Source organism: Hordeum vulgare, chromosome 2H, assembly GCF_904849725.1.
Source record: "Hordeum vulgare subsp. vulgare chromosome 2H, MorexV3_pseudomolecules_assembly, whole genome shotgun sequence".
In the NCBI taxonomy this organism is placed as follows: domain Eukaryota; kingdom Viridiplantae; phylum Streptophyta; class Magnoliopsida; order Poales; family Poaceae; genus Hordeum; species Hordeum vulgare.
The window spans coordinates 520,392,244-520,464,332 of NC_058519.1; positions in this window are offsets into that span (position 1 = coordinate 520,392,244).

Here is a 72,089-nt window from a genome sequence, read left to right on the forward strand (position 1 = left end):
TTCGTCTATTCCGCAGTTCCTATTTCGAGTTGCAAATGTGAGCAACAGAACCGGTATCGAATACCCAGGCACTACTACGAGAGCCGGTTAAGTATACATCAATAACATGTATATCAAATATACCTGATTTTTCTTTGCCCGCCTTCTTATCTGCCAGATACTTGGGGCAATTGTGCTTCCAGTGACCCATACCCTTGCAATAGAAGCACTCTGTTTCAGGCTTAGGTCCAGCCTTGGGTTTCTTCGGCGGATTGGCAACAGGCTTGCCGCTCTTCTTCGAATTGCCCTTCTTGCCTTTGCCGTTTCTCTTGAAACTAGTGGTCTTGCTGACCATCAACACTTGATGCTCTTTACGGAGTTCAGACTCTGCGACTTTCAGCATCGCAAACAACTCGCCGGGAGACTTGTTCATCCCTTGCATGTTGTAGTTCAACACAAAGCCTTTATAGCTTGGCGGCAGTGATTGGAGGATTCTGTCAGTGATAGCTTCTTTCGGGAGTTCAATCCCTAGTTTAGCTAGACGGTTTGAGTACCCAGACATTTTGAGCACATGTTCACTGACAGACGAGTTTTCCTCCATCTTGCAAGCATAGAATTTATCGGAGGTCTCATACCTCTCGATCCGGGCGTTCTTCTGAAAGATAAACTTCAACTCCTGGAACATCTCAAATGCTCCATGACGCTCAAAGCGACGTTGAAGTCCCGGCTCTAAGCCATACAAGACTGCACATTGAACTATTGAGTAGTCCTCCTTATGTGCTAACCAAGCGTTCTTAACATCCTGATCAGCCGTAGCGGGTGGTTCATCTCCTAGCGCAGCATTAAGGACATAATCCTTCTTTCCAGCTTGTAAGATTAGCTTAAGATTACGAGCCCAGTCTACAAAGTTGCTTCCATCATCTTTCAACTTAGCTTTCTCTAGGAACGTATTAAAATTCAGGATGACACTTGCGTGAGCCATGATCTACAACACAAATATATTCAAAGTGGACTTAGACTATGTTCAAGATAATTAGAGTTCAACTTAATCAAATTATATGCTAAACTCCCACTCAAAAAGTACATCTCTCTAGTCATTTGAGTGGTTCATGATCCACTTACACTATCCCAAGTCCGATCATCACGTGAGTCGAGAGTAGTTTCAGTGGTAAGCATCCCTATGCTAATCATATCAACTATATGATTCATGATCGACCTTTCGGTCTCATGTGTTCCGAGGCCATGTCTGCACATGCTAGGCTCGTCAAGCTTAACCCGAGTGTTCCGCGTGCGCAACTGTTTTGCACCCGTTGTATGTGAACGTTGAGTCTATCACACCCGATCATCACGTGGTGTCTCGAAACGACGAACTGTAGCAACGGTGCACAGTCGGGGAGAACACAATTTTGTCTTGAAATTTTAGTGAGATATCACCTCATAATGCTACCGTCGTTCTAAGCAAAATAAGGTGCATAAAAGGATTAACATCACATGCAATTCATAAGTGACATGATATGGCCATCATCACGTGCTTCTTGATCTCCATCACCAAAGCACCGGCACGATCTTCTTGTCACCGGCGCCACACCATGATCATCCATCAACGTGTTGCCATCGGGGTTGTCGTGCTACTTATGCTATTACTACTAAAGCTACATCCTAGCAAAATAGTAAACGCATCTGCAAGCACAAATGTGTTAGTATAAAGACAACCCTATGGCTCCTGCCGGTTGCCGTACCATCGACGTGCAAGTCGATATTTCTATTACAACATGATCATCTCATACATCCAATATATCACATCACATCATTGGCCATATCACATCACAATCATACCCTGCAAAAACAAGTTAGACGTCCTCTAATTTTGTTGTTGCAAGTTTTACGTGGTGACCAAGGGTATCTAGTAGGATCGCATCTTACTTACACAAACACCACAACGGAGATATATGAGTTGCTATTTAACCTCATCCAAGGACCTCCTCGGTCAAATCCGATTCAACTAAAGTTGGAGAAACCGTCACTTGCCAGTCATCTTTGAGCAAAGGGGGTTACTCGTAACGATGAAACCAGTCTCTCGTAAGCGTACGAGTAATGTCGGTCCAAGCCGCTTCAATCCAACAATACTGCGGAATCAAGAAAAGACTAAGGAGGGCAGCAAAACGCACATCACCGCCCACAAAACCTTTTGTGTTCTACTCGAGAAGACATCTACGCATGAACCTAGCTCTGATACCACTGTTGGGGAACGTCGCATGGGAAACAAAAATTTTCCTACGCGCACGAAGACCTATCATGGTGATGTCCATCTACGAGAGGGGATGAGTGATCTACGTACCCTTGTAGATCGTACAGCAGAAGCGTTAGAGAACGCGGTTGATGTAGTGGAACATCCTCACGTCCCTCGATCCGCCCCGCGAACAATCCCGCGATCAGTCCCACGATCTAGTACCGAACGGACGGCACCTCCGCGTTCAGCACACGTACAGCTCGACGATGATCTCGGCCTTCTTGATCCAGCAAGAGAGACGGAGAGGTAGAAGAGTTCTCCGGCAGCGTGACGGCGCTCCAGAGGTTGGTGATGATCTTGTCTCAGCAGGGCTCCGCCCGAGCTCCGCAGAAACACGATCTAGAGGAAAAACTATGGAGGTATGTGGTCGGGCAGCCGTGAGAAAGTCGTCTCAAATCTGCCCTAAAAGCCCCATATATATAGGAGTAGGGAGGGGGACCCTGCCTTGGGGTCCAAGGGATCCCCAAGGGGTCGGCCGAGCCAGGGGGGAGGACTCTCCCCCCCAAACCGAGTCCTACTTGGTTTGGTGGGAGGGAGTCCTTCCCCCTTCCCACTTCTTCCTTTTTTTTTTCTTTCCTTTGATTTTTCTCTCATGGCGCATAGGGGATTGGTGGGCTGTCCCACCAGCCCACTAAGGGCTGGTGTGACCCCCCAAATGCCTATGGGCTTCCCCGGAGTGGGTTGCCCTCCTCCGGTGAACTCCCGGAACCCATTCGTCATTCCCGGTACATTCCCGGTAACTCCGAAAACCTTCCGGTAATCAAATGAGGTCATCCTATATATCAATTTTCGTTTCCGAACCATTCCGGAAACCCTCGTGACATCCGTGATCTCATCCGGGACTCCGAACAACATTCGGTAACCAACCATATAACTCAAATACGCATAAAACAACGTCGAACCTTAAGTGTGCAGACCCTGCGGGTTCGAGAACTATGTAGACATGACCCGAGAGACTCCTCGGTCAATATCCAATAGTGGGACCTGGATGCCCATATTGGATCCTACATATTCTACGAAGATCTTATCGTTTGAACCTCAGTGCCAAGGATTCGTATAATCCCGTATGTCATTCCCTTTGTCCTTCGGTATGTTACTTGCCCGAGATTCGATCGTCAGTATCCGCATACCTATTTCAATCTCGTTTACCGGCAAGTCTCTTTACTCGTTCCGTAATACAAGATCCCGCAACTTACACTAAGTTACATTGCTTGCAAGGCTTGTGTGTGATGTTGTATTACCGAGTGGGCCCCGAGATACCTCTCCGTCACACGGAGTGACAAATCCCAGTCTTGATCCATACTAACTCAACTAACACCTTCGGAGATACCTGTAGAGCATCTTTATAGTCACCCAGTTACGTTGCGACGTTTGATACACACAAAGCATTCCTCCGGTGTCAGTGAGTTATATGATCTCATGGTCATAGGAATAAATACTTGACACGCAGAAAACAGTAGCAACAAAATGACACGATCAACATGCTACGTCTATTAGTTTGGGTCTAGTCCATCACGTGATTCTCCCAATGACGTGATCCAGTTATCAAACAACAACACCTCGTTCATAATCAGAAGACACTGACTATCATCGATCAACTGGCTAGCCAACTAGAGGCATGCTAGGGACGGTGTTTTGGCACGGGCTTTTACCCAATTTTCCAAAGCCCTAAAAATTCCAGGAAATATATATAAAAATCAGCGAAACAGAAGCTTCCGGATCACCGAAAATGGGCCATAGGGGGGCCACGGGCCGCCCAGGCGACCTGCTGGAGCGGCCTACCCCCTCGCCGCGCCAAGAGGCCGCCTGGGTGGGGCCTACCTCCTCTGGTGCCCTCCTTTAGCCTATATTTAGAGTCCCGAGAGGAAACCCTTCCACAACTTCCAAAGTCGTGAAATTCTCCATCGTTCCGTCGCCGAAGCGCTTCCGAGATTGGGAGTGTCAGTAGACCTCTTCCTGGCACCCTGCCAGAGGGAGGATTGACCTCCAGGAGCTTCTCCACCGCCATGGACGCTTCTCGGACGTGCTGTGAGTAGTCCTCCTTGGACCATGGGTCCATGACCAGTAGCTATGTGACGTCTTCTCCCCAATCTTGTGCTTCAATGGTTAGTCCTTGTGGGCTGCCCTACATGATCAAGGCATCTATGTAATTCTCTTGCTATTTCTATGCTCGGTTTGTTTGGAACCGATGGATTATGAGATTATGTTCAGATTGTTATGAGTCATATATTTTATTATCCTTTTATATTATGTTCCTTAGTGATTCATGCATGTTCTCCGTTGCTATTCATCGCTTTGCCCGAGTAGTAGATTGTAACTCCAAGAGGGAGCGTTATGCATGATTGTGGGTTCATGCCTCTCGATGTCTAGCTCGAGTGACAGAAACATGAGACTAGGGGATGTGCTATTGACACCAGGGAGAAAACAGCGGTGCTTGTGACCATGGTTGCAAGGATTGTTTACCTTACGCATAGTTCAATAATGCAGTTGTCTGTTGCTTTGAGTTTACACTTTGGGTGGGGCTCGCAACATAATACCGGAGAGATGTTCTGGATATATATCTCAAGGTCTACTTGTCTTGGCGTACTGCCCATTACTATTGAACCTCTAACTATCAAGTAGCATAATTAGCATTGCGATGCGTTCATAATTCTGTCAATTGCCCAACTATGATTTGTTTACCCAAGCATAGTTGATTATCGTCTTTTGGGAGCATCACTAGTGAACATAATGTGACTCCGGTCCATATCACCATCATTGTTTCCACCTCCATCATTTACCGCTTTCATTTACTTTCCCGTTGCAATCACTATTACCTTCCCGCTTGTGTTTTGGTCCTTTGCAAACTACAAGGCTGGAGAGATTGACAACCTCTCTGTACTCGTTGGGAGCAAAGTTATTTGTTGTGTGTGCAGGTCCACGTCTTCTGCTAGCGACAGGGTGGAAGAAACCTACTTGTTGATCCTAGGAGTCCTCCTGGTTCGATAAACCTCACAGTTCCCGTGTGACGGAAAACTTGCTGCTAACTACATCTCAACCTTCTACTTGGGGTAACCAACAAGGTGCGAGAAGTATATACATCATATCGTCATCAAGCAAAGTTTTCTAGCGTTGTTGCCAGGGACTCCAGTCTTCAAGATAGGGGAGTTGCACGCTATCTTTTACCTTTGCTTTTTAATCTTGTTATTTTGCTTTTTAGTTTTTGCTTTAGAGTCTTATACCAATAAACCACAAAAAAAATAGATGACCTCGGCTTATGGAAAACTCCACTCTTAGTTCGCTGCTTGGGGAAGGCCACTTTACCACACCCGTGGTAAAGAAGTCTCCTCCACCTACTGAATGTGTCCCATTCAAAATACCACTTGGGATAATTGAAATAATTAAGAATGATTGTTATGCAGGAGATGGAACAGTCAATCCTAGTATTCATTTGTTGAAACTTACAGAACTTTGTGAGTTGTCTAAGATTTTAGGTTTGACAAGAGATGGAGTCATGAGGAAATTATTTTCCTTGTCACTGAAAGGAAAATCGTTGGAATGGTATAGGCTACTAGATTATTCTCACCTACGGGATTGGGAAGAGATTCAGTCCCTCTTTTATTCCAAGTTTTATCCTCTTCATGAAGTCCATGTGGATCATGGTAACAATGCTTTATGTGATACTTATATTGTTGAGTTTATTCATGATCCCACTGAAAATTATTATGAGAAGGGAACATATGCTTATAGATATTTCAATAATATCAAGTTCTCTCTCTTTATGTTGAAGGTTTTGAAGCTGCACTTGTTTTGCCTTCCTATGCTTATTGCTTTGTGCTTCAATGAATTATTCTATTGCAATATTCCTATGCATAGGAAGCATGTTAGACTTAAATGTGTTTGGTATTTGCTTCTTCATGCTCTCTTTTGTTATACAACTCTTATTCCTACGAGAGCATTAAAATCTTAAGCCTATCTTTATGGCTATAAAGAAAGAGCTCTAGGGAGACAACCCTTGTTATCTTTACTTTGAGTTTTTTACTTTCAGTTTTAGTGGTCTTGATGCTTGTTACTACTGTAGCAACATCATTGTATCTTTATTTTCAAGCTTTGTGCCAAGTTATAGCCTCCGATTGCAAGAAAGTTCAAAAGTTGTGACATGCTGTCCAGAAACAGATTATGTCCGCTTGACGGAACAATTTGCCAAAAATCACCAGATCATCTTTTTGATCTGAATTGTTTTGGCAGAATTCTCTATATAATTGCCTTTCTCGCATCTGTTCTGAGTTTTTTGATTTGAGTTGCAGAAGTGCCCCGAATAAATTATTTACTACCTGTTGTTCTGTTTTTTCAGAGATTCTGCCATGTTTTGTGTTTCCATTGTTTTGCGAATCCTAAGCTTGCTTTTTTATTTGCAAAAACCTTTTGGCAATCATGAGAAGCAGTCACTTTTCATGAAAATCTTTATTTCCAGCAGGTAATGAATTATTTTATTAAGGGTACTAACCACTCTAATCAGCTTATGATGAGTTTCGTATGAAGGGAGTTTTCAAGTATGTGATGGGAGATGATGAAAGAACATACATGAGTGTCAAGCGCTCAAGCTTGGGGATGCCCCATTCACCCCAAGAAATATTCAAGGAGACTCAAGTGTCTAAGCTTGGGGATCCCCCCGTGCATCCCCTTCTCTATCAACAATTATCAGTTCGTCCATCTCCATGCTATATTTTATCACTTCATATGTTATGTGCTATGCTTGGAGCGTCCCGCTATTTTCTTTTTTAGTTTGTTTTAGTTTTGCTTGCTGTTCATAACAAGTAGGAACCTAGCCTACCTTGTTTGGGAGAGACACACGCTCCATTTGACATTAGAACACAACATAGGTTTTCATGCTTATCTTTTTTGTGTGTTCTTCATATTTCCATAGCTATTGTCATCCATAGCTCTTAGTTTTCATGCTTATCTTTTTAGATTTTATTTAGGTTGGTTTTGGAACTCTCTTGAGTCATCATGCTTATCTTGTTTAGATAGTTGGCTCGTTGCACTAAGTTGTGTGTCCTGCATGAGTAGGTAATTGAGGTTGCTATTTAAGTATAGTAGTAACTTGCAATAGTTATGAGGTATTGATTTCAGTAATGTTTGGACTATTGGTGCCAAGAGTTTGAGCCTATTAGTCATAGGTGTCGTATTTTGGGAAATCCGTGTTTTTTTTTCAAAAACTAAAATTAGTTGAGAACTCTAGCTACTAAATTGATCGCTAACCTCTGGAGGGGTTGGAATATATAGAGTACCCTCACGTTACCATGAGTCGAGGATGCGCAAGGATAACCTAACCCCAATCATTCCTCCTCGGGGTACTTGTCTCTTTGTGAACCTCCTAACTAGATCGAGAGTTACCGATAATAAGTGTATGAGTTCTTCAAACTAATGCGAGTATTCGATTGTTGGCACTTCCACCATCCATATTTTGCTAGCCTCTTCGGTATCGTGCATTGCCCTTTCTCACATTGAGAGTTGGTGCAAACTCCGCCGGCACATCCAAAACCATGACATGATACGCTCTGTCATACATAATCCTCATTATATCTTTCCTCAAAACATCCGCCATACCTACCTATTAAGGCATTTCCATAGCCTTTCCGAGATACATTGCCATGCAACATCCACCATCTCATGACTTGATCTTCATGTCATACATGATTTTGCTTGATCGTAGAGCCGCATAATAGTTGGGACTTACCCTAATTATTGCTACATGACGCTCTAGTATCATTGCATATCCTGCTACACTTGCAGAGGCATACATTTGCATACATCATGATAGTTTTCACTTGTCTTTATGTTGAGTACTTCTTATAAAGTGTGATGATCTTCTTTTTTATTCATGTAAAACATAGAGTGTTGCCCTTAAGTTAGGAAAAGATCCCAAAGAGGATAAAGAAAAGATCCCAAAGAGGACAAATGAGAGATAAAAAGAAAGAGCCAAAGAGGCCACACAAAAAAGAGAAAAAGAAAAAAAAAATAGAGAGAAGGGGGCAACACTACTATTCCTTTTGAAGATTCACACTCGTACACCATTGCTATATTGGTACTACATAGAGATTATCATTCATGCATAACTATGTGGGGACCCTTACACTATAGAACTTGGTTTGCATATTCCAATGATGAGCCTCCTCAAATGAGCTCTAGGTCTTCATGAGCAAACTAGTTGGATGCACCCCCACTAGTTTCATTGGAGATCTTACCTTAGCTCATATGTGCATCTATTACATGGCAATCCCTACTCCCCACATCATATCTATCATTTGGCTTTCGCTCGCCTAAGGTTGTCCTCATTGATGTGAGCCTTTCACACTCTTTTTGTCTTCCTTCCCCATCATTATTCTATTTGCCATCCTAAGTGCCAACATATCTTGCTTACGCTCATCCATTGCATGAGTACTCAAAGTCGAAAGGGAGAGGATCATTTTGACTTGTGCTTGACTAGTGGTCTGGGGATGAGTCAAAATAAGATTCCGAAGGAGACCAAGTGTGAAATTTTAGTAGATTGAGTTCTCAATTAAAAATATATTTTATTATCTCAACCCATCTCCCACTTCTTGCATGCAAACACCATTTCGAGACATTTGAGTCACGGACAGCGAGAGATCTTGCACCTTTATGTTCTTACTTTGCTAAATTCAATACTAGATATAAACTCTTGCTTGTTATTGTCTTGACTTGAATTGCATATCTTACTTGCTCTACTTTGAAGTTCTTATATGTGTGTTAGCATGTCACCACAGAAATTATTCTGTTATCATTTATCTACTCGAGGACGAGCAGAAATTAAGCTTGGGATGTTGATACGTCCCAAACGTATCTATAATTTCTGCTTGTTCCATGATCTTTTGGGTGACATTGTTATATGTTTTGCTACACTTTTATATCATTTTACACATATTTGGACTAACCTACTAACTCAGTCACCCAGTGCCAGTTTTTGTCTGTTGATGTCTATTTTGCAGGGGATTTTACCCAATTTTTCGAATCCCGAAAAATTCCAGGAAAAATATATAAAAAATCAGAGAAACAGAAGCTTCCGGATCACCGAAGATGGGACAAAGGGGGGCCAGGGGCCGCCCAGGCGACATGCTGGCGCGGCCTACCCCCTGGTCACGCCAGGAGGTCGCCTGGGTGGGCCCCACCTCCTCCAGTGCCCTCCTTTGTCCTACATTTAGAGTCCCGAGAGGAAACCGTTCCACAACTTCTAGAATCTTGAATTTCTCCATCGTTCCGCCGCCGCAGCGCTTCCGAGATGGGGAGCATCAGGAGACCTCTTCCCGGCACTCTGCCAGAGGGAGGATTGACCGTCGGGAGCTTCTCCACCGCCATGGACGCTTCCCGGACGTGCTGTGAGTAGTCCTCCTTGGACCATGGGTCCATGACCAGTAGCTATGTGATGTCTTTTCTCCAATCTTGTGCTTCAATGGTTAGTCCTTGTGAGTTACCCTACATGATCAAGACATCTATGTAATTCTCTTGCTATTGCTATGCTCGGTTTGTTGGGATCCTATGGATTATGAGATTATGTTCAGATTGTTATGAGTTATATATTTGATTATCCTTTTATATTATGTTCCTTAGTGTTAGAGCATATATCTCCATATGTGGTTTTGGTAATTGATGACAATTCCTATGGACCAATGGTTGCCTTAAGTTATATTTATAGGATTTGTCCATAGGCACTTCTTGAAGTCCATCTGTCGGGTTCAAGGAGTTTATATGATGACCAAGATGTTATTCAAGGTATTATCCAAAGAATGGTCATAGAAACACTAGGTTGATCAAGATCTCAGACAAAGAGTAAATCAAGATGATCAACACACAAAGCGTATAAGATGTACCGAGAGGGATCAAGTGATCCCATGGTATGGTAAGCATTGTCCATTACGTGTTTGTGTACTAACCCATGGTCTTTGTGAGACTCCTGTGTGGGGGTTAGGTGTGCTTCCATTGGGCTTGCGTCAAAAGGAAGATCTCATACAACCCATGAAGGATGACGTCAAGTGGTGATCGTCATCAAGATTGTGGTGTGCAAGTTCAAGCGGATCAGCATGAATATATCATTGAAACTATTGTCAATGATCATGTGTTGACAAGGACAACCTCATGTCCTAACAAGGACAAGATCAAGATAAGCATTCCTGAGCACTACATGCTTGATTCTTGTGGATGTTCACATGGTGGACAGGACAAGATCAAGATAAGCATTCTTGAGAACTTCATGCTTGATTCTTGTGGATGTTCACATGGTGGACAAATGAAGATGAATACATAAGCTAGGCTTTCCGCATTGTGTATGGGAAAGCTACTTGAAGACTTCATCATGTCTTGCTTTCAACTTGAGCCAAGAAGGAACAACAACATCAAGCTCAGGTGAAAGGGCTAACTCAAATGTATCAGTTCCTTTGACGTTAGTGGTGCGGAGTAATGATCAGCGAATAAAAGTATACAGTCAAGTATGGATCATCAGTACTCTTTTATGATTCTTGAGTCCTTAGGGATCCCGCACTATTAAGAGGGGATCACAGGTTTTGCGATGAACTTGCTCAAACTACATCTTCACTTTCTGTTCAGACCACATCTCCACTGCTCTGCTATTATCTGAAAACAGAACCAATGCCTCGGACATCCGGCCTCCTCCGGACGTCCGAGGGCCGGACGACCGACAGCTTCGGAAATCCGGAATCCTATACCAGAGAAATCAGAGCCATATGACTCGGACTTCCGGCTCTCTCCGGACGTCCGAGGCCCGGATTGCCGACCAGCTTCGGAATTCCGGGACTATGCACCAGAGAAACTTGAGCCATATAACTCGGACTTCTGGCTCCCTCCGGACATCCGAGGGCCGGTCAAGGCTCGGATGACCGACACGCTTCGGAAATCCGGAGCCCTGCACCAGAAGAACATGAGCTCTATAACTCGGATTTCCGGCTCCCTCCAGACGTCTGAGGGCCGGACGTCCGACCCTCGTCGGAAATCCGGAACCTACCACCAGTAGAAGTTGAGTCGTATAACTCGGATTTCCGGTCCTCTCCGGACGTCCGGTCGCTGTGTAATTCAAAATAGTTTCAGTCGTATCTACAGGCCTCGGACGATCGACCCCTGTCGGACGCCCGACCCCTCGCGGATGCCCGGACTTCCGACAACTGTCGGACGTCCGGACCGTGTGTGACTTAAAGTATCCCCAACGGCTGTATTTCTCTCCCCACTATAAATACCCCCTCCCACTTCGTGAGAGGGTTGCCCAACACAGCCTTATCCTCATAAGAACACATTTCCACCTCACACACATTTGCTCACTCCAAATCTTAGATCCCAAGAGCATTTGTGAGCCCCTTTGAGAGTTGTTCCAATCAAAAGATAGATCGTCTCCCTCTCCTTCTCTCAACCCAAGCTATTTGTGATTTGAGCAAGTTTTGAGCATTCCCCGTGATCTTGTTACTCTTGGAGGTTGGAGACTCCTAGGCGGTAGGAGTTCTTCGGAGAGGAATCAATTCGTGTGATTTCCCCTGGAAAAGTTTGTGAGGGTTTGGAAGCCACCTCAAAGGCTTACCACTAGTGGTTGAGAAACGCCTTCGTGGTGTTATCTCAAATGGAGAATAGGGTGAGCCTTCGTGGCGTTGGTGTGCCTTCGTGGTAACATCCCCCTCTCTAACGGTGACTAGCTTCCCTCTAAGGAAGTGAACATCGGGATACATCTTCGTCTCAGTGACCTTGGTTATCCTTAACCCTAACTCCTCACTTGTGGTTTACTTGTGTTATTTGAGCATACATACATTGCATATTGGTTGTGCTCATTATATTGTGTTGGCTATTTCTTGTACAAGATTAATCATTCAAGCATACCCTCTATATCCACACGTTCATACTTGCAGCCCTTGATATTTTTTGTTGATATAGTGTGATCTAGTATCTTGCGTTGTTCACCTACTTGTCGAGTGATATATCTCAAGTAAGTTTGTGTAACTTACTTGTGCTTGTTAGTAACTGTATTGTGTCCATCTTGGTAGATCGTGTTGTTGATACACGTTGCAGTGCCTAGTGCATTTAGGATTTGTGCTTGACAAGTACCCTCTTAGTTTATTTCCGCATTAGGTTCAAGCCAAATCCGAAGAAGTTTTTAAATAGCCTATTCACCCCCCCTCTAGGCGTCATCGAGGTCTTTTCACTTAGTGATTCATGCATGTTCTCCGTTGCTATTTATTGCTTTGGCTGAGTAGTAGATTGTAAGTCCAAGAGGGAACGTTATGCATGATTGTGGGTTCATGCCCCTCGATGTCTAGCTTGAGTGACAGAAACATGAGAATAGGGGATGTGTTGTTGCCACCAGGGAGAAAACAACGGAGCTTGTGACCATGGTTGCAAGGATTGTTTACCTTACGCATAGTTCGTTAATGCAGTTGTCCGTTGCTTTGAGTTTACACTTTGGGTGGGGCTTGCAACTTAATACCGGAGAGATGTTCTCGGTAGATATCTCAAGGTGGATGATTAGTAAGTAGACGCTGATGAATAAATGGTCTACTTGTCTTGGCGTACTGCCCATTACTATTGAACCTCTAACTATCAAGTATCATAATTATCATTGGGGTGCGTTCATAATTATGTCAATTGCCCAACTATGATTTGTTTACCCAAGCATAGTTGATTATGATCTTTTGGGACAGAGACATCACTAGTGAACATCATGTGACTCCGGTCCATATCACCATCATTGTTTACACCTCCATCATTTACCGCTTTCATTTACTTTCCCGTTGCAATCACTATTACTTTCCCGCTTGTGTTTTGATCCTTTGCAAACTACAAGGCCGGAGAGATTGACAACCTCTCTGTACTCGTTGGGAGCAAATTTATTTGTTGTGTGTGTAGGTCCACGACTTCTGCTAGCGCCAGGGTGGAAGACACATACTTGTGATCCTAGGGGTCCTCCTGGTTCGATAAACCTCACAGTTCCCGTGTGTGGGAAAACTTGTTGCTGACTACATATCAACCTTCCACTTGGAGTAACCAACGAGGTGCGAGAAGTATATACATCATCTCATCATCAACGTCCATATTGGATCCTACATATTCTATGAAGATCTTATCGGTTGAATCTCTATGTCAAGGATTCACACAATCCCGTATATCATTCCCTTTGTCCTACGGTATGTTACTTGCCCGAGATTCTCATCGTCGGCATCTCCATACCTATTTAAATATCGTTACCGACAAGTCTCTTTACTCGTTCTATAATACAATATCCCGTGACTAAATCTTTAGTCACTTTGCTTGCAAGGCTTGTTTGTGATGTTGTATTACCGAGTGGGCCCCGAGATACCTCTCTGTCACACGGAGTGACAAATCCCAGTATTGATCCATGCTAACTCAACAGACACCTGCGGAGATGCGTGTAGAGTACCTTTATAGTCACCCAGTAACGTTGCGATGTTTGACACGCACAAGGCATGCCTCCGGTGTCAGTGAGTTACATGATCTCATGGTCATAGGAATGAATACAAGACATGCAGAAAACAATAGCAACAAAATGACACAATCATATGCTATGTTTATAGTTTGGGTCTTTGTCCATCACATCATTCTTCTAATGATGTGATCCCGTCATCAAGTGACAACACTTGTCCATGGCTAGGAAACCTTAACCATCCTGGACCAACATGCTAGTCAACTAGAGACTCACTAGGGACACTTTTTTGTCTAAATATCCACACATGCATTTGTGTTTCCATTTAATACAATTATATCATGGATAACAAACGATTATCTTGAAACAATAAATATAATAATAACTACTTTATTATTGCCTCTAGAGCATATTTCCAACACCGCCATCATCCCCTCTGTCCGTCACCGCTGGTGCTGCCTTCACTCCTCCTCCCCCCCTTCCCGGTCCGGCAGCTCAGGGCGGGCTTTCTCGACGGGGTCCAACCGCTTTTGTGCTCTGGGCTATGCATTCGATGCATTCGATACTGAGCTGGGTGTGCTGGTGGCGGCCCTGGTCTGTGGTGTGGTTGGGCCTTCGGCGGCACCGCGCCGCCGCCGCTTTGTGCCAGGGGCGTGGTGGGGACTGGGGGGCTTCGTTGTCCTTGGCGCTGTCGGAGCTGGGCTGGTCGTCGTTGGTGCCCCGCCACTCCCGTTGCGCCGGTAAGTTTACCCGCCGTTCCCTCGTTGCTGGCATCCTGGGTTCTAGTTCGCCGTTCGCTCTTCCTTCTCCTAGTTCGTCCTTGTCCTCTTCGGCATCCTCCTCGTCGTGGTGAATTCGGGGATCCCCGACGGGTGGGTGGCGGCGGAGGCGATAGGGGCGGGTAGCCGGGTAGCGTCCCTAACCCTAGCCTTGGTTGGCGGGCTCGCTATTGGTGGGGTTTCGTCTCGGCCTCGGGTGTTGGGAGCTAGGCCCCGCCTTGTTGGAAATACGCCCTAGAGGCAATAATAAAGTAGTTATTATCATATTTCCTTGCTCATGATAATCGTTTATCCATGCTATAGTTCTATTGATTGGAAACTCAAATACATGTGTAGATACATAGACAACAAAGTGTACCTAGTAAACTTCTACTAGACTAGCTCGTTAATCAAATATGGCCAAGGTTTCCTAGCCATAGACATGAGTTGCCATTTGATAACGGGATCACATCATTAGCAGAATGATGTGATCGACAAGACCCAAAACTTAAGCATAGCATTTGGTCGTATCAAGTTTACTGCTATTGATTTCTTCATGTCAATGTATCTATTCCTATGACCATGAAATCATGCAACTCACCAACACCGGAGGAATTATTTGTGTCTATCAAATGTCACAACGTAACTGGGTGACTATAAAGATGCTCTACACGTATCTCCGAGTGTGTCTCTAGACTTGGCATGGATCAAAACTGGGATTTGACACTCCGTATGACGAAGAGGTATCTCGGGGCCCACCGGGTAATACAACATCACAATAAGATTGCAAGTGATGTGGATAAGGAGTTAGTCATGGGATCTTGTATTATGGAACAAGTAAAGAGACTTGCCGGTAATGAGATTGAACTAGGTATGGAGATACCGATGATCAAATCTCGGGCAAGTAACATACCGATGGACAAAAGGAACTACATACGGGATTAACTGAATCCTTGACATCGTGGTTCGACCAATAAAGACCTTCATAGAATATGTAGGAACCAATATGGGCATCCAGGTCCCGCTATTGGTTATTGATCATAGAGGTGTCTCGGTCATGTATGCATATTTCTCGAACCTGCAGGGTGTGCACAATTAATGTTCGGTGACAATATAGATATAGTCGAGTTATTGTGTTGGTGACCGAAGGTTGTTCGGAGTTTATGATGAGATCTTGGACGTCACTAGGAGCTTCGGAATGGTCCAGAGGTAAAGATTTATATATGGGAAGTAATATTTAGCCTACCAGAAAAGTTTTAGGTTTTTTCGGTATTATACCGGGAAGATTCTAGAAGGTTCCGGAAACTTCTGGAGAAATCTGGAAGTCCACCAAACGTTCCACCACGTCCCAAGGGTTTGTATGGGCTCAGGAGAGGCACCCTTGCCTTATTGGGCCAGGAGCACAACTCCCTCAAGGTCCATACAGTTGGGAAAGGTGGAAAGTCCACCTTTGTATGGAAGGGACGGAGGAGGACTAGGATTCCACCTCCTTCCATCTTGGTTGCGCCCTAGGGCTTGGAGGGGCTCTTCCCCATGCCCCTCCTCCTATATATAGAGGAGATCGGGTGCCCCAAGAGGACACAACAAGCCCTTTGCGCACTCTTTCTCCCTAGATCGTTTTCTCCTCCGTTTGTGATTTTGGTATCGGTCGCTTAGCCATGCCGGAATAGCACCACCACCGCAGCCACCACGAAATCGTGCTACCGGAGAACTCAGCTACTACTTCACCCACACTCGCTGGATCGAGGTGGTGAAGGCATCATCGAGCTATACATGTGCTGAACGCGGAGGTGTCGTCCGTTCAACACTTGATCAGGACATTCGTGATTGGATCGTGAAGACATTCAACTACATCAACCGTGTTTCTTAACGATTCCACTTAGCGATCTATAAGGGTATGTAGATGCACTCCCCCTCTCATAGATGTTTATCGCCATAGATTGATCTTAGTGAGCATTGGAATTTTTTTGTTTCCCATGCGACGTTCCCCAACAGTGGCATCATGAGCTAGGTCTATGTGTAGATAGCATGCACGAGTAGAACACAAAGTGTTTTTGGGTGTTGATGTTCATATTTCTTACTTACTTAGTCTTATTTTGATTTGGCGATATTGTGAGATGAAGCGGCCCGGACCAACCTTACTCGTCCACGTACGAGAGACCGGTTCCATCGACTGACATGCAACTTGTTGCATAAAGATGGTTGGCGGGTGTCTATTTCTCCCACTTTAGTTGAATCAGATTCGACAGAGGCAGTCCTTGTAGAAGCTTAAATAGAAACTTGAATATCACCATTGTGGCTTTGCGTAGGTAAGAGCGGTTCTTGCTAACACCCATAGCAGCGACCTAAAACATGGAACAACAAAGTAGAGGATGTCTTACTTGCTTTTGCAGGGTATGTTGTGATATGATATGGCCAAGGACATGATGAGATATATGTGATGTATGAGATGATCATATTTTGTATAGATTATCACGACTTGCATGTCGATGAGTACGGAAACCGATAGGAGCCATAGGGGTGCCTTTAATTATTTGTGCCTTTTCTTGCTTTACTTGATCGCTAGGAGTTAGCAATAGTGGTAGAACCATAGTTGGCGCGACAACCTCAATGGTGACATGATGATGGAGATCATGGTGTCATGCCGGTGACGATGGATATCATGCCGGTGCTTTGGAGATGGAGATCAAAAGCACAAGATGATGGCCATATCATGTCACTATTTTGATTTGCATGTGATGTTAATCCTTTTATGCATCTTATTTTGCATAGGACGATGGTAGCATTATAAGGCGACCCCTCACTAAAATTTCAAGATAAAATTGTGTTCTCCCCAAGTGTGCACCATTGCGAAGGTTTGTCGCTTAGAGGAACCACGTGATGACCGAGTGTGATAGACTCTACGTTTGCATACAACTGCTGTAAGCCAGTTTTGCACATGCACAACACTTGGGTTAAACTTGACGAGCCTAGCATGTACAGACATGGCCTGGTAACAGAGGATACTGAAAGGTCAAACATGCGTCATATAGTAGATATGATCAAGATGGAGATGTTCACCATTGAAACCACCTTATCTCACATGATGATCAGACTTGGGTTGGTGGATTTGGATCATGTTACACTCGAACAACCTCAGGGGTGTTGATTTGAGTGGGAGCTCTTAAATAACATGATTAATTGAACTCATTATCATGAACATAGTCTAAGTTGTATTTGCAAAGTATGTTGTAGAACAATAGCTCATGATATAGCTCCCTTGTATTTTTGATACATTTCTAGAGAAAATTAAGTTGAAAGATGATAGTAGCAATTATGCAGACTGGGTCCATCAACTGAGGATTGTCCTCATTGCTGCAGAGAAGGCTTATGTCCTTGGTGCACCACTTGGTGTGGCACCCCCTCAAGCGTCATATGTGCATGTTGCGAGCATCTGACACACATACTTTTTATGACTACTTGATAGTTCAGTGCACCATGCTTTACGGCTTTGAATTGAGTCTCCAAAGACGTTTTGAACGTCACAGAGCATATGAGATGTTCCATGAGATGAAATTGGGATTTCAGGCTCGTGCCCGTGTCGAGAGGTAGGAGACCCGTGACAAGATTCTTTGCCTAAAAGATGAAGGAGAATAGCTCAATCGATGAGCATGTGCTCAAATTGTCTAGGTGCTACAATCTCTTGAATCAAGGGGGGGTTTATTCTTCCAGATAAAATAGTGATTGACACAGTTCTCCAAGTCACTGCCACCAAGCGACCGGAGCTTCGTGATGAACTATAACATGCCAGGGATGGAGATGATGATCCCTGAGCTATTTGCGATGTTTCACACCATGAAGGTAGAAATCAAGAAGGAGCATCAAGTGTTGATGGTTAGTAAAACCACTAGTTTCAAGAAGGGCAAGGGCAAGAAGGTAAATTTCGAGAATGGCAAGCTAGTTGTTGCTCCAATGAAGAAACCCAAGGTTGAACCCAAACCTGAGACTGAGTGCTTATGTTGTGAATGGAATGGGCACTGAGAGAGGAACTACCCTAGATGTTTGGCAGATAAGGAGGCTGGCAATGTCAACAAAAGTATATTTGGTATACATGTTATTGGCGTGTGACTTACTAGTGCTTGTTGTAGCTCCTGGGTATTTGATAACGGTTCAGTTGCTAATATTAGTAACTCGAAATAGGAGTTGCAGAATAAATGGAGACTAGCTAAGGGCGAGGTGTTGATGTGTGTTGGAAGTATTTCCAAGGTTGATGTGATCACCATTGCATGCTCCATATACCTTCGGGATTAATGGTAAACCTACATAAATGTTATTTGGTGTCTGCGTTGAGCATGAACAAAATATTAATTTTCGTTATTGCGAGGCGATTATTCACGTAAGTTAGAGAATAATGGGTTATTCTATTTACATGAATAATATCTCTTATGATCATGCACCCAATGTGAATGTTTTATTGAATCTTGATCGTAGTGATACACACGTTCATAGTATTGATGCCAAAAGATGTAAAGTTAGTAATGATAGTACCACTTACTTGTAGCACTGCCGCTTCGGTCATCTTGGTGTATAACACATGAAGAAACTCCATGCCGATGGATCTTTGGGCTCACTTGATTTTGTATTGCTTGAGACATGTGAAGCATGCCTCTTGGGCAAAATGACTAAGACTCGTTTTCTAGTAAGATAGAATGGGTAATTGACTTATTGGAAATAATACATTTTGATGTGTGCAGTCCAATGAGTGCTGAAGCTCGCAGTGGATATCGTTATTTTCTTACTTCAGAGGTGATTTGAGTAGATACTAGTATAATTACTTGATGAATCACAAGTCTGGAATGTTGAAAAGTTCAAGCAATTTGAGGGTGAAGTTGAAGATCATCGTGAAAAGTGGATAAAATGTCTACAATGTGATCGTGGAGGTGAATATGTGAGTTAGAAGTTTGGTATACATTTAAGACAATGTGGAAAATGTTTCACAACTCATGCCACCTAGAACACCATAGTGTGATGGTGTGTCCGTACATCGTAGTTGTGCCCTATTGGATATGGTGCATACTATGATTTCTCTTACTAATTTTCCACTATCGTTTTGGGATTATGCATTAGAGACAACCACATTCACTTTAAATATGGCAACATATAATTCCGTTGAGATGACATCGTATGAACTATGGTTTGGCAAGAAACCTAAGTTGTCATTTCTTAAAGTTTGGCACTACAATGCCTATGACAAAAGGCTTCAGCCTCATAAGCTCGAACCCAAAGTGGATAAATGTGTCTTCATAGAATTCCCAAAGGAACCAGTGGGTATACCTCCTATATCAGATCTGAAGGCAAAGTGTTTGTTGCTAAGAACATGTCATTTCTCGAGAAAGAGTTTCTCTCAAAAGGATAGAGTGGGAGGACGGTGGAACTTGATGAGGTTAGTGAACCATCACTTCAACCAGAGAGTAGAAGGGCGCGGGAAGTTGTTCATGTGGCGCCTACACCAGTTGAAGAGGAAGCTAATGATGGTGATCATGAAGCTTCAAATCAAGTTACTACCAAACCTCATAGGTTGACAAGGACACGTACTACTCTAGAGTAGTACGATAATCCTGTCTTGGAAGTCATGTTGTTGGTGAACATTTAACCTACGAGCTATGAAGAAGCGATGGTGGGCCCGGGTCCTGACAAATGGCCGAAGGCCATGAAATCCGAGATAGGATCCATGTATGAAAACAAAGTGTGGACTTTTAAATAACTACTTGATGGTCGTAAGGCTATTAAGTACTAATGGATGTTTTAAAGGAAGACAGACGATGATGGTAAATGTAATCATTTAGAAAGCTCGACTTGTCGCAAAGAGGTTTTCGACAAGTTCAAGGAGTTGACTACAATGAGACTTTCTCACTCGTAGCGCTGCTAAAGTCTGTTGGAATTATGGTAGTAGTTGTTGCATTTTTCAAATATGAAATCTGGTAGATGGATGTTAAAACATCGTTTCCTTAACAGTTTCCTTGAGGAAAGGTTGTATGCGATACAACTAGAAGGTTTTGTCAATCCTAAGGATGCTAAAAGGCATGCGAGCTCCAGTGATCCATTTATGGACTCGTGCAAGCATCTCGGAGTTGGAATAAGTGCTTTGATGAGTGATCAAAGCTTTTGGTTTATACAGTGTTTATGAAGAAACTTGTATTTACAAGAAAGTGAGTGCGAGCACTATAGAATTTCTGATAAGTATATGTGGTTGACATATTGTTAATCGGGAATGATGTAGAATTTCTGGAAAGCATATTAAAGTAGTTTCTTCAAAGGAAAACCTGGATAAAGCTATTTAAAATATTGGTCATCAAGATATATAGAGATAGATCAGGACGCTTGATGAAACTTTCAATGAAGACATACCTTGATAAGATTTTGAAGGAGTTCAAAATAGATTAGTCAAAGAAGGAGTTCTTGACTATATTGTAAAGTGTGAGTTTGAGTAAGACTCAAAGCCCGGCCATGACAGAAGAAAGAGAAAGGACAAAGGTCATCCCCTATGCCTTAGACATAGGCTCTATAGTATGCCATGTTGTGTACCACACGTGGTGTGTGCCTTGCCACGAGTCTGGCAAGGGGTACAAGAGTGATCCAGGAATGGATCACTGGACAATGGTCAAACTTATCCTTAGTAACTATAGGACTAAGTAAATGTTTCTCGATTATGTAGGTGATAAAATAGTTTGTCGTAAAGGGTTACGTCGATGCAAGCTTTGACGCCAATCCGGATGACTCTGAGTACCAAAATTGATTTTTATAGTGAGCCGTCATTTGAAATAGTTCCAAGTGGAACGTGGTAGCATCATCTACAGCATGACATATAGATTTGCAAAGTACACACGAATTTGAATGTTGCAGACCCTCTGAGTAAAACCTCTTTCACAAGCAAAACATGATCAAAACATGGTGATGTGAACTAGATTATTGACTCTAGTGCAAGTGGGAGACTCTTGGAAATATGCCCTAGAGGCAATAATAAAGTAGTTATTATCATATTTCCTTGCTCATGATAATCATTTATTATCCATGCTATAATTGTATTGATTGGAAACTCAAATACATGTGTCGATACTTAGACAACAAAGTGTCCCTAATAAGCCTCTACTGGACTACCTCGTTGATCAAATACGGCTAAGGTTTCCTAGCCATAGACATGAGTTGTCATTTGATAATGGGATCACATCATTAGGAGAATGATGTGATGGAAAAGACCCAAACCTTAAGCATAGTGTTTGATCGTATCCAGTTTACTACTATTGATTTTTGCATGTCAATGTATCTCTTCCTATGACCATGAGATCATGCAACTCACCAACACCGAATGAATTATTTGTGTGTATCAAATGTCACAATGTAACTGGTGTTGGGGAACGTTGCATGGGAAACAAAAAATTTCCTACGCACATGCAATACCTATCCATGGTGATGATCATCTACGAGAGGGGAGAGCGAATCTATGTACCCTTGTAGATCGCTAAGCGGAAGCGTATATAACGTGGTTGATGTAGTGGAACATATTAGCGATTCAAATCGCAGCCCGTCCCACGATCCCATCACAATCCATCCCGCGATCCCATCACGATCCATCCCAATCTCGTGTCAAACGGACGACACCTCCGCGTTTAGCACACGTACAGCTCGATGACGATCCCCGCCTTCTTTCTCCAGCAAGAGGGGGTGAAGAGGTAGATGAGTTCTCTAGCACAACGGCATGGTGGTGGTGGTGGTGGATCTATTCCAGCAGGGCTTCGCCTAAGCGCTGCTGAAAAACCGATCTAGAGGAAGAACACATCTAGAGAGAAGTAGAGGGAGCACGTGGCTGTTTTTCTGTGTCTCAAAAACCCTCAATACCTCTAGTATATATAGGAGGGAGGGAGGGGAGGAGGCAGCCTCAAATCTCAAGGTTTGGCCGAAATTGGAGGTGGAGGAGTCCTACTCCAATCCTACTAGGAGTAGGATTCCTCCTTTCCACTTGGAAACCCTTTCCACCTTTTCCACCTTTGGGTTTTTTGCCTCTCAAACCTCATGGGCCTTAGTGGGAGCTTATGTCAGCCCACTAGGGGCTGGTTTGTATCCCCCCACATCCCATAAGGCCACTCGGGGCATGACACCCCTCCCGATAGTCCTCGGTACCCTCCCGGCACCCCGGGTACACTACCGATGAGCCCGAAACTTTTTCGGTGACCAAAACAGGACTGTACGTGTGCTGAACTCAGAGGTGCTGTACGTTCGACACTTGATCGGGATGTTCATTAGCCGCTGGTATGCATTCAGAAAACTCCAACATTTTTCAGAGGGCTGGAATCAACCGCACCAAACCTGATTCATTCTCAAAAGTCTGGCCAGGAACAATGTACATGGAAGATAAGGTGAATGACTATGCATCCCTGAAGTTCCTTTAGTTTGAAGCAGTACCGTATTTTTGATTTATGCATTTGGGTTTTGGAAACCTAAAATTTGGCATGGAAATATGTATGTACCACAAGCTACAATTACCTTGTGCATTTTCAGTGGAGCTTTGATTCTTATGTAGAAGTATGTCGCAACTTACAACCTTACAAATCTAAACATACTCATATATGTGGGTGTTAATTATTAGAAAATGTTCAGTGTAAAAAAGGAAGAAGAAAGTCCATGAAACTAAAGAAATGTCAGGTCGAACATATGTGGCATAAATAATCTCCAATTCGTGGGTGAAGGGTGATGGTACTATGCATGTCCTGTTATGAATTGTTATGGCTTCATATTTGATGCCACCTGGATCAGTTAGTTCCGCCACCGTCACATCAAACGAGAACTAGGGAGCTCCCGCTCTGCTCACATTAGGAGGGAGATTATGGGGGGCTGTTTGCTTTGACAATTACTTTCATCCTAGCATCATCACCCCCTTGCATTCCAGTGTTTGATTATTATTTTCTGAGCTTTTGCATGTTTGTGTTTAATTATTGTTCTATGGATGACCTTCTAGCACCTGCTCTGTCTATAGGGTGAAAAGAACACTGCATTTGTTCAACCGGGTTCATCCAGCTATTTCTTGATTCATAACCTATGTGAGCTTCCATGTGGAGCTGAAAATTCAGAAAAAAGCATGGCATCTATTGTGTTATGTAGTTTATGAACCCTTGTCAATATTGCGTGTAGGATACGGCTTGGGAAAATACCAGATCAGCGAGAGCCAAAACAGGGAAGAGTCTATGCGCTTGAGAAAGCAATGCGCAGCTATGTCGACCGGAAGTCTGGACAAGCGGTTGCTCCTGATATTGGACGAGAGTTCAACTCACTAGCAGAGGCATTTGAGTTTTACAACCTGTATTCTTGGGAGATTGGTTTTGAAATAAGATATGGTCAATCTAGGACAAATGCACAGAAGAGCAGAACAGTTCAAGACATCATTTGTGGTTGCGCGGTCAGTATAAACAACATGCATATAACTCCTGAGTCACCGTTATGCCATAATCTCAACATGTACTAATATGCGTGTCGTCTTCAAATTTCAGGGACGACCAAAGAAAGAAAACACAAAGTCGGTGGCGTGCAACTGCCAAGCCTTGATCAGACTACACTGCACAAACGACAATGGATGGTATATTCATGACTTCAGACCTGAACAACACCATCATTTGTCATCATCATGTGGAGACAAACTACGTTGGCCATCACACAAGAACATTGACACACACACCAAAGATATATTGAAGCACTTGAGGAGCAACAACATTGGCTTACCAAATCTTTTTTGTGTCATCGCAAGCTTCTTTGGATCAATGGAGAATGTACCATTCAACAAGCGATCACCCAAGTACATGTGCAAAAGGTTGAACCAAGAGACTGCAGATGATGACATTAGGAAAACAGTTGATCTGTTCTCAGAACTAAAGAAGAATTACCCTATGTTTGCTGACATCGTTCTTGTTGATAGCGACAGCAAGATCCAGGCCCTTATGTGGACGAATGGAAAGTGCAGATACTAATATAAAATGTTTGGCGACGCAATCACATTCGACACAACATATCATAAAAATTAGTATGACATGCCATTCGGTCTATGTCGGGACCCCGATCCTAAGCCATAGGAATCCAGCATGTAACACATCGCATCCCTTTGCGGTCTCACGCACGGTTAACCCCACGGCTGCAGCCTTACCTTAGCCGGGACCGTTTGCGCCTTTTGACTCACATATGCAATTGTGTCGCTAGTATTCCAATGACAAAGAACCCGGATCGACATGTCTAGTCATAAACCAAAGTGGCAGTACCGCACAAGGACACGCATACATGACCCAGCAAAGCAGGTGTCGGTCACCAGCGAATGTAGACGAGTCGTAGCAAGCTACAAGGACTCCATTACATCGCGTGACATTTCCCCAAAGGGGACAGACACAACAGCTAAGAAGGACACATGCCGGTCAACCAATGTGTCCGGAGCAGTAGCGAGCTACCATGGCTCGTTGGATCACACATGGGCATTTCCCTGTAAGGAGTGCTACTAAAGTTTATGGCTAGGTAATCGAACCCCATACATATCAAGTACGGCACACGTACGCATGGCATACCGATATGTATAGATACATCGATGGCATCACAACATAACCATAAACATACAAGCTTTATTTAAGAGGCTCGGAAGAGCCACACACATAATATTACACAGTAAAGGTCTTACGACCCATCATAGCAGTCATTTAGTTACAAGCCAGCGTAAGTGTTTAAAACTGTCTGAGTACAGACAGGTGAAACTAGAAGGCACAAGGCCTGACTATACTACAGACCCAACCTAGGGCCAGATCGTAGCTGGGACACCAGCTACTCGTCGTCGTCGATGTCTATGAAGAACCCTCCATTAGTGTAATTAGCAACCTCTGCAACATTTATTAAGAAAACATGAGTACGGAGGTACTCAGCAAGACTTTAGGATAACTATCTACTCATGCAATGTATCAATAAGGTATTGTGGGGTTTCATGCGGGAAGCCAGCATTTGACTCGTGGCTAGACAACTTGCATTTTTAAATAATTTTGACAACTTGATTTCTTGCACACGAGTCCACTAACACCACAACAATACTCCGTCGTGGAATCATTCCGTCTCCACACAGAAATGCCTTCCACGACACTCACGCTTATCTTGACAATTTTATGAGTAGCCATTGAAGTTATCTATGAACAACATATGTCTCCAAGTAGTCCATATCCGCGGACGCGGCTATTCGAATAGATCATAACCCTGCAGGGGTGTACTTCATCACACACGCTCTCGCCACTTATCACCATGTGCACGTCATGCACCTCGGCAACCTTCAAGCGGAAGCCCAGCGAGGGAGTCGGCCACGACCGTTAACCACATTAGTACCTACTCTAGGTCTATCGCCTATCCGAGGGTAACCCGCACGGAAGTCCGGCCGAGGTTTCCGCCACGGCCCCAAACGATGTGCGCAAGGTTCCCAAGCCCACCATCCGGGTGCCACTTGGTACACCGTGCCACTGCCTACCGCATCACAGCCCACCTCTCAGGTCAGCACCATGCACGGCCTCCAGCATGACTATAAACACCAGAAACTACTTGCAACTCCTGGACCGAGTACTAAGCAATTAATAAGTCAAGCGGGGTCATATTTCAGGGCCTAGCATGTGGTAGTATCTCGTCTTGGATTACATACACGGAACTTAGTTCCTAAGGACGGTTCCAATGAAACAACCCGCCATGTACTCCTACACAACCTTTCACCGGTACCTTTACCAAATCAGGTTTAACACACAACCTTTGCTTACCGAACGCATTCTCACAATTCTGTTCATCTCCCAGATGACAGACCATACACAACTCTAAGCATAGCATGCATAGCAGGATAAGGCACATCATGGCTCAAGCAACTACCAGGTATGCTAGGTTGCAAGGTTCAGCTATTTACTGTGACAAGGATAGGTCATGCAAAGGAAGTGGGTTCAACTAACGTGGCAAAAGCATTTGAAGCATTTGATCCTAATGCAATAAGTAAGTGCAGGAGCGAGAACATGGGATTTATCGGGATGATCAAAATGGTTGCTTGCCTTGTTGCTCAGAGGCGGGACAATATCCGTCAGACGGATATTCGGTGGAATCCGGGGGAGTGGAACCTACCGAAAAGAGTGCCAACAATCAATAACAAGCATATGCAACAAGATGATGCATGAGCATGGCATGAGGATGCAGAGTGGTATACTATTATAGCTAACAACTATTAGGTTTGAAGTTGATTTGAATCAAATTCAAATATCACTTCAAACAAAGTATTCTCGAATACCATTTTTATTGATTCGACCTGATGCTCATATCAACTTGCTTTTAACATGGATGGAATGACATGTTAGGTTGCTGGTTTGTGATTTGGATAGTGTTTGATCATATCATTTGTAGTGAAATTAAATATTTTCCAAATTCCATCTCCAAAGTATTTATAAGAATTAACTTATTCCTTAATCTACATGTTTGGGTTCAGTAACATTTTCAAACATGTTTGAAAATGACATATTCAGATTCCTTGAATTTTTCTGATACTTTTTCATATATAAATTATTTTCATTGGACTTACAGATTATTTTCTATGATTTTTAGAAGTTTTAGGAATTTTCTAGAATTATTTAAAATCCAGAAATGCATTTACTGCATCAGCCATACATCAGCATGACCTCAGCAGGTCAAAGGCGCCAGCCCAGGTCAAACCTGGCGGCTGGGCCCCACATGTAACTGACCGTGGGTTACTCATTTTGTTTCAGATTTAAAACTTACTAATTAAATGTGTGGGGCCTCATGTGAGTGCCTCATTAGGCTAGTTAGACAAGGAGGTTAGCCCTAATGACGGCCACATCATCCTGCCGGAGAGCTGCCGGCGACGACCTCATCCGACGGCAGCATCTCGCCGGAATCGGCAAACGGCGACGGTTGGACGCGCAGAGACCACCAGGAGGTAGCCCGCGTTGGGCCGCATCAATTCCCGTGGTGGTTTGAGGGCGAGGGGGTCGCCGGAGACGACAGGAGCAACGACGGAGCGGCGGCCCGTGCTCGGCAAGATGGGGTTGAGGCCAGGGATGCGGGGGGGAGGGAGACTTGGGGGTGGCTACGGGTTCTTGTGAGATCCCTGAGCATGCTGATGTGCTCAGCAGCGACACTCGGGGGGGAGGGGGCACTAGCCACGGGGGCGCCATGGCCGGCGGCAGGAGATCGGGCTCCATGGCGGGAGGAGGCTAGAGGAAGGGGGGCTCGACGGAAAGAGGGGGGAAAAGAAGAAGAGCTCACGGCGGATCCATGGAGGTAGGCGGCTGGCTCGAGAACGACCTGTGGCCGGCGGATCGACGTCGACTTCCGGCGGCCTTCGGTGGTCTTGGCATGGGGAGACAGACGTGAGAGAAAGATCCGGGGAAGGAATGAGGATGAGAGGATTGGGACGGCTCTCCCGAGCCTATCCTAGCCACCAGGTCGGCGGGGAGGCCAGGTAGGTAGGAGGCATGGCACCCCTGGCCATGCGCCGTGGCGAGCTTCTCCTCTGCCTTCTGGCAGGAGGAAGAAGACGCGTGAGCCCCTCGTGGGCTGGGCCAGGCGACAGATAGAGGTATGCTATTCTTTTCTCTTATTTCTTTTCTGTTTTGTTTCTGATTTGCTAACTATTTGAATTGCTATTTATTTCAGTTCCAAAATAGTTTGTAAAAAGTATTTTGAACACACCAAAATATTTGTTGGAATATATCCAACCATTTCTGGAGTCTTCAACATTTTTGAAAACTTAAAGTTTTTGAATTCAAATTTTAAACTTGAAACCAGTAGCTTTTTGCATTTATTTAAAATGCCAAAAGTATAAAAGAAATGGTTTCCTTCATTGCTTATTTGTTTCCAAGAATTATAAGAAAAGTTGAACTTTTCTTGAGGCCATTTTGGGTCCATTGATTTGAATAAATTTATAATTCCTTTGAAATACGAAGTGGCTAGGGTTTTGGAGTTTTCCTTCACCACTTACTTTGATCTTGTTGCCATTTTCTTGGATGCAATGCAAAGAAAATATGAGCACAATGCTAAACCTTGGTTAGGGTTCCAGGGATGTGACAGTCTATTTGTGGGGTAAACCATCATTTCCAAAGTATTATTTTAGGAGGTGTTATGAGGAGGAACGAAAAGGAGGAAACATTTGATTGGGTATTCAAGGAATTTGTGTCATTGATGGGAGGCAAAGCACCGGTTACTATATTGACAGGTATATATCTCCATGAGTGATAAAACAAAACAAATTCATAATCCATATTTTTTTCATGTACTGACCGGATCCATTGAAACAGACCAATGTCGTGCAATGGAGTTGGGTATCGCTAAAGTGCTACCTGGAACGAAACACCGCTGGTGCAAATGACACGTGTTGCATCGTGCAAAGGAGTTCCTTGGCCCGTTCTACACAATGAACAGAGATTTCGGGGATGAACTACACAAGATTTTAGAATATATGCTCACTGTCGAAGAGTTCTAAGTAACCTGGGGAAATTTAATTCATAAGTATAGTTTGCAGGATCACCAAATGATGACACAAATATATGAGTTAAGAATGAAATGGGCAAAGCCATATTTTGCAGGTCAACTGGGGAATAAATATATACAGTTTTTTTTTCAGAATTACTGATTTGTTTTTCTCATCCCGAAAACAAGCGAACAACATATGGTGCACAACTTGAATAATCAAATCAAATGATGGAATGATTATAGAATTTGTTTCTCATCTTTGGATCAAAATGGCACGGTCAGGTTCAGATAATATGTGTTGTCACAATGATTACATGATGAATCTCTCCTTTGACATATTTTTGCAGGTGTATTTTGTGCAAGGATGACTAACACTCAGAGGTTAGAGATCACAAACTATATGTTGAAGAATTTTGTACCTGCTGGAGCATCAATGCACATGTTCGTCAAGCATTACCAAAAACTTCAGTTTGACCGTGATTCAGAAGAGAATTTTGCTGAAAAGAAGAGTCACTTGGTAAGCTTAAAATATATAATAAGAAATTCCGTTTGAGCTCCTGTATTAGGTATGGAATTTGAACAAACCTAAAACAATTTATTATTCCTAAAACAGGTCGGTACAGTGCTAAAAACAGGTTTGCCTATCGAGAGACATGCCGGGAAGGTTTACACACCGGCATTGTTCAAGCTCTTCCAAGAAGCATGCTTTAAAACTGCATCCTACTACGTCGAGAACACCTTCGTCATCAAAGATACATACCGCGTGACACACCTTTATGCAGAGCATAGAGAAAGTTGGTCCATGACTTCTTACAACGTCAAAGTGGCTCAACTTGACAATCTGTTTCAATGCGAGTGTGGTATGTACGAGCATATGGGTTTGCTGTGCTACCATGCCTTACGGGTAATAAATATTATTTCAGTAGACTCCAGAAACTTGTAAAAATAAACATGTGTTTTGCCATACTGTTATGTTCTAAAGCTTAATATATTGCAAAATGCTAGGCTTGTTGCAAAATTACTCACTTGATTTTTTTATAAATTGTGTACTAACTTCTTCAGGTCATGGCACACCTGAAGTTCACGAAGATACCAGAAGCACACATCATGAGTAGGTGGACTAAAAATGCATGTGAAGATCTTCCCGAGCATTTGCAAATTTACAAGGGGCGCACCCCTATCCTTGATTCAACTACATTCAGGCATACATCACTTTACACCACAACTCTTGATATTGTAAAGATGGGTGACAGCAACCCTGAGGCATTCGCATTTGCAATGTCAAGATTATCTGATACAAGGGATGGCCTCAAATAAAAGGCAAAGGAGCAAGACGACAAATGACTTGAGGATGTTCTAGACAAAGAAAACAATAATGTCCAACATAATTTTAACGGTGACACTAGGCTCAAATCATCGATGAGAGTAGAATTTCACAAGAGAGATCGTGGACGACCAAACAATGCAAGATCTAGACTAGGATATGAAGTTAGTAAGCCAAGAACAAAGTTCTACAAAACTTGCAGGGGAAAGGGACACAACTCTGGTAAATGCCCAGCAAACGATGGATCAACAAGAAGCAAAGGAAGGAACCCAAGTGTGGTAAGTGCGGCTTGCTTGGTCACATTAGGACACAATGAAGTCATGGATTCAAATCGTGGTTTAGATGACAGGGTAAAATAAATACGAGGCATCAACTCAATGTCCCAAACAATATAAGGAAATGCAAGGTTTACCCCTTTTGGTGTAAGATCGTAGTTGTATTAGCTATGTTTGTGAATCAGACATTTATTCTACTCCATTATGAAGGTTTGATATCCACGAGTATACCGTAACACACTTGTGGCACCAATGCATTGTTGCCAATATTCCTGGTGTATATCAAGATTTAATGATCAGACATTAGCTTTCTGACCAGGCATGTATGAAACAAATATAGCAAGTTGATACCCGTCGTCCGTGTAAAATTGGCATGCTTTGACCAAGCGGGTGTGGACTTTAATGGCTCTGACGTGAACTATGTATATATATATATATATATATATATATATATGTGTGTGTGTGTGTGTGTGTGTGTGTGAAAAAATCCTTGCTTATGCATGTTGAAAACTTAAGAGAACGATCTGGAATATTTTTTACTCTAACTAGTGACAATTAAGAACTTCGACCAAGCGCGCACCGTCATTAAGTTGTATGACACATAGGACGTATAATTACAATACCTACGAATGAAAACTTTGTTCGTGCATGTTGCACACTTCATTGGCCTTTTTGGAAGAACTTTACTGCCATCTTTAACATATTGTGACATTAGACCAAGTCGTGTGTGGCATTTAACATACATGGAACAAATGGCGTATATAATAAGATTATCTCTAAAATGTATTCAGAAGAACTTAACATCAGCCATAACAATTAAATTTTTTGCTCATGTGTGTGGCTCACTTAAGATATATGACACGAAGGACTTATCAAATTTTATCACATATAATGAAAACTTTGTTCGCGCACGCTGCCAACTTGAGAGGTTGTTTCAAAAGAACTTTACCATCACCCCATAACTAAATAGTAACATACATGTATTGCATCCTTCAAAGGCTCTAGCATATATTATCTAATATAGCAAAGTATGTTAATCCATCAAACATGATTATAAAATATTAAATGAGAACGCGAAAGTATTTACTTTGGACAACTTTCTGTCTGCAATAATGTTTTATTCTACACTCATTAGTGCGATTATGCTCAGTTTACCTAACTACCTTTATGTTGATTGGGGCATTATGAAGCATAGCATGGTCTCAGCCGCAGGAAGGACAAGACCATTAATAAGTTCATATATACAAGGCTAACCAGTCTGGAATATCATCACTAGAAACTATGTTCTGTATAGCGTTCGATGTGTACTTTTACATCCTCAGTTGTTGTCCTCAGATTGTCGATAGTGAAGAACTAACACTACTTAGATATCCATAACAATTTAACAATTTTCCTAGAGCATGTAGCACACTTAAAGTATACGAGACAAATGACTCATCATTTTTTTATCTCCTATGATGGAAATTTGTGTTCATGCAAATTATGCACATGAAAGGTCAATCAATAAGAACTTTAGAACTATCTACAACAACTTAGGAACTCCGTTCAAGCATGTGAAAGCACTTTATAGTCATCTGTAACAATTTAATAACGTTGCTAAAGCGGGGTGGGGGCACTTAAGGTATATGACACGAAGGACATGTGAAATTTGAATCTCTTGTGACAAAAACATTGTTCGTGCATGCTTCACACTTAACAGATTGATCCGGATGAACTTTACCGACATCCGTAACTAGTTAAGAACTTTGACCAAGCTTACGGTGCACTTAAGGTATATGGCACGAATATCAAAATTGTATATCTTATGATGAAAACTTTGTTCATGCACGCTTCACACTTGAGAGTTGAATTCGGAGGAACTTCACCGTCATCCATAAAATTTTAGGAACTTTTCTCAAGCATGTGGTACAATTAAGGTATAGGGCACGAAGGACTTAACACTTGAGTGATGGATTCAGAAGAACTTCACATCATCCATAACAATTTAGAAACTTTCCTCAAGTGTGTGGCGCACTTAAGTTATATGTCACGAAGGACTTATCAAAATTTATCTTATATAATGAAAATTTTGTACGTGTATGCTGCCAACTTGTGAGATTGATTCTGAAGAACTTTACCATCATCCATAACAAATTAGTATTTTAGAGAGCATAGTACCACATAAAACACTCGTTAATGCATTAAACATCTACCCTCCTTTCTGCATGCATTGCGAGATAAATTTATTAATGCTACATGCATGGGACAACTAATTAGTACTAGTTGACAACCATTTATCTGGGGTTAATCACTCCACGGAGGTAGTAAGCTGCACAATGCTTTTTCCAAAAAGCCTAGTCCGTGAGCGTACGAGAGGGCATGTGCAAAGGAATCCACAGACATGGACCCCCCACTGTCCAATCAGATGAAATACGGTCCTTTTATCAGTTAGTTAACAACTCATATATGTGCAATACCATGCAAAAAGAAGAGCAATGTGGGCCTGGCTGATTTGACATTCAAATGGATATGAGGTCAGGATATGAGTAGCATACGAAATGCGCCGGTAAAAAAATGTGCGACACTTAATGTATTAGCCTCAAAGGACTCATCATTTCTTTATCTCTCATGATGAAAACTGGGTTCATGCACGTAGCGCACTGGGGAAATCGATACGGAAGAACTTCACCATCCTTCATAACAATATAAGAACTTTGCTAAGCGTGTGGCGCACTTAATGTATCAGACAGGAAACCTTTGTTCATGCACGTAGCGCACTTGAGATAATGATCCGGAAGGACTTTACCCTAATCCACAACAATTTAACAAAGATGAGAAAGCACGTAGCCCACTTTAGGTATAGTGCACAAATGACTCATCAAATTCCTATCTGCAAGTACACGAGATCCTTGATAGTAACACTCAATGTAGTTGTTATTACGGTTTGAGTGCGGCCTTTGTTTGAATTTAGAATGAGGCATTGCATATCATTTAAGGATTTTGATTCCATGCGTATGTTAATTAAGTCCTCAAACCTGATGGATTGCTGCATTTATTTAAACTACACAATGATATCAACCATAGAAGTTTTTATATATATGTTATTGGTGTTTCATTCTAACATTTGTGGGACTTTGATATGGAGCTATACCACCGAGAAGCATGGCGAGCATCTAAAGGAAGCACCAATACCATGGATGGACATCATTGGAAGTACGCATGGTTTAGATGGTTTGGAAATATTTTGGTCAACGAAAGCATGATCCTGACAATTTAAGAACTTTTCTCAAGTCTAGTGCTCCACTTAAGGTATATAACATGAAGTAGTTATGAAAATTCTATCTCTTTTTGATGGAAACATTGTTCGTGTATGATGCGCACCTAACCGATTGATCCAGAAGAACTGTATCGTCATTCATATCTATTTAGGAACTTTGCCCAAGCGTATGATTCAATGTGTCGGGTACTTAAGTCCTCAAACCTGAAGGATTGTTGCATTTATTTAAACTACAAAATGATCCCGACCATAGAACATTAAATATATGTTAATGGTGTTTCATTGCAACCTTTGTAGGACCTTGATATGGATGGACATCATTGGAAGGACGCATTAGTTTGATAGTTTGAAAATAATTTGGACAATGGAAGCATGCTTCCAAGATTGTGCTTTGATAAAAACATCCACCTAGTTGTAGTGTCACGCTTGAGCACCACCACTGGCCATAACGGTGCTATTTAAGATGGTCTTGTTGCCCAATGACTATTATCTCTTGATCTTGTGTTTCCCCTTCATTGCTGACCCTCTTACACACTTGGCCAACACTTAGTGTGTCAAATCAGAATGACTATTAAGAATAACTTCATCGTCATTCATAGCAATTTAGGAAGTTTGCTCAACCCATGTAGCGCACCTAATACATTGAGCATGAAGAAGTCTACCAACCCTTTTATCCCTTTTCATGAAAACTTTGTTCTTGCATGTCATTGATACGTCTCCAACGTATCTATAATTTTTTAATGTTCCATGCTATTATATTATATGTTTTGGATATTTTATATGCATTTATATGTTGTTTTATATTATTTTTGGGACTAACCTATTATCCTAGAGCCTAGTGCCAGTTTTTGTATTTCCACGTATTTAAATATTGCAGATAAGGAATATTAAACGGAGTCCAAACGGAATAAAATCTTCGGAAAGATTTTTCTTGGATGAGAAGACACGCGACACACTTGGAGTAGAGGGCAAGGAAGTTGTCGGGATGCCACAATCCTGTAGGGCACGCCATGGGGGTGGCTGCGCCCCCTGGCATGTGGCCCCCTGCAGGTCTCCTAACCCTAATTCTTTGCCTATAAATTCCCAAATATTCTAGAAACGTCAAAAAGGGCCACAGAAATACTTCTACGCCGCCGGGAGCCTATGTTCCCGAGAGATCCAATCTGGGAGCCTTTTCCCATAATCTACCGAAGAGGGAATTGATCACGGCGGGCATCTACATCAAGTCCATTGCCCCTCCAATGATGTGTGAGTAGTTGACCACAGACCTACAGGTCCATAGCTAGTAGCTAGATGGATTCTTCTCTCTCTTTGATGTTCAATACCATGTTCTTCATGATCTTCATGGAGATCTATCTGATATAATACTCTTTTGCGGTGTGTTTGTTGAGACCCGATGAATTGTCAGTTTATGTGCAGATAATCCATGAATATTATTTGAGTCTCTTATGAATTCTTATATGCATGATTTCATATCTTAGCAAGTCTCTACGAGTTATTCGTTTGGTTTGGCCGACTAGATTGGTAACTCTTGCAATAGGAGAAGTGCTTAGTTTTTGGTTCAATCTTGTGGTGTCCTCACCGAGTGACAAAGTAGGGGTAGCGAGGCACATATTGCATTGTTGCCATCGAGGATAAAAAGATGGGGTTTTCATCATATTGCTTGAGTTTATCCTCTCTACATCATGTCATCTTACTTAATGCGTTACTATGTTCTTCATGAACTTAATACTCTAGACGCAGGCAGGAGTCAGTCGATGTGTGGAGTAATAGTAGTACATGCAGAATCGTTTCATTTACTTGATACAGACGTGATGCCTATATGAATAATCATTGCCTTGGATATTTCATAATTATTTGCTTTTTTATCAGTTGCTCAATAGTAATTTGTTCACCCACCGTATTATTTTCCTTTATGAGAGAAGCCTCTAGTGAAACCTATGGCCCCGGGTCTCTTTTCCATATCATATGTTCATATCTATAAACCAAAAATACTTTGCTGCAATTTATTTACTTTAGTTTTACTTTCATATCTATCAGTATTTTATATCTATCTCTATTAGATCTCATCCTTGCAAATAACTCTGAAGGGACTGACAACCCCTTTATAGCGTTGGGTGCAAGTGTTTGATTATTTGTGTAGGTACTACTATTGGGGTCTTGTTTGTTCCTCCTACTGGATTGATATCTTGGTTCTCAACAAACTGAGGGAAATACTTATCTACTTCACTACATCACCCTTTCCTCTTCAAGGGAAAACCAATGCAAGCTCAAGACATAGCAAGAAGGATTTCTGGCGCCATTGCCGGGGAGGATACACAGCAAGATCATGCCTACCAAATACCCATCACAAACTCGTCTCTTGCATTTACTTTATTTTCCATTTGCCTCTTGTTTTCCTCTCCCCCACTTCACCAATTTGTCGTTTTATTCGCCTTTTTCTCGCCAGATCTCTTTTTGTCTACTTGTGATACCATGTGCCTTCTATTTGCTTGCATCTTTGATTGCTAAAAATATATTTATATGGATCCGCATCCACTTGCTAATCTTTTCAAGAGATCCAATTATGATGAACCAATTGCTAGTGAGTTGAGTGTACTTGATTATCTCCATGAAGTTTTGCTTGAGATTCGTGAATCTAAAAATTGTGATGAAATGATTCACGATGTTTCCTTGAATGAAAAGCATGATTGCAATGATATTTTTATAAATTATATTAATATCAATTGTGCTAATTATATGCAAACCCACAAGCTTGGGGATGCTATATTTAATGAGTTTGCCATGACCACTACTTATTGCAATGATCATGATTGGGTGATAATGCTTCTTATGATCTTGATAATTTATTTAATACCCTTGATGAATATGATATATAAAGTGGGTTTAGAAGAGTGTAAACTTTAGGTAAAAATAATCCCACATATTTGGAGAGTGTTCAATCTTATGATTTTTTTGACAAAAGTGGGTTTGGAGAGGTCATGACTTTAGTTAATGTTAATCCCACTACCTTGGAAGATTGTAAGACTTTTATGCATGTGGATCATGAAAATAATGCTTAACGTGATACATATATTGTTGAATTTATTCATGATGCTACTGAAAATTATTATGAGAGAGGAACATACGATTTTACATATTGCAATAATATCTCTTCTCTATGTGTTAGAAATTTTGAAGTTATACTTGTTTTCCCTTCCTATGCTAATTGACTCTTGTTCCCATAATTTGTTTGCTCAAAACATACCTATGCATAGGAAGTGGGTTAGACTTAAATGTGTTTTCATGCTATTCCCAATGCTCTTTTTAATATCTCAATTACTACTTTTTATGTGAGAATCATTGAAATCATCATGCCTAGCTAGGGGCATAAAACGTTAACGCTTGTTGGGAGGCAACCCAATTTTAATTTTATGATTTTGTTTTCGTTTATGTTTTTGTGTGCTTCAAATATTATTAACTCTATAACAGTTGTGTTTTCTTGTTTTAATTAGTGTTTGAGCCAAGTAAGACCTTTGGGATGATCTATGGTGCTTGCAAGTTGATTTTGCTGAAAAACAAAAACTTTCCCTCTCAGTCCAAGAATTTTATAAATTCACAGGAACATGTTTTTGATCTCAATGTTTTACACAAGATTGTTTTAAAAATTTCCCAGGTCTTCCTAATTTTCCATAATTTTTGGAGTTACAGAAGTATTCGAAGTAAACATATTGCTAGAGACTGTTCTGTTTTTGACAGATTCTGTTTTCTTTGTGTTGTTTGCTTATTTTGATGAATCTATGGGTTGTATCGGGGGGTATGAACCATGGAGAAGTTAGAATACAGTAAATATTACATAAATATAAATAAATAATGAGTTAACAACAACACATAAGTGGTGATTTATCTTTCTTATACTAACGGATCTCACGAGTTTTCTGTTGAGTTTTGTGTTGTGAAGTTTTCAAGTTTTGGGTAAAGCTTTGATGGACTATGGAATAAGGAGTGGAAAGAGCCTAAGCTTGGGGATGCTCAAGGCACACTAATCCATATCCAAGGATACCAAAAAGCCTAAGCTTGGGGATGCCCTGAAAGGCATCCCCTCTTTCATCTTCAATCCATCGGTAAATTTACTTGAGGCTATATTTTTATTCACCACATGATATGTGTTTTGCTTGGAGCGTCTTGTATGATATGAGTCTTTACTTTTTAGTTTTCCACAATCATCCTTTCTGCACACATCTTTTGAGAGAGACACACACACTGAATCGTTTTGTTAGAATACTCTTTATGCTTCACTTATATCTTTTGACCTAGGCAATGTTGCTCTAGTACTTCACTTATATCTTTTAGAGCACGGCGGTGTTATGAAATTATTAAACTCTCGTACTTAACTTATATTATTTTTAGAGTTCTTTAAACAACATGGTAATTGTTTTAGGTTATGAATTTAGTCCTAATACAATAGGCATCCAAGAGGGATATAATAAAAACTTTCATATTAAGTGCATTGAATATGATGAGAAGTTTGATTTCTTGCATATAGTTTTGAGATTTGAAGATGATGATACGAGAGTCATGCTAGTAAGTAATTGTGAATTAGAAAAAATACTTGTTTTGAAGCTTGTGATTCCCGTAGCATGCACGTATGGTGAACCGTTATGTGATGAAGTCGGAGCATGACTTGTTTAATGATTGTCAACCTTTGTGTGGAGGTCGGGATCACGCGATGGTTAACTCCTACCAACCCTTCTACTAGGAGCATGCGTCTAATGCTTTGCTTTTTTTAACTTATAGGCTTTTGCAATAAGTATGTGAGTTCTTTATGACTAATGTTGAGTTCATGGATTATACACACTCTCACCCTTCCACCTTTCCTAGCCTCTCTAGTACCGTGCAACTTTCACCGGTACATTAAACCCACCTTCATCAAAACAGCCACCATATATTTTCCTTAAAAAAGCCACCATACGTACCTATTATTGCATTTTCATAGCCATTCCGAGATATATTACCATCCAACACCACCGTCTTGTTTTTAGGACACACACCATCACTTCCATATTTCTTGTAGAATCATACCTTGTTCTAGCTATCGACTTGTAATATTCTTTTGAGTTGTAAGTAAATAAAAGTGTGATGATTTGCATTATTAGAGCATTGCCCCATGTGAGAAAAAGGATGATGGAATCTATGATTCCCTCACAAGTTGGGATGAGTCTCCGGCTTTACAAAAAATAAAAGAGGCCAGCGAAGCCCATAAAAAAATAAAAGAGGCCAAAGATGCACATTCAAAAAAATGAGAGAAAGAGAGAAGGGACAATGATACTATCTTTTTCCACACTTGTGCTTCAAAGTAGCACCATGTTATTCATAGAGAGTCTCCTATGTTGTCATTTTCATATAAGTAGTGGTACACATCTTTTGCACAACCACTTAGTTTTATTTTTGAGATTTCATACACTTATAGCTCTAGTGCATTTGTTGCATGGCAATCCCTACTCACTCACATTAATATCTATTGACGGGCATCTCCATAACTCGTTGATATGCCTAGTTGATGTGAGACTATCTTCTTCCTTTCTTTTTGCAACCTCCACCACATTCTATTCCATCTATAGTGCTATATCCGTGGCTCATGCTCATGTATTGCGTGAGAGTTGAAAAGGTTTGAAAACATAAAAAGTGTCAAACAATTGCTTGACTTTCACTGGGGTTGTGCATGATTTAGATACTTTGTGTGGTGAATATGGAGCATAGCCAGACCATATGTGTAACGCCCCGGACACACCCGCCGGCGGTCGTTACTCCTGGCGGGATCTAGACTGGCCCCACATATCAATACTAGTCTTTTCTGCGCTCTTTGTCCTCACTCATGCACACCCGGGATCAACTTCCCGGTCGGTCACCCATCCTAGAACTACTCCATGCTGAGCACGCTTAACCTGAGAGTTCTGTTCGAATGGGCTTCCGGAAAAGAAGGAATTCCTTATTGATATGAGTAGTCTATCATCCCTAATAAGCTAGGCTATCACATACAGCACCACTCAGAGGAACCGACGTCCTCGTCGGGCCACAGGACCGTTCCCTCTTGGCACAAACATATGTGCTTCCAGTCCAGTACATGTACCATGTCGTGTGCCACGACGGGTCACAAAAGTCATGAACAACATGACTGCGCACCTGTCCGCAAACATCCGTGTAACCGCGAGGGTCGGCTCTGATACCAAACTTGCAACGCCCCGGACACACCCGCCGGCGGTCGTTACTCCTGGCGGGATCTAGACTGGCCCCACATATCAATACTAGTCTTTTCTGCGCAGTTTGTCCTCACTCATGCGCACTCGGGATCAACTTCCGAGTCCGTCACCCATCCTAGAACTACTCCAAGCTGAGCATGCTTAACCTCAGAGTTCTGTTCGAATGGGCACCCGGAAAAGAAGGAATTCCATATTGATATGAGTAGTCTATCATCCCTAATAAGCCAGGCTATCACAATATGATTTTGTAGGGATAACTTTCTAAGACCATGCTATTTCGAAAGGAAGCAAATACCTTATTAGTATGCTTGAAATATTATTGTTTTATGTCAATATAGAATTTTGTTTTGAGTCTTATGGATCTGAATATTCATGCCACATTAGAGAATGTTACATGTATAAATATGTTAGGTTTCATTCCACATCAAAAATTCTATTTTTATCTTTTACCTACTCGAGGACGAGCAAGAATTAAGCTTGAGGATGCTGATACGTCTCCAACGTATCTATGATTTTTGATTGTTTCATGCTATTATATTATATGTTTTGGATGTTTTATATGCATTTATATGTTGTTTTATATTATTTTTGGGACTAACCTTTTAATCTAGAGCCTAGTGCTAGTTTCTGTTTTTCCATGTTTTTGAATATTGCAGATAAAGAATATTAAACGGAGTCCAAACGGAATAAAATCTCTAGAAATATTTTTCTTGGACCAAAAGACACGCAACAGACTTGGAGTAGGGGGCAAAGAAGTTGCCGGGAGGCCACAAGCTTGCAGGGCGCGCCCTACGGGGGTGGTCACGCCCCTGGCTTGTCGGCCCCCTGCAAGTCTCCTAACCCTAATTCTTGGCCTATAAATTCCCAAATATTCTAGAAACGTCAAAAAGTGCCACGGAAATGCTTTTACGTCACCGGGAGCCTGTGTTCCTGAGAGATCCAATCTGGGAGCCTTTTCCCGTAATCTCTCGAAGAGGGACTTGATCAAGGAGGGCATCTGCATCAACTCCATTGCCCATCCGATGATGTGTGAGTAGTTCACCACAGACCTATGGGTCCGTAGCTAGTAGCTAGATGGCTTCTTCTCTCTATTTGATCTTCAATACCATGTTCTTCATGATCTTCATGGAGATCAATCCAATGTAATACTCTTTGCGGTGTGATTGTTCAGATCCGATGAATTGTGAGTTTATGTTCAGATTATCCATGAATATTATTTGAGTCTCTTCTCAATTCTTATATGCATGATTTCATATACTTGCAAGTCTCTTTGAATTATTCGTTTGGTTTGGACAACTATATTGGTAATTCTTGCAATGGGAGAAATGCTTAGTTTTAGGTTCAATCTTGTTGTGTCCTCACCCAGTGAAAGTAGGGTAGCGAGGCACGTATTGTATTGTTGCCATCAAGGGTAAAAAGATGGGTTTTAATCATATTGCTTGAATTTATCCCTCTACATCATGTCATCTTACTTAATGTGTTAATCTGTTCTTCATGAACTTAATACTCTAGATGCAGGCAGGAGTCCGTCGATGTGTGGAGTAATAGTAGCAGATGCAGAATCGTTTCGGTCTACTTGATACAGACGTGATGCCTATATGCATAATCATTGCCTTGGATATCTTCATAATTATTTGTTGTTCTATCAATTGCTCAACAGTAATTTGTTCACCCACCGTATTATTTTCCTTTATGAGAGAAGCCTCTAGTGAAACCTATGGCCCCCGGGTGTATTTTCCATATCATATTTTCAGATCTATAAACCAAAAATACCAAAAATACTTTGCCGCAATTTATTTACTTTAGTTTTACTTTCAGATCTATCAATATTTTATATGCATCTCTACCAGATCTCGCCCTTGCAAATAACTGTGAAGGGATTGACAATCCCTCTATAGCATTGGGTGCAAGTGTTTGATTATTTGTGTAGGTACTACTATTGGAGTGTTGTTTGTTCCTCCTACTGGATTGATACCTTGGTTCACAACAAATTGAGGAAAATACTTATCTACTTCGCTGCATCACCCTTTCCTCTTCAAGGGAAAACCAATGTAAGCTCAAGAGGTAGTAGTCGTGCACTTAAGAGATCGATCCGGAAGAAATTTACCATCATCCATAACAATTTAAGAACCCCGCTCAAGCGTGTGGCACACTTAAGGTATCAGACACGAAGTATTTATCATTTTTTTATGATAAGGGATGACAACTTTGTTCGGGCATGCTGCACCCTTGAGAGATCGATCTGAAAGGACTTTACAGTCATCCATAACAATTTAAGAACTTATGGTACATGACACGAAGGCCTTGTGAAAAATTAATCTCTAGTGACGAAAACATTGCTCGTGCATCCTTCGCACTTAACAAATTGATCCAGATGAACTTTTCCGACATCCATAACTAGTTAAGAACTTTGACCAAGCTTACGGTGCACTTAAGGTATATGGCACAAAGGACTTACCAAAATTGTATATCTTATGATGAAAACTTTGTTCATGCAGGCTGCACACTTGAGAGATGAATTCAGAGGAACTTCACTGTCATCCATAAATTTTTAGGAACTTTGCTCAAGCATGTGGCACAATTAAGGTATAGGGCACGAAGGACTTAACACTTGAGTGATGGATTCAGAAGAACTTCACATCACCCATAACAATCTAGAAACTTTCCTCACGTGTGTGGCACACTTAAGGTATATGGCACGAAGGACTTATCAAAATTCAACTTATATAATGAAAACTTTGTACGTGCACGCTGCCAACTTGAGAGATTGATTCTGAATAACTTTACCATCATCCATAACAAATTAGTATTTTAGAGAGCATAGTAGCGCATAAAGCACTCGTTAATGCATTAATCATCTACCCTCCTTTCTGCATGCGTTGTGGGATAAATTTATTAATGCTACATGCATGGGACAGCTAATTAGGACTAGTTGACAACCATTTATCTAGGGTTAATCACTCCATGGAGGTAGTAAGTTGCACAATACTTTTTTCCAAAAAGCCTAGTCCATGAGCGTACGAGAGGGCATGTGCGAAGGAATCCATAGACATGGACCCCCACTGTCCAATCAGATGAAATACAGTTCTTTTATCAGTTAGTTGGCAGCTCATATATGTGCAATACCGTGCAAAAATAAGAGCAATGTGGGCCTAGCTGATTTGACATTCAAATGGATATGAGGTCAGGATATGAGTTGCATACGGAACACGTCGGTAAAAAACTGTGCTGCACTTAATGTATCAACCTCAAAGGACTCATCATTTCTTTATCTCTCATGATGAAAACCGTGTTCATGCACGTAACGCACTAGAAAAATTGATACAGAAGAACTTCACCATCCTCCATAACAATATAAGAACTTCGCTAAGCGTGTGGCGCACTTAATTTATCAGACAGAAAACCTTTGTTCATGCACGTAGGGCACTTGACATAATGATCTGGAAGAACTTTACCCTAATCCACAACAATTTAACAAAGATGAGAAAGCACATAGCCCACTTTAGATATAGTGCACAAATGACTCATCAAATTCCTATCTACAAGTACACGAGATCATTGATAGTAACACTCAATGTAGACGTTATTACAGTTTCAGTGCGACCTTTGTTGGAATTTAGAATGAGGCATGACATCTGATTTAAGGATTTTTCTTCCATGCGTATGTTAATTAAGTCCTCAAACCTGATGGATTGTTGCACTTATTTAAACTACACAATGATCCCGACCATAGAAGTTTTTATATATATGTTATTGGTGTTTCATTGCAATATTTGTAGGACTTCGATATGGAGCTATACCACCAAGAAGCATGGCTAACATGTAAAGGATGCACCAATACCATGGATGGACATCATTGGAAGTACGCATGGTTTAGATGGTTTGGAAATATTTTGGTCAACGAAAGCATGCTCCTGATAATTTAAGAACTTTTCTCAAGTCTAGTGCTCCACTTAAGGTATATAACACGAACAAATTATGAAAATTCTATCTCTTTTTTATGGAAACATTGTTCGTGCATGCTGCGTACCTAACCAATTGATCTAGAAGAACTTTACCATTATTCATATCTATTTAAGAACTTTGCCCAAGCGTATGATTCAATGAGTCGGGTACTTAAGTCCTCAACCTGAAGGATTGTTGCATTTATTTAAACTACACAATGATCCCGACCATAGAATATTAAATATATGTTATTGGTGTTTAATTCCAACCTTTGTAGAACCTTGATATGGATGGACATCATTGGAAGGACGCATTAGTTTGATGGTTTGAAAATAATTTGGTCAATGGAAGAATGCTTCCAAGTTTGTGCTTTGATAGAAACATCCACCTAGTTCTAGTACCACGCTTGAGCACCACCAGTGGGCATAATGGTGCTATTTAAGAGGGTCGTGTTCCCCTATGACTATTATCTCTTGATCTTGTGGTTCCCCTTCATTGCTGACCCTCTTGCACACTTGACCAAATCTTAGTGTATCTAATCAGGATGACTAATAACAGTAACTTCACCGTCATTCATAGCAATTCACGAACTTTGCTCAATCTGTGTGGCGCACTTAATACATTGGGCATGAAGAACTCCATCAACCTTTTTATACCTTATCATGAAAATTTTGTTCTTGCATGTTGTGCACTTAAGAGATCGATCCAGAATAACTTTATCGTCATCCATAACAATTTAAGAACCCCACTCAAGCGTGTGGCACACTTAATGTATCAGACACGAAGTACTTATCAATTTTTTTATGATAAAGGATGACAACTTTGTTCGGGCATGCCGCACCCTTGAGAGATCAATCTGAAAGGACTTTATAGTCATCTGTAACAATTGAAGAACTTTGCCAAAGCGGGGTGGATCACTTAAGGTACATGACCCGAAGGACTTGTGAAAATTTAATCTCTTGTGACAAACATTATTCGTGCTTGCTTCGCACTTAACAGATTGATCCGGATGAACTGTACCGACATCCATAACTAGTTATGAACTTTGACCAAGCTTATGGTGCACTTAAGGTATATGGCACGAAGGAGTTATCAAAATTGTATATCTTATAATGAAAACTTTGTTCATGCACGCTGCACACTTGAGAGATGAATTCGGAGGAACTTCACCGTCATCCATAAAATTTTAGGAACTTTGCTCAAGCATGTGGCACAATTAAGGTATATGGCACGAAGGACTTAACACTTGAGTGATGGATTCACAAGAACTTCACATCATCCATAAAAATTTAGAAAGTTTCCTCACATGTGTGGTGCACTTAAGGTATATGACACGAAGGACTTATCAAAATTTATCTTATATAATGAAAACTTTGTACATGCACGATGCCAACTTGAGAGATTGACTCTGAAGAACTTTACCAGCATCCATAACAACTTAGTATTTTAGAGAGCATTGATACGCCCATTTTGCATCATGTTTTCATGTTGATATTTATCGCTTCTTGGGCTGTTATTTCACTTCACGGTACAATTCTTATGCCTTTTCTCTCTTATTTTGCAAGGTTTACATGAAGAGGGAGAATGCCGGCAACTGGAATTCTGGCTTGAAAGTGGAGCAAGTTTGAGATACCTATTCTGCACAACTCCAAACGCCGTAAAAATCAATGAGGATTTTTTTCCGGATTTATAAAAAGTACTAGGCCGAAGAAGCGCCAGAGGGGCACCAGGGGTTGGCCACAAGCCTACACGGCACGGCCACCCCCCAGGCCGCGCCATGAGTGCTTGTGGGCAACCTGTTGGCCCACTATCCCCCCTCTTTTTCTATATGAAGGGTTTCGTCCAGGAAAAAAAATCAAGGAGGAGCTTTTTCGTGGTTTCGCCGCCGCCACGAGGCGGTATTTGAGCAGAACCAATCTAAAGCTCCGGCAGGACGATCCTGCCAGGGAAACTTCCCTCCCGGAGGGGGAAATCGTCGCCATCGTCATCACCAACACTCCTCTCATCGGAGGGGACTCATCACCATCAACATCTTCATCAGCACCATCTCATCTCCGAATCCTAGTTCATCACTTGTAACCAATCTCCGTCTCGCGACTCCGATTGGTACTTGTAAGGTTGCTAGTAGTGTTAATTACTCTTTGTAGTTGATGCTAGTTGGATTACTTGGTGGAAGAGTTTATGTTCAGATCCTTGATGCTACTCATTACCTCTCTGGTCAATAATATGATTATGCTTTCTGAGTAGTTACTTTTGTTCCTGAGGACATGGGATAAGTCATGCTAATAATATTCATGTGAATTTGGTATTCGTTCGGTAATTTGATATGTTGTATGTTGTTTTTCCTCTAGTGGTATTATGTGAACGTCGACTACATAACACTTCACCATTATTTGGGCCTAGAGGAAGGCATTTGGAAGTAGTAAGTAGATGATGGGTTGCTAGAGTGATATAAGCTTAAACCCTAGTTTATGCGTTACTTCGTAAGGGGCTGATTTGGATCCACTAGTTTAATGCTATGGTTAGACTTTGTCTTAATTCTTCTTTCGTAGTTGAGGATGCTTGTGAGAGGGGTTAATCATAAGTGGGATGCTTGTCCAAGTAAGGGCAGTACCCAAGCGCCGGTCCACCCACATATCAAACTATCAAAGTAACGAACGTGAATCATATGAACATGATGAAAACTAGCATGACAGAAATTCCCGTGTGTCCTCGGGAGCGTTCTCCTCCTATAAGACTTTGACCAGGCTTGTCTTTTGTTACAAAAGGGATTGGGCCACGTTGCTGCACAGTTGCTACTTTTGTTACTTGTTGCTTGCTACGAATCATCTCACCACACAATCACTTGTTACCGACAATTTCAGTGCGTGCAGATTTTACCTTGATGAAAACCACTTGTCAGATCCTTCTGCTCCTCGTTGGGTTCGACACTCTTACTTATCGAAAGGACTACGATTGATCCCCTATACTTGTGGGTCATCAAGACTCTTTTCTGGCGCCGTTGGCGGGGAGTGAAGCGCCTTTGGTAAGTGGAACTTGGTAAGGAAACATTCATATAGTGTGCTGAAATTTATTGTCACTTGTCACTATGGATACTAATCCTTTGAGGGGCTTGTTCGGGGTATCTTCACCTTGAACGGAAGCACAGAGATTTGCTCCTCAACCTGATGCACCTAATGAAAATATTTGCTTTGAATTTCCTTCGGGTATGCTTGATAAACTGCTGGCTAATCCTTTTAGAGCAGATGGAACATCACATCCAGACTTGCATCTATTCTATGTAGATGAAGTTTGTGGTTTATTTAAGCTTGCAGGTTTGCCCGAGGATGAGGTCAAGAAGAAGGTCTTTCCTTTATCTTTGAAGGATAAGGCGTTGACATGGTATAGGCTATGTGATGATACTAGATCATGGGACTACAATCGGTTGAAATTGGAATTTGATCAAAAGTTTTATTCTATGCATTTATTACATCGTGATTGGAATTATATTTATATTTTTTGGCCTCGTGACAGAGAAAGCATCGCTCAAGCTTGGGGGAGGCTTAAATCAATGTTATATTCATGCCCCAATCATGAGCTCTCGAGAGAAATTATCATTCAGAACTTCCATGCTCGGCTTTCTCATGATGATCGCACCATGCTTGACACTTCTTGTACCGGTTCTTTTATGAAGAGAGATATTGACTTCAAATGGAATTTATTGGAGAGAATTAAACGCAACTCTGAAGATTGGGGGCTTGAAGAAGGTAAGGAGTCAAGTATGAATTTCACGTTTGAATGCGTTAAATCCTTTGTTGAGATAAATACTTTTTGCGACTTTAGCGCTAAGTATGGACTTGAATCTGAGATAGTAGCTTCATTGTGTGAATCCTTTGCTGCCCATATTGATCTCCCCAAAGAGAAGTGGTTTAAATATCACCCTCATTTAGAAGTCAATGTAGTCAAACCCACTCCATTTGAAGAGAGAGTCATTGCCTATAATGATCCTGTGGTTCCCAGTGCTTACATTGAGAAACCACCTTTCCCTGTTAGGATAAAGGATCATTCTAAAGCTTCAACTGTGATACGTAGAGGCTACATTAGAACACCTACACCCCCTGAGCAAATTAGAGTTGAACCTAGCATTGCTATTATCAAAGATCTTCTGACCGACGATGTTGAGGGACATAATATTCACTTATGTGAAGATGTTGCTAGAATTGCTAAACCTCACGCTAGAGACAAACATAGGCTTGTTGTTAGCACGCCTCTTGTTTCTGTTAAGATAGGAGATCATTGCTATCATGGTTTATGTGACGTGGGTGCTAGTGTTAGTGCAATACCTCAATCCTTATATGATGAAATTAAAGACGAGATTGCACGTGTTGAGATAGAGCCTATTGATGTCACTATTCAGCTTGCCAATAGAGATACTATCTGCCCTGTAGGAATTGTTAGGGATGTTGAAGTGTTGTGTGGTAAAACAAAGTATCCTGCTGATTTCCTCATTCTTGCTACTGCACAAGATAGCTTTTGTCCCATCATATTTGCCAGACCTTTTCTCAATACCGTCAATGCTCATATTGAGTGTGAGAAGCAAACTATCACTGTTGGCTTTGAAGGTGTGTCACATGAGTTCAATTTCTCCAAGTTTGGTAGACAACCTCATGAAAAGGAGTTGCCCAGTAAGGATGAAACTATTTCCCTAGCTTCTATTGCCGTGCCTCCTACTGATCCCTTAGAGCAATACTTTCTTGAGCATGAAAATGATATGCATATGGATGAAAGGGATGAGATAGATAGAGTTGTCTTAGAACAATATCCTATCCTTAAGAATAACTTGCCTATTAAACTGCTTGGGGATCCACCCCACCAAAGGGTGATCCTGTGATCGAGCTTAAACAGTTGCCAGATACTCTTAAGTATGCTTATCTGGATGAAAAAGAGATATATCATGTCATTATTAGTGCTAGCCTCTCACAGCATGAAGAAAAGAAGTTGCTAAAAACTCTGAGCAAGCACCGTGCTGCTATTGGATATACTCTTGATGACCTTAAGGGCATTAGTCCCACTCTATGCGAGCACAAGATCAAAACTGTTCCTGATTTCAAACCAGTTGCTGATCATTAAAAGAGATTGAATCCTAAGATGAAAGAAGTAGTAAGAAAAGAAATATTAAAGCTCCTGGAAGTTGGTATTATCTATACTGTTGCTCATAGAGATTGGGTCAGTCAAGTGCATTGCGTCCCTAAGAAGGGAGGCATTACCGTTGTCCCTGATGACAAGGATGAATTGATCCCACAGGGGATTATTACTGGCTATAGGATGGTGATCGATTCTAGGAAACTGAATAAAGCCACTAGGAAACATCATTACCCTCTGCCTTTTATCGACCAAATGCTAGAAAGACTGTCTAAACACACACACTTTTGCTTTCTAGACGGTTATTCTGGTTTCTCCCAAATACCAGTTGCACAATCTGATCAGGAGAAAACCACTTTCACCTGCCCTTTCGGTACCTTTGCTTATAGACGTATGCCTTTTGGCTTATGTAATGCACCTGCCACCTTTCAAAGATGTATGATGGCTATATTCTCTGACTTTTGTGAAAAGATTGTTGAGGTTTTCGTGGATGACTTCTCCATTTATGGGTCTTCTTTTGATGATTGCCTCATCAACCTTGAGCGAGTCTTGCAGAGATGTAAAGATACCAATCTTGTCTTGAATTGGGAGAAGTGCCACTTTATGGTTAATGAAGGCATCGTCTTAGGACATCAAATTTCTGAAAGAGGTATTGAAGTCGATAAGGCTAAGGTTGATGCAATCGAGAAAATGCCATACCCCACAGATATCAAAGGTATAAGAAGTTTCCTTGGTCATGCTGGTTTCTATAGAAGGTTCATTAAAGACTTCTCTAAGATTTCTAGGCCTCTTACCAATCTCTTGCAAAAGGATATTCCTTTTGTTTTTGATGATGATTGTGAGGAATCCTTCGGAATACTTAAGAGGGCTTTGATAACTGCACCTATTGTTCAACCACCTGATTGGAACTTACCTTTTGAAATCATGTGTGATGCTAGCGATTATGCTGTTGGTTCTGTCTTAGGGCAAAGAGTTGATAAGAAGTTGAATATTATTAACTACGCTAGTAAAACTCTAGATAGTGCCCAAAGAAACTATGCTACTACGGAGAAGGAATTTTTTACTAGTCGTGTTTGCATGTGAAAAGTTCAAGTCTTACATAGTTGATTCCAAAGTCACTATTCACACTGATCATGCTGCTATTAAGTACCTCATGGAGAAGAAAGACGCTAAACCTAGACTTATCAATGGGTTCTCTTGCTACAAGAATTTGATTTGCACGTTGTTGACACAAAGGGTGTTGATAACCCAGTAGGAGATAACTTGTCTAGGTTGGAGAACGTTCTTGATGACCCACAACCTATTGATGATAGCTTTCCCGATGAGAAATTGAATGTCATCAATGCTTCACATAGTGCACCGTGGTATGCTGATTATGCAAACTATATGGTTGCCAAATATATACCACCTAGTTTCACGTACCAGCAAAAGAAGAAATTCTTCTTTGACTTGAGACATTACTTTTGGGATGATCCTCGCCTTTATAATGAAGGAGTAGATGGTGTTATTAGACGTTGTGTACCTGAACATGAACAGGGACAGATCCTACAGAAGTGTCACTCCGAGGCCTACGGAGGACACCATGCGGGATATAGAACTGCGCACAAGGTATTGCAATCAGGTTTCTATTGGCCCACTCTCTTCAAGGATGCCCGTAAGTTTGTCTTGTCCTGTGACGAATGTCAAAGAATAGGTAATATTAGTAAACGTCAGGAAATGCCTATGAACTATTCACTTGTCGTTGAACCATTTGATGTCTCGGGCTTTGATTATATGGGACCTTTTCCAAAATCCAACGGGTATACTCATATCCTAGTTGCTGTTGATTACGTCACTAAGTGGGTAGAAGCTATCCCCACTAGTAGTGCTAATCACAACACCTCTATCAGGATGCTGAAAGAAGTTATCTTCCCTAGATTTGGAGTCCCTAGATATCTAATGACTGACGGTGGTTCACACTTCATTCATGGTGCTTTCCGTAAAACGCTTGCGAAGTACGATGTCAACCATAGAATTGCGTCTCCCTATCACCCTTAGTCCAGTGGTCAAGTAGAGCTAAGCAACAGAGATATTAAACTAATTCTGCAAAATACTGTCAACAGGTCTAGAAAGAATTGGTCTAAGAAGCTCGATGATGCACCGTGGGCTTATAGAACTGCCCATAAGAATCCCATGGGCATGTCTCCGTACAAAATGGTGTACGGTAAAGCATGTCATTTACCTCTTGAGCTAGAGCATAAAGCTTATTGGGCAATCAAAGAGCTCAACTTTGATTTCAAACTTGTCGGTGAGAAGAGGTTATTTGATATTAGCTCGCTTGATGAATGGAGAACTCAGGCATATGAGAATGCCAAGTTGTTCAAAGAGAAGGTTAAGAGGTGGCATGAAAAGAGGATACAAAAGCGTGAGTTCAATGTAGGTGATTATGTCTTGCTATATAACTCTCGTTTAAGATTCTTTGCAAGCAAGCTTCTCTCTAAATGGGAAGGTCCCTATGTTGTTGAGGAAGTATATCGTTCCGGTGCTATCAAGATCAACAACACGGAAGGTAATTATCCGAGAGTTGTAAATGGGCAGAGAATCAAGCAGTATATCTCAGGTACTCCCATAAATGTTGAAAGCAATATTATCAATACCATAACTCCGGAAGAATACCTAAGGGATATTTATCAGCCTGTTTCACACTTCGAAAACGAAGAGGTATGTGATTCAGTAAGAAAACAGAGTCTAAAACTTTTCCAGTAGGAATTTTTCTCCGTTTTGGAATATTTGAAAAAATACAAAAATTGGAAGTAGTCCAGAAAGTGCGCGAGGAGGCGACAAGCCTGCCCGGCGCGGGCCCACCCCCTGGTCGTGCCGGGAGGGCTTGTGGCCACCTCGTGCGCCTCCCAGACTCCGTTTTCGTGCGGGGTACTCCTTCTGGTCTGAAAAAAAATCATTATATATACTCCCGTTTGGTCTGACCCCTGCACCACGCATATTTCCTCTGTTTTCGTTTCGAGCCTGTTTTCTGCCTCAGAATTAGAGCAAGATGTCTTCTCAAGATTCATAGGGGGAGAGCTTTGTGGCAGATTACCTTGCTAATCCCAAGGTCTATGGGGACTTGGACCCTTATGGCTGGACCACTGATGAGGAAGAATATTATGATCTGAAGGGGAAGGAACAAACAAGTTCCGATGAAGAGGAGGTCCTCTACCTCCACCTGGACACACGCATGTGGAGTTCAAGAAGTCAAGCCTCCCTGACTCAAGGAAGAAGTCTAAGACTTTGTTTATCCCTTCTCGTTTCTTGCAGGAGAGTAAGCAGGAATTATGCCAAAGGGTGTTGAAGCTTGAAGAGGAAAATGATGATCTGAGGGAGCAGAATTTTATGCTCAAGTGGAAATTAAACAAGCTCAAGACCTCTGCAACAACTCCTCCACCATCACCACCAAAGGAAGACAACTAAACATGGGTATGGGCAATCCCCTTGGCTTGTGCCAATCTTGGGGGAGTTGCCCCGGTATCGTATCACCATCACATCTTTTGCCTTTACCTTTGTTTTAGTTTTCCTTTTCAGTTTTCTCTTTCTCTTGTAGATTAAAAGTCTTAGTGTTTTAGTCCCGAGTTTTGCTTTGTGTCACCCCCTATGTATTCGAGCTCGTGAGCCATATAATAAAGAGTGTCTTAGTTGAAGGGCTTTGCCTCTTGCCATGATCAAAAGAGTGAGAAAAGAACAGAATCATGAAAGATCATGTAATGACCTTATGTGAAGTGATGGCTTCACATATAAAAAGAATGAGGATTGAAACTTGTTGATGGTAGGCAAACGTAGACCTTGGTCATTGTTGCAATCAATAGGAAGTGATAAAGAAGGATAGGTTCACATATAAATATATCATCTCTCACACCATCTAGGATTGTGAACACTCACTAAACTATTGCATGCCTAGAAGTAGATGTTGGACAAGGAAGACAACATAATGAATTGTGTTTGCTTGGCTCCGAACAATGTTATATGATTAGAGATCCCTTAGCATGTGACGATTGCTTCCACCTCACATTAGCCAAACATCCCGCACTAAGTAGAGATACTACTTGTGCATCCATAAACCATCAACCTAGTTTTGCCATGTGAGTCCACCATACCTACCTATGGATTGAATAAGATCCCTCAAGTAAGTTGTCATCAGTACAAGCCATAAAAATTGCTCTCTAATATGTATGATCTATTAGTGTGTGGAAAATAAGCTTTGTACGAACCTGTGATGACGAAGACATAAAAGCGACAGACTGCATAATAAAGTTCTTTGTCACAGGAGGCAATATAAAGTGACGTTCCTCCGCACTAAGAGGACACACATCCAAACCTCAAAAGCGCATGACAACCTGTGCTTCCCTCTGCGAAGGGCCTATCTTGTACCTTTACTTTTTGCCCGTGAAAGAGTCATGGTGATCTTCACCAATTCCTTGTTTCGCCTTTATCTTGGCTAACGTCATATGCTTGGGAAAGATCTATATTCATATGTCAACTTGGAGGTAAGCATTCATGAATTATTATTGTTGACATTACCCTTGAGGTAAGCAGTTGGGAGGCAAAACTATAAGCCCCTATCTTTCTCTGTGTCCAGCTGAAACTTTGATCTCAGGAGTACCACGTGAGTTGTAGCAATTGTAGAGAACGAAAGAATGATTGAGTATGTGGATTTGCTTTACAAGCTCTTATTTGACTCTTTCTGATGATGAGATAAATTGCAATTGCTTCAATGACTAAAGGCTATTGACTGTTACTTCTCGGTAAGGTTCTTGATCCATGCTTTACTTTGTGAAGGAATTATCACTTTAGCATGAGAGATTATATGTTGGTATTGCTGTTCTGATCATGATCCTGATGCATGCATGTTCGTATCTTGTTTTGTCAACACCTCAATCCCTAAACATGTGGACATATTTATTGAGCTAGGATTTCGCTTGAGGACAAGCGAGGTCTAAGCTTGGGGGAGTTGATACGCCCATTTTGCATCATGTTTTCATGTTGATATTTATCGCTTCTTGGGCTGTTATTTCACTTCACGGTACAATTCTTATGCCTTTTCTCTCTTATTTTGCAAGGTCTACATGAAGAGGGAGAATGCCGGCAGTTGGAATTCTGGACTGAAAGTGGAGCAAAGTTGAGATACCTATTCTGCGCAACTCCAAATGCCGTAAAAATCAACGAGCATTTTTTTCCGGATTTATAAAAAATACAGGGCCGAAGAAGCGCCGGAGGGGCGCCAGCAGGTGGCCACAAGCCTGCTTGGCGCGGCCACCCCCCTGGCCGCGCCCAGGGGGCTTGTGGGCAGCCTGCTGGCCCACTGGCCCCCCTCTTCTGCTATATGAAGGGTTTTGTACAGAAAAAATGAGGGAGTAGCTTTTTCGTGGATTCGCCGCCGCCACGAGGCGGAACTTGAGCAGAACCAATCTAGAGCTCCGACAGGACGATCCTGCCGAGGAAACTTCCCTCCCGGAGGGGGAAATCGTCGCCATCGTCATCACCAACACTCCTCTCATCGGAGGGGACTCATCACCATCAACATCTTCATCAGCACCATCTCATCTCCCAACCCTAGTTCATCACTTGTAAGCAATCTCCGTCTCGCGACTCCGATTGGTACTTGTAAGGTTGCTAGTAGTGTTGATTACTCTTTGTAGTTGATGCTAGTTGGATTATTTGGTGGAAGAGTTTATGTTCAGATCCTTGATGCTACTGATTACCTCTATGGTCATGAACATGATTATGCTTTGTGAGTAGTTACTTGTGTTCCTGAGGACATGGGATAAGTCATGCTAATAGTAGTCATGTGAGTTTGGTATTCGTTCGGTAATTTGATGTGTTGTATGTTGTTTTTCCTCTAGTGGTGTTATGTGAACGTCGACTACATAACACTTCACCATTATTTGGGCCTAGAGGAAGGCATTGGGAAGTAGTAAGTAGATGATGGGTTGCTAGAGTGACATAAGCTTAAACCCTAGTTTATGCGTTACTTCGTAAGGGGATGATTTGGATCCACTAGTTTAATGCTATGGTTAGACTTTGTCTTAATTCTTCTTTCATAGTTGCGGATGCTTGCGAGAGGGGTTAATCATAAGTGGGATGCTTGTCAAAGAAAGGGCAGTACCCAAGCGCCGATCCACCCACATATCAAACTATCAAAGTAACGAACCCGAATCATATGAATATGATGAAAACTAGCATGACAGAAATTCTCGTGTGTCCTCGGGAGCGTTTTTCCTCCTATAAGACTCTGTCCAGGCTTGTCCCTTGCTACAAAAGGGATTGGGCCACCTTGCTGCACCGTTGCTACTTTTGTTACTTGTTGCTTGCTACGAATCATCTCACCACACAATCACTTGTTACCGACAATTTCAATGCCCGCAGATTTTACCTTGCTGAAAACCACTTGTGAGATCCTTCTGCTCCTCGTTGGGTTCAACACTCTTACTTATCGAAAGGACTACGATTGATCCCCTATACTTGTGGGTCATCACCATCGAGCTCCCCCTCATCTAACCCTCGCTAGCCGCCGGAGCCCGAGCTCCTTCCCGCCGGCCATGGCCACCGTGGTTAGAGCCATCTAGGCTCGTGGCTGAGCACTCTAGCATGCTCAGCGAGCCCGCAGGAGCCCATAGCCGCCAACAGTGCTTCCTCCCGCAGCCCCTAGCGACGATACTATCCTGCTCGAGCACCGGCCACCTCCTCCGGCGCTGCTGTCGCCGTCTCCGGCGATCCCCGCGCTCCAAACCTGCCAGAATGGATGCGACCCAGCGTTGGCTACCTCCAGGTGCTCTCTACGCGTCAAACCGTCGCAGTTCACCCGATTCCGACGTGAAGCTGCCGTCGGTTTGGTCGCCGCCGGCGTAGCTCCGGCGGATGACGTGGCCAACGTCAACGCTCATCCCTCCCCCTGCCTAATTAGCCTAAATGGGTCACTAACACATGGGCCCACCCAGTTAATTAGTAAGTTTTAAAACTAAAACAAAATCAGTAAAACTTCAGTCACTTACATGTGGGGCCCAGCCACAGGTTTGACCTGGGCTAGCGCCTTTGACCAGCTGATGTCACCATGACATCAGGCTGATGCAGTAAAAGCATTTTTGTGTTATAAAATAATTCCAGAAAATTGCCAAAATTTGTAAAATTCATAGAAAATAATCTGTAGCTCAGAATTAAATAATTTATATATGAAAATTTATCAGAAAAAACCAAAGAATCCATATGTACTAATTTCATGCATGATAGAGCAACCTAAATAGGATTATTTGAACATTTTGTTCAAATTACATTATGTAACTTCACATATGGAGTTGAGTTTGAACCTTGAATTCAAACCTACTTCATTTAAATATGTTGCTAGGTGCATTAGGCCAAACCACATCATATTGCCATGTCATATTCATGCATCATATCATTGCATTTGATGTGCATTGAATTGTTCCCCTTCACTGGTTGTTCTTCGTGTTAGGCACTATTCCGGAGGGTACGGTCGAGTATCCATCTGAGGAGCAATAATGTATCGATGTCTTATCAGGCAAGCAAACCCCTTTGAACATTCCAATAAAATTCCATGTTCTCACTTCTGCTCTCTATTATTGCTTTAGTACACATCGCTTCAAATGTTTTTGCTTCGCTAGTTGAACACATTCCTTTGCATGGCATGTCCTTGTCATAGTAAATGTTTTTGCTTCGCTAGTTGAACACATTCCTTTGCATGGCTTTAGTACACATCGCTTCAAATGTTTTTGCTTCGCTAGCTAAACCTTGCAACCTAGCATACCTGGTAGTTGCTTGAGCCATGATGTGCTTTACCCTGCTATGCTTGCTATGCTTAGAGTTGCGTCGGGCCTGCTTCATCTGGGAGATGAACTGGAGTGAATGAATGTGTTCTAGTGACAAAAGGATAAGTGTTGAACCTGATTTGGTAAAGGTATTGATGAGAGGTTGTGTAGGAGTACATGGAGGGTTGTACCATCGGAGCCGTCCTTAAGAACTGAGTCTTGTGTATGTTATCCAAGACTAGCTACTACCGCACATTGGGATCCTTAATTGACTCTCTCCTCTTATTAATCACATAGATCTCTGTCTAGGAGTTGCAACTAGTTTCTGGTGTTTGTAGGACATGCTAGTAGTCTACCGGGTGGCACCCCGTACAGGCGGGCTTGGGATAGACTAGGCATCGTGGCCGGTGTACCAAGCGTAGTACCATCCGTCGAGGTGGGCTTGGGAACCCTGTACACATTGTTTGGGGTCGTAGAGGAAACTTCGATCTGACTTCCTTGCGGGTTCAGTCTCAAATAGGCGATAAACCTGGACTAGAGTCTTGTGTGGTTAGTTAGGTCGTGGCCGACGCCCACGCCAGTGCTTCCGCTTGAAGGTTGCGGAGATGCATGACGTGCATATGGTGATAAGTGGTGGGAGCGTGTCTGAAGAAGTACAACCCTGTAGGGTAATCTAATCTATTCGAATAGCCGCGTCCGCGGATATGGACTACTTGTAAAGTTATATGGTCGTAGACAACTTGAATGGATACCATAAAATATTCAAGACAAGTGTGAGTGCTATGGATGGCCTTCTCGTAGGGAGATGGGAGTGGATCCATAGTGGTGTATTGTTGTGGAGACTAGCTGGTGGACTCGTGTGCGCTTCTCATATTATTAAACTGCTCGTACTCGTAGTACAGGATAGCCACAGAGTCAAAGCTGGCTTGCTGCATTGAACCCCATAATCCCCTTGTTGATACTGATGCATATATAGTTAGTTCTGATGTAAGTCTTGCTGAGTACTCTTGTACTCACCGTTGCTTAATTTATGTTTTTGCAGAGGAGACTCCAGTCTCATTAGTGGTTTCAACAATAAGATCGATGTTGACTGAGTAGATTGGAAATCCCAGTCAGAGGTCTGGTTCCTAGATAGACAGGCTTTCTTAGCCTTTTTACTTTCTAGATGTCTGTGCTCAGACATATTGTGCTTCCTCTTGTTGCTTGTATGACTTGAGTGTTGGGTCTTGTGACCCCTGTTTGTAATATCACACTATGTTGACTCTTATGAGTCTTTAATAAATACTTGAGTCGGAGGGTTATGTTGTGATGCCATGTTGTATCTACACATACCGTGCATATTGTGTGAATGCTTTGAAATGCATTGTATGTGTGGGATTCGACACCTAGTTGTGTGCCTTTAGTAGTACTCTTTACAGGGAAAGGCCTCTTTGTGCTTCCGTCGAGCCTTCGTAGCTTGCTACTGCTCTGGACACATTGATTGACCGGCATGTATCCTTCTTTGCTGATATGTTTGTCCCCTCGGGGAAATGTCACGTGGTGTAATGGAGTCCATGTAGCTTGCTACAACTCGTCTACACCCGCTGTTGACCGGCACCTGCTTTGCTGGGTTATGTATGCCTGACCCTGTACGGATGTGCCACTTGGGTTTATAACTAGTCATGTTGACCCCATTTGTTTGTCGTTCGAATGCTAGCGACACATTCACATAAGTGAGCTAAAAGACGCAAACGGTCCCGACCAAGGTAAGGTGGCAGTCGTGGAGTTTACCGTGCGTGAGGCCGCAAAGTGATGTGATGTGTTACAGGCTGGGTTCTTATGACTTAGGATCGGGGTACCGACAAGCTTCCTCTTTCCAAAAATGTTTTATTCTACGCTCGTTAGTGTGATTATGCTCAATTTACCTAACTACCTTGTCGGTGCGCTAAAGAATGGGCCTTTAGCGCCCATAACTTGTGCATGGATAGTACTAGCCATGCCCGCGGCGGGGCCTGCCAGGGACGACAAGAAGCAGATGTGAAGCCATAAAAAAGATGCCTAGATCAGCACGCATGAAGACCAGAAGGAAAGAGCCCCGGCAAGATCGGGGTAGGGGGATGCAAAGCCCCGGCAAGGCAACTACCCGACAAGACCTTCAACGCCCACCCCGACAAGAGAACCTCTCCAGAGTGCTGCATCGTTGCCTGGGGTGCACCCATAAAGACAACCAAGGCCACAAGCCCAGAAGGCTGAAGACATAGCCCCCGACAAGATTCTTGCCAAGGGAGGCCACTGAAGCCCCGGCAAGGCCCTTGCCGGGAGAGTAAGCAACGCTCCAGTGTGGCTCGTCCCTGGCAGGATGCCGACTCGCCCCTGTGCCAGCGCAGCGGCCAGCTGCCCCTCGCCACTTGATACGTGTCGGTTCGCGCGATGCGTATCGAGCGGTATCTGGGAAGAACAGTGCCGAAGGGACGCGCCCCTGTCCCATCTCTGGGACATGTGACGAAGCATTAAATGTGTCTTCTTAGACGCCAAAGACACTGTATTTAACAGTATATCTCGTGGGTGCACTGTTTCACTGTGCACCCCGTGAGAACCCTGTGCTACCACTGTTGGTGACCCCTTAGACCTATAAAAGCAGGCCCTGGGCATGCACGGGAGGATAGCCTAGTGATACGTCTCAAACGTATCTATAATTTTTGATGGTTTCATGTTGTTATCTTGTCAACTTTGGATGTTTTATATACCTTTTATATCTTTTTTGGGACTAACTTATTAATTCAGTGCCAAGTGCCAGTTCCTGTTTTTTCTATGTTTTTGACTCTTTTCAGATCTGATTTTGGAACGGAGTCCAAACGGAATAAAATCCCCAAAATGAATTTTTCCAGAACAGAAGAAGATCAGGGGACTTGAGGGCCAAGGCAGGAGGCCCACAGAGAGCCCACAAGCCCTGTAGCCGCGGCCAGGGGGGCGCGGCTACCAGGCTTGTGGCCTCCCTGGAGCTCCCCTGCCCTAGCTCTTTAGCCTATATATTCCCTAAAATCCCAGAAAAAATCAGGGCGTCCACGAAACCACTTTTCCGCCGCCGCAAGCTTCCGTTTCTGTGAGATCTCATCTGGAGACCCTTCCCGGTGCCCTGCCGGAGGGGACTTTGGAGCTGGAGGGCTTCTACATCAACATCATTGCCTCTCCAATGACTCGTGAGTAGTCTACTTCAAACCTACGGGTCCGTAGTTAGTAGCTAGATGGCTTCTTCTCTCTCTTGGATCTTCAATACAAAGTTCTCCATGATCTTCATGGAGATCTATCCGATGTAATCTTCTTTGGCGGTGTGTTTGTCGAGATCCGATGAATTGTGGATTTGTGATCAGATTATCTATGAATTATATTTGAGTCTTTTCTGATTTCTTATATGCATGATTTCATATCCTTGTAAGTCTCTCCGAGTCTTGGGTTTTGTTTGGCCAACTAGATCTATGATTCTTGCAATGGGAGAAGTGCTTGGTTTTGGGTTCATACCGTGCGGTGACCTTTCCCAGTGATAGAAGGGGCAGCAAGGCACGCATCGTGTAGTCGCCATCAAGGGTAACAAGATGGGCTTTCATCATAGATTTGAGATTGTCCATCTACATCATGTCATCTTGCTTAAGGCGTTACTCTCTTCTTATGAACTCAATACACTAGATGCATGCTGGATAGCGGTCGACGTGTGGAGTAATAGTAGTAGATACAGAAAGTATCGGTCTACTTGTTTTGGACGTGATGCCTATATGTATGATCATTGCCATAGATAACGTCACGACTTTGCGCGGTTCTATCAATTGCTCGACAGTAATTCGTTCACCCACCGTCTACTTGCTTTCATGAGAGAAGCCACTAGTGAACACTCCGTCCCCCGGGTCTACTCACAATTATCATCTCCGCTTTTACTTTTACTTTGCTTTGTTTACTTTTTGCTTTCAGTTCTCACTTTGCAAACAATATATAAGGGATTGACAACCCCTTCATAGCGTTGGGTGCAAGCTCTTTGTGTTTGTGCAGGTACTTGTGACTTGACGCGATCCTCCTACTGGATTGATACCTTGGTTCTCAAACTGAGGGAAATACTTACCGCCGCTATGCTACATCACCCTTTCCTCTTCAAGGGAACACCAACGCAAGGCTCCAAGGCCGCGGGGGAATCCTTTGCATATTTGCCAAGGAAATCCCTATAGGCGTAGCCAGCAGCACCTAGCAGCAGGATAGCTGGTCAGTCAGCCAAGACATGCCTAGCAGTTCATCATTTATCATCAAATATATACACATAAAGCAGGAGTAGGGTATTACGCTTGCGAGCGGCCCGAACCTGGGTAAACCGTCCCCGTTGTGTCGTCCGTTTGGTCTGCTCTTGGTGCATCCGTCTCCCCCGCCGAACCACAAGGGACGCCTCTAGGTCCCATAGGTTCTCGTGATCCCTACCACGACATACTTGTATGTTGATATGTGCATTAACAAGCATAGCGTGGTCTCTGTGGAAGAAAGGCCAAGACCATTAATAAATTCATACCCCCTCTGTACCGAAATACTTGTTGTTGGAGAAAAATAATACAAGTATCTCTAACTACAAATATTGTGGTATAGAGGCAGTATATACAAGGGTGGTCAGTCTGGAATATCATCACTAGGAACTATGTTCAATATAGCCTTCGATGTCCACTTTTACATCCTCAGTCGTGTTCCTCTGATGGTCGACCCTGAAGAACTAAGACTCCTTAGATATCCTTTAACTATTTGCGCTTTAATTATGTATGGATGGAAATTACGGGATCGAGAAACAAGATGGATAGTAATGGATCAATCCCAAAGGTGTTCATGGGATGCATGACAATTTAAAAACTTCGTTCATGCACTTTCGACCATGAGAACTTGATTGATCTGTATCTTTTATCTCGGAAGAACATTACCGCCATCCATAACAATTAAAGAACCCCGCTGAAGCGTGTGGCACACTTAAGGTATCAGACACAGAGGACTTATCAAAAATTCACCATATCATGATGACAACTTTGTTCGTGCATGTTGCGCCCTTGAGAGATCGACCTGAAAGAACTTTACAGTCATCCATAACAATTTAAGAACTTTGCTAAAGCGGGGTGGCGCAATTAAGGTACATGACACGAATGACTTATGAAAAAATAATCTCTCGTGATGAAAACATTATTGTGCGTGCTTCGCACTTAACCGGTTGATCCGGATTCACTTTACCAGCATCCATTACTATTTAAGAACTATGCCCAAGCGTGCGGTGCACTTAGGTATATGTCACCAAGGACTTATCAATACTTCATCTCCTATGATGAAAACTTTGTTCGGGCATGCTGCCTAGTTGAGAGATACTCTTCTAAAGAACTGTACATCATCCATAAAAAATTTAAAAGTTTTATGACATGTTTCGCGCACTTAAGCTATATGACACGACGGACTTATCAAAATTTGTCTCATATAATGCAAACTTTGTTCGTGCACGTTGCCAACCCGAGGTATCGATTAAGAAGAACTTTACCATCATCCAATAAAAAATAGTAATATTGATATATTGCATGCTTGGAAGGTTCTAGCATGTCATAGCTAATGTTGTGAATTATATTGATCCGACAAACATGGTTATAAAACGTTATATGAGAATGCGAAAGTAATTACGTTGGACACCTTTATCTCTGCAGTAATGTTTTATTCTAAGCTCGGTAGTGTGATTATGCTCATTCATATATTGCATGCTTAAAAGGTTCTAGCATGTAATAGCTAACTTCTTGGTTGAAGCATACTTATTGGTGAAGTTCGGTACTGAATTGACTTGTTTGTTGTGATTAATTCGTCATATGTTTATTCTAGATTTTATATTGCTCGATTCACTTCCAGAGAGGACAAAATAAAGCAGTGAGTGTATTCACACAATTAAAAAAACACAAAAATAGTTGAGCAACATTCTTCCATTACACAGACACAAACACATATGATAAAAGTAATTGGGACCAACAAGTCATTTGAGAAACAATCATCCATTAAAAACAATTCCAGTCATTACATAAAAACCGAAATACAAGGTAAATTCGATCATGATAATCCAAGGTTGATGTAACTCTACTGTGCATCATCGGCATGGAAACAAACCACTGGTGGCCAACACTCTGTAAGAGCAAAAATAGACCTGAGAGGACCATCTCCATCAAGGAACTGCACCTCTTGTGCATTGCCACTTTTCATCTCCAGAAAAAACATGGCATGGTGAAAGATGAACTTCACTAACATAAAGGAAGAATCCATGCTAGATGCCCTGATCTGCATAGAATGAAGCCCCTCGTCTAAGAAATTTTGTCGCCACATCGGGTGCTCAGCGTGGCTTGCAAAGGATGAGAACAAATCGATCTCCGACAAACGAGACCAAGTTATTTCACCATGGTTTAGTGATGATAGAATCCATGTGCGAAGTGACATATTATCAGAGTGAACAAATGACAGGATACCAAAACTGCTCCTAGAGATATGGTAATCAAAGTATGAAGAGGCAGTTATAGGGCGCTCGATTGTAGAGAACACAGAGTTATCTATGTTGAAACGGACAACAAATCCTACCACATACATCTTGTATAGATTAGAATCCACTAGGAGACAGTATGGATCCCAATGGAACAAAGGACCATCACTACCGAGACGAGTTCGCAGTGGCGGTGAAACAAAGCGAGACCATTCATTGTTTTTAGGATGCAAACATGGATATATAGATCTGAAACTGAACCGAAACTCACACCAGAGTAAGAACATGTGAAGGGCCCCACTGCTTTCTTAACAAAGAATGAATACTTAGGCCCGTGATCAATAGAAATGACCCCAAACTTCCCATACAAATTTAGGGTGTGCTGAGGCGAAACAAGGGGGGCTCGAGGCATTCTAGTGGCTAAGAATGTCCTAGAGAATGGAGGAGTTGGACAAACACAGAAGAACCCCCCTGCGAAGCCTCTAACTAAGACAAGTAACTCACCTCCTTCAGATGAGAGGATGTTGTCCATGGCCATGGGGGACACATCCACCCTTGCAAGGAGTGTAGCCTCACAAGGATCGGGAGGTTGAGCCACAACACCGAGAAGACGCACTTAGAGCTCGAAGTGTCGCTCAAATGAAACAACGAATCTGAGGATTGCTGGAGCATTCCGGCAAGAGTACTCCATGGAAAAACGCTTGGAACCACAAATCTCGAGCCATCTATGGCTGACTACACAACTACGAACAAGAGATCTAGTGCAACCAAGCCTGACAAAAATCTCAGTAAAAATGTTGTTATCTAAGAGAGAAGAAAAAACTGGCTGGTCCATATCAATGTTTGGTGGAGGAACACAAGGAAGAGTGTTGTTCATTGGGGAAAAGCCTTCAATTGGGGATGGAGGGCAGTATATGGTGTAGGTGGAACACATGCATAAGTGGGGCAGGGTGGTGCGTCATAACCAGTTGGACACTAAATATTACAACCACATCTAATGCAGTCCATAAAAACTTGCCCGAAATTTAGAACTAAATGTTCGAATGCAGTCCATAATAAAACTAATTAACCCATGAAATGGAGCATCTGCAGTTTCAGATGGAGGACTTGAAGTGGTTTTTGTCGACTGTTGTGTAGATCAAGCCGAGATAAATCTGCTCTGAGATGACTTTCCTGCGGGTTGACATAAAATGAATATTAATTGTTGTCATTCTTGTCTTCAAAAATAACAACGAACGGATGAGAAAATATTGTTTCCATAACGTAAAATGTTTACATTATTTCGTCCTGACTGATGTCCAATGCACTGCGAATCAATTTCAAGCTGACGCCATGTGCGATATCCATGAATTATAACAACAAGGAGGGTCAAATTATAGTTGACATTCTTTCTTGATTTTTAACTTATTTTTCTACGCAACATAATGTAATGAATCAAACGTGCATCTTACTCAGTCATAGGAACTTAACGATTCCTATTGCAGTCATCTAAGGATAACAATGATGGACTTTGTACTTACTAAAACGAAGGCTCAACTATACGTCGGGTCACGGAGTATGGAGAATATCTTGTCCTTTGTTGACAATTCCATTGGTACCTCAGAGGGTGTGATTACCGGCCCCTCGGGGAACACAGTTGATGCGGTCGAGGCTGGTTTTAAGTGTGCCTATGAATTTGAATATTTGTGAGAATAGATGTATATGTCATGTATGTGGAAATCAATAAATAATGGAAAATTCACCTTCAAAGCGTTTTTCTTACGAATGTCCAACGTGCAATATATAGAATAACGGTAGTGATGAATTGTGTCATTGTAGTTTACGATGGGCCTGAATTTTTCAAATGGAATACTTGTAAATAAACAATGTTGTACTAATATACATTATGGTCAAAATAGTAAAACAACAGATGGTTTCGGTATAACCTGATCTTGAAAGCTTTAATCTGTAGGAAATATTCGTTCATCCCAGGTTTGCCAAATAGTGAATGTAAGTCACCGTTGCTGTGTATATAAGGAACAGTAATATTCAGAGATTAGCATTATATTTTGTATTAATAACGAGCATTTAGGATAGATGTACCTTGTTGACCAAGCAAGTTTAGAATCAGCAGGTGTTTCTAGCCTGACAAAATAACAACAAAATATATATAATATTAGCAACCACTAGTTTTGTGGATAATGAGTTGTATTATTTCATTTAAATGTTACCAGTATGATATGTTGATCATGCGAGTGGCATCACAGAGCTTGAAAGACCGATGATCCATTCAAACAGTTGAGTGTGAAATAGTTCCTATCAATATGACCTTGACAAATGAAAGGAAATATTAAGGTCAAAAAAATGTTTGGTTTGAGATGCAAAGTGATGGTATGTTTTTTACTCAGTGATGACACAAGCCCCCCTTCAATTAAGATAGGGTAATGCTCGATGTCCTCAAGGAATCCATCATAAAGCTATTTAATTGTCACGGGCCTGAGCATGGACGGACGAGCCTGCACAAATGATCTAGGTTAAGAACAAATAAAAGGATTCTAGCATGCCAGAATGCATAGGCCGGTGGCAAAACTCACCGGGATGACGGTTGATGAAGTGGAGCGTGCTGGGGAAACCATCATGGCTTCGCCGGTGAACAGAGCATGGGTCGCGTCGCCGTTTTCATCCATGACGTTTGAGTGTAGGAGGAGGAGGTAGGGGTGCCTCGGTTATATAAAGCTTCCATGTACTAGTCTACACACAGGTGTGGCACCTCATTTTTTAATGTTGATTTGACTTGTGCGCTGCGGCTTGCAAAAAATCAACCGAGTGAGGCGTTATCTAAATACTAGGGCAGCCGGTGGCATGTGTTTTTCACTTTAGGCTAGATAGAATTTTAGTGTCAAGTGTTTTGGACGTTTTCGAGCACTAAGTGTTACATCTAACATTGGCACGTATGATTAGCATTGAATTTTTTCGATTAACATTTGATGGTTGCTAATGGAGTTCAAGCAATACAACACCATAAGTCTGTGTGGTGGGAGGGAAGGGGTCGCCCTGTTACCAAATGGGAGGCATGCATAGTTTTTGAGAGGAGTAGTACAACGATCAGGAGGCCATGCCCTCCTGTCCACAAGCCCATGCCCTCCTGTCAAATACTATGCATAGTACAAAGCCATATCGACTGACTAGAATGCCCGTTCCCACCTCTCTCTCTCCACACGGTGCAACATAAAGTTGATGTGACCAGTCAAGTCGTCAGTTTGACCGGTGCGTCATATGGTCGGCCCGAAGACCAGAGCACTGCATTGTTCGGCCGACGCGGCGTATGGACCGGGTGAGTATAATGCATTGTTCAGTATCACCTAAAGTTTTTGTACTATGGTTGGTTTGATATAGCTGAACTCATTTAATCCCATGGCTATACATATTGGAAACATGTGAGTGAATCGGCAAACACTTCTCATCCAACAACAAAAGCACTTAGGACAACGATGGCAACAGTTGATCCAATCCTTAGATGCGCACGCGACAGGCCATGTGCCAGGAACCCTGGCTCTGCTGTGTCGAGGAAACACAAGTTCTACTTCATCTGCCAGAGCTATGGGTAAGATAATATAGTAAAAGGAGAAAATATAACTGTTTCATTCAAGTATCGACACTGACTAAAGTTTGGTTTGTTTTTGTTCTTTGCTATTTTACACAGGTTCATAGTAGAGCATGTGAGTTCTATGTATGGGGGGATGCACTGGAGGAATACGTCCAGAAGCGAGTACATGCTGAAGGGGTGAAGCTGCAGGAGCTGAGAGAGGACAAAGACGAGTTCATAGAAGAACTTTCTGACCGTGGCACAGAGATGAGGAAGCTAAAGAGAATGAACAAGGTGCTCCAGCTTGCACTAGCGTCAACCGCACCAGTGGCAGCGATGATCGCAGTCACGACGGCATGGGCTGGAAAAGGACTAGTTCGTTAGGTTTCCGTGTGCAAACGGGGTACTGTTGTTGGCACTTCTAGCATGGTACTTAGTAAGGCTATAGAGTGTCACTAAATCTATCTCGTTTAGTTGTTTCCTTCTAGAACTGTTAAGTAAGACGTTTAGCTATTAAGCAACTCTTTGGTCGTCCTTTTATCATTTCTGCCACCAGGAAATCCTATTTTGTCTGTCTGTTTTATGTTTGATCTAGTAATGCATCATTTCATTTTCAATCAATCATTAGAGGATCATTTCGTATGAGATAAAAAAATGCCATGGAGACATCATATCTTAGACCTTGGGAACCTATTGCATGATTGCTGAATAACATCACATATTTTTGGCACCGGTAGCCATTGTGGGTGTGTACCGCGGGCCATGGGAGCGGGGTATTTACATAAGCACCGTATCACTTGACTCCATGCACTCCCGTGTTCTTTCCACAAAACTCTATATGTTAACGACAAGGGTTGACTAGTGGAAATAGTTAAAACGGCTAATCAATGCTTATCAACAAACATAGCACCGAATAACATACGGATTAAGCATGATAACATGAAAGGTAGCGACCTCATAGCCTAAATCCAACATGTGTTGCTTATGCGTGACCAATGAGGGGTTAAGTTTTATTAAACTTACAATAGTGTCCATAGGTTTCAAAATAACCCTCCAAGCCAGGGTCGGGTGGTTGTCTGTAGGGTGCAAAAAGAATGTTGTCTTCTTTCTAGACACCTACAACACATCACTTGTTGAAAGGGGCGAGCTTGGAGAGAGGGAATCATTTAAAGGGGGGTTCTACTCGCTGCTCCTGCTAATTGGTATTTCTCCAAAAAGGAAGAAGAACCAGAAGCTCCCGCAGCATCCGGCCTACTAAGAGAAAAGGTAATATATTTTCCATTGCAAGCATTCACTTTATCTTGGTTGGATGATTTGTTTTTATGAGTTGATTGGGATTGGTTCTGGATTTTCTATTTTCATAGGATAAGTGTTAGCAATCTAAAAACTCCTCTCTACAGATCTGTTCGAGTGTTGTTTCATTGACCTACCTAGATCCATAGCTATTTCTTGATACTTGACGATTCTTGATTACATCTGCATCGGGTTTTCAGCATAATAGTTGAGATAACTAATGCATGGCATAGATGCTATGCTTATTCAACCCAAATGAACTAACTAATATATTTCCATGGATATTTTTTGTAGATGATTCATGCAGTAATTAACATTAGCTTTTTCATTTTGAAGAGAGATTGAAAGTCAGAATGTATTTTTATGGCTAGAACTATTTCTGGTGCACATGGTAACAATATTATGCTAGTTTGATGCACCAAATCTACCAATCCATAAACTTCAATTTGTTTTCCTGGAACCTAACATGTTGAATGTGAAGTACTTCCCGACCTTATTGGTAAATTGGAAGAACATGTTTATCAGACTGCATTGCTCCTATGTTCATTATTTCCAAAATCTTTACTTCACCAGCAAGCATCATAACCAGGTTTATGCATACATAAACACCACCACAAACATATATAAAGAGCTACTGTAAAACAACACCTAGGTGCAATTGATTATCTATCAATAAACTGCATCAGAATTGTTGTTCTTCATGCTAAATCTTTTCACATTGATAATTTGGGTCGTTCATGACTAAACCACAGGAAATGTAAGCAGATCGTCGTCGAGCGATTACCAGCTAACCGATGAGGACTCAACAAGAGGATTTGATGTGTATCCTACAAAGAACTTGGATGCGGAAGAATATTCAGAGTGAGAGGAAGATAGATATGGCAAGAGGAAGGGATCACAAAACCCAATTAATTCAAGGAGCAGCATCAAGAAGATGAAGGGTATGGTTGATCGTCTGTCTGAAGAAAAGAGGGGTCTAGTACGTGAGATGGAGTTCGAAGGACTACTTCATTTACCAGTGATAACAAGGTCGAACAAGAAAAAAATCAATGTGGCTAATGAGCAAGATCGACGAGAAGGCATCCGCTGTGATAATTGATGCAACGAGAGACTTACCTTTCAATGACGGAGACGTCCGCAAGGTACTTGGGGTGCCATCTATAGGATCCCCTATTGCAAGGAATGGACCGCCTCATGTGGGTGATGTTGTACGGGAAATCTTAGGGATCAACATTGGAGAGACAAAAATAACACCAATAGTTCGTATAGTGGAGCTCGAATATGGCAGACCCATGAAAAAGGAAGAATTAGGGAAATTCAAGGTCGTGTTTGCAATATGCGCGATGACCTTTCTCCTAGCCACACCATTGAAGCACAACTACTTCATGACGGACTACTAGAATGCCCTGCACATACCTGATCTGATTCAAATGTTCAATTGGGGTAGATACATCAGAGAAGAGTTGCTTTCCTAAGCTGGTAGGGTAAAGTTTGAACTGCTAGGTGGGAAAATAAAGTCAAATCTCTCTGGATGCCCATTCTTATTGCAGGTTTGAGCGGATGCAATCTTGTACTTAAAGTTACGTTTGAACGTATCATTCATTCTTTTTTCTTTCTACGAACCAGGTTTTCTATCTTGACAACCTCGACCAAGAAGATAAAAACCTAGCCCACAATGTGTTCCCAAGGTGCAAGGAATACAATCAAAAACTATTCCAGAAATTATTGATGAAGATACGTCTACTGGGAAAGATGCAGAGATTATAGTATATGGACACGTGCTAGTAAGTAAACTATGTGAAATACATTAGTGCGCAACAATAATATGATTACAGGAGGGTTGTTTCAAATGTTTAAGTTACGTATCTTTAGCTATTGCTCCGATCTGTCCTGAAAAATTAACTCGTATACTAGCTCAAGTCAACAGAAAACTGGATTATTTTTTCAAAGTTCACATCTATAGAACTCTCATAATTTTATTTTTCATAATAGTTCTAACAAAGATGTGCATTCAAAAAATAATTGTTGACAGTAACAAACAATAGTTGTCTACAAGGTACAATTAAGTCATTCACTGATATGGTATGACTGGTAATGACTGCTTACTATATAGTAATATAGGCATATGGATATATAACTCTAGGTAGTCACTAAAAGTAACTTTTTGCAGCCAAGGAAACCTGGAACGGTCTGCTACAGCTGCAACAAAATCAACAAATCAGCATGGCAAAACATTAACGAATATGAGATTGGTTGCAGCACACAACGAACGACAGTTGACAGAGTGTTCAGAGAAGTAAGTGCATATAAAAAAGACCTCTTATTGTTCAAAGGATTACTGTGATAAAAGCTAACATGGATTTGATGTTTAAAAAATGCAGTTTGCTGGCCTTATCATCAAATAAGTTGAGCAGTTTTCTAACAAGTGCCAGACCGTTGTTCAAGAGGCATCAAGGAAGGATGCAAGGTTGAACAGGAAGCACACAATGGGATGGGAGGATATTGTCCACAACACTAACGATGTCATAGTAGAAGAGAGCTCTAGGATAATCTCAGACATAAACCAGATAACTGAAGCAATGAGGGAAATAAAGAAGTTAAACAAGTATACAACCAACTCAGGTATTGTAAAATTCAAACACTATACAACTTCATGCACTTCTCAGAATATGCATGTTCACTTTCTATTTGTACTTTTCACAAATTCTCAGCTGGCATTCAAGAAGATAAAGAAACACCTCTTAGCATAGAGCTAGTAGAGGGAGCTTATGCTAATGTTCATACCAACGCGAGAAGTATATTAGGTATGAAAAGAAAAAAAGTTACAACATAAAAGAGGCACACACCAAAGAGGGCTAGGGTGGACATCTCTGACGAATCTGAAGGTGCTCAAGAAGTAGCACATAAAGCAATAGATGACCTTCTTGAAGAAGCAAATGAGTTCAGTATGGCACACAGCGATATATTGAAAAAGAGACAACACCGTTGGATGTTCAAACAAGAAACATCCTGGAAATGTCAGCAGCCGGGGGGCACACAAAAGGAAGTTATGTGTTCTGCGCGACAAGGCCATGCACCTCATGAGGTTGAAGAAAAGGAGATGGACAATATAGAAGAAAATCAATTGTCAATAGTGCGTGCCGGAGATCAAATTTATGTAGGTGTAGGTGGAACAATTGATCCTCCAGATATGCATAGCAAGTTCAAAGTTGCACTGTCCGGTTTCAGGAAGACAGACTTGATGAGTGCATTCACGGCAGCTTCGTCATCAACGGGTATGAGCTTAAACTGCATAAGCATCGATCAAACCTATTGAATTACGAAACAGTATGAGTACCAAAATAATACATGTACTGCTAAACTGTTTCAGAGTTGTTCGTTGCATCGGCAAACACAACGCCTTGTTCAGTATGAACCAAGGGAGAAGTTTTCGAAGGTAAGGGTTACCGTCTAACAAGAGAAAATAATTGTTGGGTGTTTAAAATAATTCCATGAGAATGTTCATTGTCATTCTAACATTTAATTTTGTATGCATAGGTTCGGGGATGCAGCTTGTGAGCACTCCAGCGCCAAACCAGCTTGCTGCAGGTTCAACTTCAGGAACATCTACAGTTAGCCTACACCACCAGATATGTGCTGTGGATATTGACATTAGGGAGGAGATTGAGGAGGGAGCAATAAACTTGAATGTGAATATGTCACAAGGAGCTTTTAGCACACAACCTCGGCCAAAAAGAATTGTGAAGCTAGGGAAATATGCAAGATCTCCGTTTGTAATGGATTACGACCCTCCCACTAGGGCTCCAGTGAATGTGATGCAAATAT